At 34.4% G+C, this 72,089-nt stretch overlaps 1 protein-coding gene across 1 annotated transcript; it reads right to left on the minus strand.

Annotated features, from left to right (window-relative positions):
- Positions 1-14,413: 14,413 nt before the first annotated feature.
- On the minus strand, positions 14,414-43,833 carry LOC149837281 (uncharacterized). Its single transcript, XM_090005940.1, has 13 exons — positions 43,672-43,833; positions 42,233-42,649; positions 34,183-34,429; positions 31,938-32,050; positions 27,903-27,982; positions 27,076-27,217; positions 26,470-26,550; positions 25,785-25,889; positions 16,619-16,801; positions 16,246-16,338; positions 15,399-15,538; positions 15,038-15,104; positions 14,414-14,914 (listed from the first exon to the last, which is right to left on the minus strand). The coding sequence occupies exons 2-13, from the start codon at positions 42,623-42,625 to the stop codon at positions 14,795-14,797; spliced, it is 1,764 nt and encodes a 587-aa protein (XP_089862066.1). The 5' UTR covers positions 42,626-42,649; positions 43,672-43,833; the 3' UTR covers positions 14,414-14,794.
- Positions 43,834-72,089: the final 28,256 nt, after the last annotated feature.

The following is a 72,089-nucleotide window of genomic DNA, read 5'->3' on the forward strand; positions in this document are numbered from 1 at the left end:
GAATGTCTTGCATGAAGTTTTTTTCAATTTGATCTGAATGATTAGAATGATTTGAATGTATTGAAATGTATTGTATTGATTTGAATATATTGAAATGTATTGCAATGTTTGAATGTCTTGCATGAAGGTTTTTTCAATTTGATCTGAATGATCTGAATCTAACTGATTTACTTAGAAAGTATATGCATGTATTTCACGCTTGAATAACCAAATATAATTTGACCTATTATTTATAAGAATTATGAATGCATATAAAAATGATGCAATGATTTGAATGTATGAGAACAGAAGTGAGTGATCATGATCATCATTGTGATGTTGGTGTCACGCCTATGACTAGAGTTCTCTCAGAGCGGTTGTTTTGGCTCATGATTTTGGGCTTTGTACTTGGGAGATACAACTCAGGGGGCTACTCGGGCATAATAAAATACACTACATAATAAACACCCGAGCAAGTCAACCTGTTTCGGGTTAGTCAACGTCATACACAGGTAGACTGGAAAATCAAGACGAAACATAATTACTTGCTCACATTACTTTATTATACTTTGCATTACTTTACTTTATATTACTGCAAATTATTTTTGTTCCTGAAAGTTGGTGAATTCATGCCCAATGATACATGTCTTGTTCTCATTTTGAGTTTAATATTAGCATATTTAAAATTGTTATTCCATACTTGCTTATGAATTTTAAATTCATGAATAACTTATAAAAACTTTATATTTTCCTTGTTGATAGTTGTTGTAAATTCAGAGATACTTATATCATGCAAGCTTTATGTGTTGTACATTGCATTAGCTGTGTGAGTTTTATTGAGACTTTTCAAAATCTCATTCTTTAAAAATAAAATGTTTTTCATGAGGCATGTGATGGCTAGAGCGGGTGCATGAAGCTGGAGGGGGTTGTGCACACTGATGTTTTCGATTATTCTAAGGGCTTTTTATTTTGTTTAAATTTTAATACTTTTTAAATTGTTAAAGTAATATTTAATTGGATATTTGATTATTAGTTAAATTCTGAATTTCAGTTACTTTGTGCATAATAAATGTCTATTCGGATATGCAATTATAATAGTTCTCTTAATGTAATGTGTCCAAATATTTAACCAAGAAACTAGTTTATAAAAAAAAATCTAGTATTTTTGGTTTGAAATCGTTCAGGCCGTTACAGTTGCTATCCGAGCTTGAGTTTTGCAGTTGATATTAGAGCTTGAATTTTATAAGTCCAATAGTGTATTACTTATAAACAAGTATGAAATATTATAAAAATACTAAAATTTGCCCTAGTCATTGTTCATAATAAGTTTAAGAGGCTTTATTCATGTGATGATCAGATATTGTTTGATAAGTTTTCTCTTCGTTGCTTGACCAACTCTACATTACAACACAAAAATTTAGGGAGTGTATGGCATCTCAGAGGCCTTCAAATAGATATGTGCTTCCATATCCAAACCTGCTAAGAGTTTCAATAAGTCTTTCCAACTCTTGTAACTCATACTCCTATATGACTCTTTTATAACTCTTAGTTCTTTAATTTTTTAATGGCGATTTAGTCTGCAGTCATTTTCTTGAGTATATAAAAGTTTAACTTTTTATGATAACCATGTCCATAAGAGTTTAAATAGGATTCTTAAAAGCTTTCTTTCTCGATTGTATGAAAACCTTTCTTGAATCATCATGGAAATATCAAAAGCAATTGAGAAATAACAGTTTCTCCTCCATGACTTAAGTTCATTTGATACTATGCATATCCATGTCTCTTTTTCAACCATGCTATATAGATGGTTAAAATTGATAATTTGATTGTCACTACTCTAAACTCTATTTTTTTTAATTGTTTTAAGCAATTTCTCTAGTAAAATATTGGATTAAAGTGATTCAAACCTATTGGATTGTTTATAAAATAAAGAATACAAGCTTTGATTTTTATATATTTTCTCAAGACATGGTCAATGTTGTCACGAGTGCATATTTCAAGGACACATAGGAGAAAGTAATAGGCTAGCACAACTTGAGATGGCTTAGTTTTGCTGTTAGAATCCGACTTTAAGGAGAGACAATTTCTGCAAATCCGACCTCGAGAAGGCTATGATGCAAAAAAAAAGTCGAGAAACAAAGAAATTCATTTCCGATCTGGCAAGGATCTACATCAGATAAGGCCAATGGTAGGATATAGGAAAAATATTAATCCCTTTGGGTGAACTGCTACTGAGGAAGACATGAAAGATGAGAGGGAGAAAAGGTATTATCTCTAGGGCTAGGTGAATAAAGAAAAAAAAAACAATCTACTAACTTCATTCATAACGAATCAAGAATAAAAGAACACATTTAAAGAGTCTAACTAAGAATCCTAAAGAAAATAAGAATCCAAAAAAAAGAGTCTCTAGAAATCTAAAAAGTAAGAATCCCAATAGAAAGGGGTGCCCCCCAGTGCTAGTCAGATTGAGTCTCTTAGATGGATTTGAGGCGGTGCGTAACATTTGCAAAGGCTGACCATCTTGTGGATGGGTTGTAGCCTAGTCAAATGCCACCTTCCAAAGGGCCTGACTAGGTCAAAGTCCTAAAACTTACAATAAGCCTAGTTCAAATAGGTAAGGCTATTCATGACTCAGACCATGTCTCAGTTAAAAAACTAGACAATGGGTTGGGCTAAGTCATCCAGTTCTAGGTCTCTTTTTGGGCAGGCCCTGGCCTGTTAACGGGCCACTGGCTGGTCAAGTGATCCAGCCTACTCTTTGACTGCAGTGTGTCAAAGACTCAGAACCTAACGCAAGCCTCCTCCAAATGGGCCAGGATATGGTCAGTCAGGCCTAATTCCTGGACTTAGGGTGCGATTGTTTCACACCCTTTCTTATGAAAGCGATCCTCTTTCTTATAAAATAGGGTATGTTTTCCTTGGAGGGTGAAACAAATGCTCCCATGTAGAACATGTGGTGGAGCTCACATAATAAATGACAATACCTTATGGAAACAGGATCACACATCCCCCCAAGGGGAAGCACTTTCCTGCATGGGTACCTGTTTTATGAGAAAGTGGCTTCTGGTAGGTGGGCTTGTAACGAACATGTACTTAGTTATACGGTCTTTGGCTTAAACATATTAAATTGGTTTTGGGAGTAAGCATTATTTTTCTTAGGTAACATATGTTTTTCAGGTTTTGTAAATTGCTAAACCTCCAAATTCAAATTATATACAACCTAATATGTTATTATTATTGTCTTTTTAAGTAGTCCACATTAGCTCCATCTTCTCAATTTAGCAAAAGCAACTAAACTTACCATATAAATAAAAGTTCCAAAAAAAATAGTAGTCTTTTACATGCAAAATATTTGGTTAATATGCATATGAAAAACCTTGTATGGAGAATGATTGAAGAGGTCTTTAATGAGACATGGTCCCTATAAATTGACTGAAACTTCACAAGACTAGGGCTGGTAAACATGCTGAGCTTGGGTTGTTCGGTCTCGGCTTGTTAAGGATACACCCTGCTTGGGATCGACTCGTGAGCACATCAGCAGCCGAGCTAATCACGAGCTGACTCATTTTCTAAAAAAGTTTTTTTAAAGCTTGATAATATAAAAAAATATCTATCTATATATATATGTATTTTATGCATACCATATATATATATATATATATATATATATATATATATATATATATATAATATATATGAAAAAAGATTATTGTATGACAAAATTGACATGTTTCCTGAAAAAACCCTATAATTTTTTAAAATTAGTCTGATCTCCACAACTACAATTGTTTGTCATTACAATGATCATTTTAACCTTCGCATAATGGACCTCCTGAGGTTCGTGCAGTATATCGGTACACTCCTCGGATATTGCACCCTCTCACTTAAAGGTAGATTCACATAATTTTTTGTGGACCTCACAAAATTCATGTAACTATATTTATGAACCTCCTGTTAAAATGAAACCCCTAAACATCTTAAATATCATACTAAATTCACATATATAACATGAAATTTGTGAGATATAGTGCAAACCCCATGTTAATATATGATACATAGGTGTGATATATTTGAATCAGACAATCATAATGCAATCATTTGCAACAAAACTATGTAGGCGTGATGCATTATTCACCTAATAAGTCAACCTAGTCATTTGTAGGTGTGATGTATCATTCACCTATACGCTAACATAAGCATCACAATCATAACCTCATATAAAGATTTAAAATCAATAGGGATCTGATTATCACATCTAATTTCAACATATAATCATGCTACAATAGAAAAGTCAAATCTATAGATTCATAACTAGCTATCTCAATCAACTCATAAGATCATCACCATTTATCATAATATTTCATTTATTTATAACAAAGATTTACAAGATCTATGTCGGATCACCTGGTTTGGGAAATGTACGACCTCACAAGGAGTTACTACCCTAGATGGATGGTCTGTCTGATCTTGGACAATGCACTTTCTCACAGAAATATACCATCTTTGTGGGCTACCCGCTCTTGAACAATGCACTTCCTCACAAGGACTTATCGTTCTAGCGTATTACCTGATCTGGTCATACACACCCTCACAGAGAATCCTTTGGGAATAGTTCTTCAATGGATACCATATCAAGTGAAAACTATTGTCATACATGGATCAATACAATTGACCACTCTCAGGGTCTATGGCCACCAACACGGGTACAAACATATATACAATCAATAAGCATCACATCATGCATCACTGCATATGGTATTAAAATCATAAAATCACACATTTAACCAAATAAGGTTTCATAAACCATAGTTCACTATTAAACTTAAACGTTTATTGCATGCATTCATAATTTTATATCATATGGCATTTAAATCATATCATACAAAAGAATATTATCTTACATATCAATCATCACCACAAGAAACATTATATTTTTGTAAATTAAACCTTGAAGCATGCATAAACAAAATACGAGTTTTATGCACGCATACATGAACATACACATTTCAAAATACGTAGCAACTAAATATCAACATACATAACTTCTACGTAGTTCGAGAAAGTCATATATACATTATGTCACCATATAAATCAATATATCACTTTAGATATAATTGCATAACAAAGGTACGTCAAAATCTTATTGACCATCTCAGCATACATTATACACACATGTTTCTTAAGTAAACAAGCCATACAAGTTCAAACAATTTATATCTCATTTAAGTATGCCTTTAAAATCAATTAAGATAATTTATTTGCAAGACAATGCAAATCGAGTCATATCTTATGCATATAATTTATATAAACCTTTATTTAGATCTTCTCACATGTCAAATACATTATTTTTTATGAAATGTGATTAATAAACAATAACAATATGCAATACAGGTTATCAACATATTAAACCCTAAATTCCTAACATGTTACAAGCATAGGTTTTCAAGAAAAAATTGGATCCTTGTTGACCCATTTTTATAAATTCTGTCAAGAATAAATGAGCTCATATAAATTCATGGTATTTTTACCATGATTACCTGTGCCTCTCAAGAATACAACCCAAAAAACCATTCACAAAAATAATAAATAAACAAATAATTAAAAACTTTTTACAAAACCCTATTTTGATAGAATTTTGGTTCAAAATCTGTAATCTACAGGATTTTAATCAGATTAAGGTATTGCTTAAAAAAAAATAGATTTTTTTTGATAAAATGATTTTTACACCGTCTGATATTAGGCATTAAGATTCACTCAAAAATTTATAAAATACTTAGAGTGATTTTTCATAGGCGTTTATAATGTTTATGAAAGATGGGCTGAAATCATCCTGGAAACAGAGGCAAAAATTAAGGCTCTATGAAAATAGGCATATCTTTATGAATATAGATCCAAAATAAACAAAACAAGATTCTAAATTCAAGATCAAGATATTTAGATAAATGTTGTGATTTTATTTAATTTTTTGAACAGGTGTTCATAGAGTTATCAATTTTTTTTTTGAAACGGGTCAGAAAAAATTTATCAGACATTATAGCTTTAGGTTTTTTAAAAAATGATTTTGTAAAAACCCTTTTTAAGATTATAAAACCTTTAGAATCTGATTATTTTTTCTTTAATATAACTTAATACAAGTTAATACATGAATAACACCATAAAAAATCATATTATGATTAGATTTAATAAAAAATAATAACAAAGCCCTAATTTTGCATGTTTCTCAAAATTATTTTTAGAAAAAACTCATTATGTGGATTTTTCGATCAAAGAAACAAATTATTCAACCATGAAAATATAAATAACAGATAAAGAACATATTCAAAGTTACTAAAAATTAAAATACTTCAATCATACATGCTCCAATTGTGTAAAAATATCGATTATATAAATCTTACCTGTCTATGATCGATTTTCATGGTTAGAACAAAGAAAATGGATGATTTGATTCCTATTCCACCACCACCCAATGACTAAGTGCAGGTCTAATGATTGCATAAGGGTTATCCAAGCCTCCTACACGTTTTAGAGGAGAAAAAAAATCAAAAAACAAAAGGAAAAAAAAAGAGAGATAAGTAATCTTGTTAATCTTTTTCATGAGGGCCTCTATTTATAGATGGGCTTAGACAAGAGTCTTATCTCTAATATAAAAAGTTAATATTTATTAATTTTTTTATTAATAAAATAAAAAATAAATTATGACACTTAATTTATTAAATTTCGAAATTACTTAAGCCATAAAAGAAAAGTAGGGACTTTTTACCCTGACTTGGGCTCTAGTGATATGATAACCTTTCAAGAGGCATACAAACCCAAAGACTCATTAAAATTGGAAATTTAAATAGTCGATTTAATAGCCCTCAAAACGTAGACCATCGTGGTGGTATTAGATTTAATCATATGCATACGGATTGAAAAAAAAAATTAGTTGATGTTGAAAAACATTAATTTTTGACTTATAATTAGGCATAAACTTTGGTCGATGATAAAATGCTCAAATCAATACCAATTTGGGAATGTATATAGTCGATTTTGATGCCCTCAACATGACGAATGTCAAAGTTAAATCCAATTTAATAAGTGAGTCACTGATCGGCCAAAATTTTTGTCGAAACAATAATGATGTTGTTTAGAGCATCCGAGGTTATGGGTCCAATCCAATGAGATTAGATCCAAAACCAAAATCCATAGTCTAAAATCATTTACTTTTTTGTTTAGTCCATATATTTTAACTTTTTCAATTATAATTGAAATAATATTCATAACTTAAGATAAAAATTCATAATTACTCAAAATCAAAAAAATCAAGAATATCAAGAAAATCAAGAATTCATAAATAAATATACCAATAATTTATCATTTATTCATTTTAATTATCAAGGAAAAAACTTGTGGCATTATTTATTCATTTATTCATTTCATATCACGTAGCATTAAACCTCGAAGCATGCATAAATAAAATATGAGTTTTATGCATGCATACGTAAACATACATATTTCATAATATGAAGTAACTAAACTTCAACATGCATAACTCTTACGTAGTTTGAGTTATGAACACAGGATGAAAGTCATATATACATTATTTCATCACATAAATCAACATATCACCTTAGAAATAATTGAATAATAAAGGTACGTTAAAATCTTATTGACCATCTCAGCATACATTATACGCACATATTTTTTAAGCAAACAAGACATACGAATCCAAAGAATTTATAGCTCATTTAAGTATGCCTTTAGAATCAATTAAGATAATTTATTTACAAAATAATGAGAATTGAGTCATATCTTATGCATATAATTTACATAAACCTTTATTTAGATCTTCTCATATGTCAAATATATTATTTTTGATGTTATATGATCAATAAACAATAATATGCAATACAAGTTAGAAACATATTAAACCCCTAAATTCCTAACGTGTTATAAGCCTAGGTTTTAAAGGAAAATTCAGATCTCTATTGACCTATTTTTATAAATTTTGTCAAGAATAACTGAGCTTATATAAATTCATGATATTTTTACCATGCTTACGTGTACCTCTCAAGAACACAACCCAATAAATTGTTCACAAAAATAATAAATACACAAATAATTAAAAATCTTTTACAAAACCCTATTTTGACAGAATTTCAGTCCAGAATCTGTAATCTGCAGGATTTTAATCAGATTAAGGTATTTCTTGAAATTTTTTTCAAAATATTTTTGACAAAACCTTTTTTACACCATCTAATATTAGGTATTAAGATTCATGCAGAATTTTTATAAAATATTTGGAGTCATTTTTCATAGTTGTTTACAATGTTTATCAAAAATGGGTTGAAATCATCATGTAAATAGAGCCAAAAATTAAGGTTCATTTAAAATAGGCATATATGTGTGAATATAGATCCAAAATGAGTGAAACAAGATTCTAAATTCAAGATCAAGATGTGTAGATATTCATAGTGATTTTATTCAATTTTTCAAACAGGTATTCATAGAGTTATCAATTTTTTTTTGAAACGGGTTGAAAAAAAATTATCAGACAACATAGCTTTAGGTTTCTCATAAAATGATTTTGTTAAAACCCTTTTTAAGATTATAAAACATTTAAAGTCTGATTATTTTTTGTTTAATCTAACTTAATACAGGTTAATACATGAATAACACCATAAAGAATCATTTTATGATTAGATTTAATATAAAATAATAACAAACCCTAATATCGCATGTTTCTCAAAATCATTTTAATGGAAAACTCATTATTTGGGTTTTTCAATCCAAGAAACTGCTTCTTTGACCATGAAAATGTAATGAACATATCAAGAACATATTCTAAGTTGTTAAAAATCAAAATACTTCAATTATACATGCTTAAAGTGTGTAAAAACATCGGCTATGTAAATTTTACCTATCTATGATCGATTTTCACGGTTAGAACAAATAAAATGAATGATCTGATTCCTATTCCACCACCACCCAATAACTAAGTGTAGGTATAATGGCTGCACAAGGGCTCCTCAAGATTCCTACACATTTTTGAGGGGAGAATAAACCAAAAAATAAAAAGAAAAAAAGAAGAGAGAGAGAGAGAGAACTAACCTTGTTAATCATTTTCATGAGGGCCTCTATTTATAGATGGACTTAGACAAGAGTTCTATCTCTAATATAAGAAGTTAACATTTATTAATTTATTTTATTAATAAAATAAAAAATAAATTATGAGAACTAATTCATTAAATTTTGAAATTACTTAAGCTATAAAAGAAAAGTAAGGGCTTCTTACCCTGGCTTGGGCTCTAGTGATATGATAACCTTTCGAGAGACATACAGACCTAAAGACTCATCAGAATTGGATGCTTAAATAGTCGATTTGATAGCCTCAAAACGTATATCATCGTGGTGGTCTTAGATTTAATCATACGCATACGGATTGGAAAAAAAAATTAGTTGATGTTGAAAAATGTGAATTTTTGACTTATAATTAAGCATAAACTTCAGTCTATGATAAAATGCTCAAATCAACACCAATTTGGGCATGTAGATAGTCGATTTTGATGCCCTCTAAATGAGAAATGTCAAGGTAAAATCCGATTTAATAGGTGAGTCACTGATCAACCAAATTTTTTGTTGAAATAATAATGATGTTGTTCAGAGTATCCAACACTATGGGTCCAATCTAATGAGATTATATCCAAATCCAAAATTTATAGTCTGGAATCATTTACTTTTTTGTTTAGTCCATATATTTTAGATTTTTCAATTATTCTTGAAATAATCTTCATAACTTGAAATAAAAATTCATAATTAATCAAAATCAAGAATATCAAGAATTCATAATTATAGTCATAAATATACCAATAATTTATCATTTATTTATTTTAATTATCAAAGAAAAATCTCAGGTTTTTCAGGACTAAATATAAATGAATGTTCATTATGTAGGCAAAGTGGTCCCTACGAAGTCGCGGAGCAAGAGGAGGAGAATCAAGATGTGGTTGTGCAAGCAAAGGTCATTGCGAGGATAGACATTTGGTTTCACAACATGAACAAAGTTGAAAGCTAAATGGTCCGTCGAGTGGTCTGACAATTTGGCTATGTTCAACAACCAACCGATCACCCTAGCGTAATTAGCAAAATCGTCCCACTGACAATAAAGGATGGGAGAAAGAATTGCCCCATCTTATTTTTCTATGAACTTCAGGACTGTCGCAATAGCGACAAAGACATTGGCTTGTCTTCCATGGTACATGTCAGCGATGACAAGGATGTAGTTGGTCAATCCTAGCATTTTGCAGGCAACTGCTTCGGAAAGAGAGTTATTGAGGAGGAGGAGGAGGAGGAAGAAGAACGTATGTCAATGAGTCAGAAGCATAGAAGGATTGTAAGTGAAGCAGTTGTAGAGTTGGATTTTACTCAAGACAAAAATTGTGTTGAAGGCTATGCTTGCTACAAAGGATTTCATTATACAAAATCAAGTTGAGTTTATCAATAACTATGCTAAGGTGAGCGAGGAGCAACGAGCGTGCCTGAGGAGCTACGAGTGAGTATATTCATTTTTGAATAAATAAATAAATGTATGTAAAAGCAAGTTCATTTTTTAATAAATCAATAAACATACAAAATTTATAGAATATTTAACCTGAAATATTTAAAGAACAATGACGAAACTCATAATTTACATCATTAAAGTTTGACAATTCATAATATTTGACAAATTTAAACTCATTAAATATGAAAATTTTAGACTATAAAAAACATAAAAAATTTAATCAGCTATAAGTTTTGGCTCAGTTAAACATGAAATATTTAAAGTACAAATTTAAACTCATAATTTGCATCCTAAAAGTTTGACAATTCATAAATTATAATATTAATCAACAAATAATCCCCATAATTGCCCATAGTTTCGCAATATCTGAATCTATAGCATTTGTCTTTCTTTGTTCTTTGTTCTTTGTTCTTTGTTCTTTGCCTTAGCATTCTTCTTTATTTTCTTATAAACTGAGATCATATGATTCTAGCAATTTGTGACAGAATTCTGAAAAAATGATTATTAGCAAACAACTAATATAGCTTACCTCTCATAAACATTACAAACAAGAACACATAAATATGTACCTGAGTAAAGGTCAATTCTTTATTTATGCCCAAGTATTGCATATACAAAAGAACAAATATACCACAGTTATAGTTGTAACATAAATATTTTAAGTCAATATGTACAAAACATTAATTAAATTAACAAACATATAAGCAAAGTAATTACTTGTTTTCTTATTAAGGAATATCATCCACAAGTAAGACCATTCACTAGCAGTAAGAATTGTAGCTCGTCCACACTATAAAAAATTCAGCCTGCAACAAAACATTGAACTTACCGAGTACCATAAAGCAATAAGATCGTATTTTAATAAGTAATCTTAACTTACTATATTGTAGATATTCTTATATGTGCAAGTTGTGTTATGAATTGAATTGCATAGCTTGAACTCCTTCGTCTTTAGGTTCATTTCTCAAAGAACCTAGTGCTTGTTTCCCTAGTTGATAGGAAATAAGACCTACAACATAAATTAAGTTTAAGGTCGTTTTAAGCACCCAAAATTTTATTTGTTGCGTACGCAACATTGTCCAACAGATACTTTATTAGCTTTAAACCAAGTATAGGGCATGATGTCGTCAACAACCAAGCATCCAACAACCTCCTCTTTCTGCCCTTTAGTTGTGAGCATTTGTTGTGACCAGTCAATGTTTACAAGTTAGTTTTTGTTAGTTAGTAGTAAAACAACAAAAACATCAGTTTTCAGACTCAAGAAAAAAAGGGGTAAGGTAAACGGTCTTTGGTACATAATAGCTTTTTTTTATGTCTCGGTTGTAGGCTTTTTCGAGTGTTTGTTTGAATCTTGTTAAATGCTACATATGTAATATATTCATGTTAGATTCATTTAAGTATAAATACAAACATAACAAAATAACAAACAAATGAATGTGCAAACCTAATATTTACGTCATTTACCATCAAAATATCTTTATAAAATTCACTCTTTTGACTTATTTTGACTTTTCTCACCAACCTTTAAAAGTATCTCGAGCACCACAATTGCTTCATTGCTTGGGGCTAGGGATGGAGGTCTTAATGGCTTTTTGTTGCAACAGTTCTGGTATGATTTATAATTATTTATGGCAAACTACCTAAAATATACACAAGATATAAAACATCATTAACTACTTATGCAAAAAACAAATATGCATTACACCAACACAGTCAACTCTAGCCCCATTACACCAACACAGAAATACTGAAAATTAAATAAAGAACAAGTAAACACACATAAATCATCTACACAAGAAGCATATATATATATATATATATATATATATATATATATATATATATATATATATATATATATATATATATATAAAGAACCTTAAAGGGTAAATCATATAAAAAATATTAAATAAAACACAAGACAAGTAAACAACCATACACAAATATTCATGGGCCTATATGATGCTCATTTTTACAAAAAAAAAATGAAATGAAAATAAAACTATATATATTGTATGTATGAAACTCGCCTTTTGACCTAATCAGGGCCGCAACCTCGTCAAAATGCATCGATAAAGTGTTATCGATGAATCACTGGGAAAGAATAATACAAAATAGTTACCGAAAATATCACCAAACCTTTTTTGCGAAAGATCAAATGAGTTGGGTATTACAAAGAAACCCTCAAAAATGCAAAAATAGCCCTAAGATGCAGATAATTACTTTTTATACCACGAAAAATCACAAACATGAAAATCGCATTCTATAAGTACCAGATATATATGATTTTGCTAAGATATTTGTTAAGTTACTGTCATAAGGAAGTTCGCAAAACTTGTTTTTGCGCATTTTGTGAAGATCACAAAAAATGTGTGAACATACATTTAAGTGAAGGTTAAAAAAAAGGCGAAAGAAAGTTTGCATGGTTTTCAACAAGTTTGATATAAAATATTCAATTTTACTAGCAATTTTATGATTAATAGAGAAAACCGCACAAATAACATAATTCTTTGCATGCTTTATGAGGTCTAAAAAAAACGTGCAGCCCTCCTTTTAAGTGAGAGTTTGTGATACACGATAAGCGTATATCGCACCAACTTTGTGAGTTTCAAACATGCAAAGGATAAAAAAGTCATAACAAAGTTGGCTATTTATGATTTTGGCCATCGAACGGATTTATCAAATTATGAGATTTAAAAAAGAACACATCATTTTTACCATAGAGTACGGTCATTTTCCATTTTCTAATAATCATTAGTTGGTATGCATTCCTTTAAAAGTTGAATACCACAGCCCAAGGTTTGACTTGAATGAATTTATCATAGATCCTAAATGTTGGGCAATCTTAGTATGTTTCATGTTTCACGGCATCTGAAATACATTGAAATCACAGTTGCATCAATAATTGTTTTATCATAGATCCTGCATTTTCATTGTGAAATGACAGGGAACAGGTCAACCTCGTTAACATGGTTAAAATCCATATCGTGTCTCGAGCGAATCCGATACAATTATTATCCAACCCACAGCCATGAGTTCATAGCCAAAATATCCACCCATGATTGAAAAGCCTTTTGCTGCAACCTAGATCCAGTTAGCCATTTGCTCTCATCAGATAAAGTTTTAAACGAGTTCTGGGTTCTGATAGTGGGGTCCCCAAACCATTTAGCTAATCACATGTAGGGCTCGGAAATAAGCAGAGCCGCTCGTGATTCGAGTCAGTTCGGCTCACTCATTCGTGTTTGGCTCATGTAGATGTAGCTGGTGAGCTGAGCCACAAGCAGCTTGTTAACAAAAAAATGAGCCGAGCACAAAGAAAGGGTGCTCAGCTCAAACTCGCAAGATTTTATATATATATATATATATATATATATATATATATATATATATATATATATATATATATATATATATATATATATATATAGAGAGAGAGAGAGAGAGAGAGAGAGAGATTTTTAGTGCAATTTTTTACACAAAAAGATAGTTTTGTACTGTTGGTAAGGACTTAAAGAAGGGGTCTGCAGTTCAAATCTCGTTGTTGTCATTGTAAAATACTTGGTTATTTTTTTAATGAGCCAGCTCGTGGCTTGGCTCAGTTGACTCAAGTTCAGCTTGGCTAATTTAATTACGAACATGAGTCGAGCTCTGACTTAAATGGCAAACGAGCCGAGCCTTAAACTCGTTCAGCTTGTTTACCAGCCTTAATCACATGTACGGCTTACCAAACACAACTAAACCATAGTGATCAGTAGATTTTGGAGCAAATTTTCATTGACATCTCTAGTTTTAATAGTCGTTATGTAAAACAAATAGAATTTAAGTCCCAAAAAGACTAGGTTTTGATCGTTACATCTCTTTTCTTGAATATCAGAATAGAAATCATTTACATCATTTAAAAGAATTTACCAAGTCCATGACTATCACTTGTTATAAAACATGCAAATGCTTAGGACCTGTAAACATAAATTAGTGCAGTACCGGAGAGTAAGAGAGAGCACTGCAACAACACTAAGCAGAGAGGGGAAGACAATTCACTCAGATCAGATCATTAAATCGAGACAACATTCAGAAAATCAAAATGGGATGATATAAAAGGAAATCATAAATGTATGACTCGTGGAAAATGCCTTCCATGAGATAAAGATGAATACCACCAGACCGAAAAAGCTCTCATCAAAGGTTCAGAACTACTTTGGTACAGAAACTACTCTGGCTGAAACTTGCAAGGTAGCGGCCAGTGAGTCATCAAAGTACATCTATCAGCAACGGCCGTCAAGAAGACATCATCACCTGGTCACAGGTCTGGAGAGCCTGATTGGCAAAGTATCTCACATCGACATCTGGATCTTCACTGAGTTCGACCAAGCATGGTCTGATCGTCTGGTCCACTACCTGCATCACAAGATGCATAAAATTCAAGTCTGTGCATCTGAAGCCAGCAGAGTGGACAGATTCTCTTTAAAGCCAGCAGGCTGGATCAATAAAAAATGATGCCATGGCACAAGATTAGCTTACCAATTGGTTGACTATCGGAATGAGGGACTGTAGCACCTTTGCCACGTTAAATTTGATGTTAGGCACCCTGGCAAGGATCAAGTTCACTGGGTTAATTAATAAGATGGGCACAGATGGGGCAAAATGATTAAAATTTGTGAGCCAAGTCAGGATTCCGAGGTCTCAAGTCATCTTGAACAACTCCATCTCAGTGAAATACCAACTCAGTTGACATGGAGCACCTGGTTACTAAAGCCTGAGTCAGTCTAGGATCAAGTTTTACCCAACTCCTGAGTCAGCTTAGGAACTTTTGAAAATAGTCAGTAGGAGTAACAACAGGTTCTGGTAATGACCATTTCCATTCGAATCTTCAGGGGCATACCTATCCTTCGAGGCAGAGATGACAATAGACAATAGCTTATGGCACGTGATATCAGGTCCCATGACAGGCGCAAGTAAAGAAATTGCATGCAGAATTGTCATCCGATACAAGTAGTGTGGATTGGCAATCATGTTCAAAACCTACAGATGAAGCAAGAAAATTAGAAAAACCAAAAATACAAATAAAAAAGTAAATATTAAAACAAGTATACAAAAAATAGCTAATCTGTCATACTTGATGATGCATCACTATACAGCATTAGCATGATAACTAGTTTTTCCACACACCAGAAGAAACACACACACACACAACTAGCTTTTCCACACACCAAAAGAAGCAAACACTACACACAATCTTTAAAATTTCTCATGCAAAGGGACCATGTCTTTATAACAAACCTACACTACCATAAAAGCAAATGCACCAAATGCAATTTAATTAAACTTAAATATCAAATATCAAATCATCCACATCTACTCCAACTAGTGTACAGAATTTTTCATCTTACATTATCTTTTATCCATATGTTAATTCATCTAAAATCATATACGTCAATAATGAGAAATGAAAAATCTGATTAACCAGCAGACCAACATAAACTTCTATACACCTAAAATCGTTTAGGTGCAGAGGTTTAACCAATTCGATATATACAATTGTTTGCATATAAATTAGATCCATAAAAAACACCAGTTAACAGTTAAAAGTTTTAAGCTGGCTTTAGAACCAAAAGTTCCGCCTTTTATGTGAACACGATCAAAGCATAACCATGTTATGTTGGCACAATTTGTGAAAAAAAGACTAGCACAAGAAATACACAGGAAGTTGACCAAGTTCATTAACCGACATTAGGGATTATATGATGCATCGCCCACTCTGGGCCAAATTCTTCAGCAAGCCGCTTCAAGTTATTTGCAGCAGCATCACGGATTGAGAAAACCTACAAAATGAAAGCAATAACTTACTAAAAGAAAAGGCATATTACTAATTAAAGATAATCAAACATAATGGATGTGATTATGGACTCATAACTGATTCAAGCTAACAAGTACTATGCTCAAAGTGGCATAAGAAAGAAGCAATTGAACAAAAACCACAAGCACATGTTGAAAGATGAGAAATCCAAATTTTGAATCAAATGGTTGATGGATCAGAAAGAAGAAAACATGTTTAATCCATCATCTCTAAAGACATCGGAACAAGGAAGAGAGTATCTAAACCTGATCTTCAAGCCACTTCATGCAAAGTGCACCAAGCTTATCATCAAAAAATCCAACGCCTAATTGACTTGCCAATAGAGGAATATATTCAATTATTGCAAGCCTGACTCTCCAATGCCTATCCTCTGCAAGCTCCACAATTGCTGGAAGGAGGGATTGCGACAAGAGATCAATTCCAATCACCTGAAATAAGGTGGTAATTAGTCGAGAAAAGATTCTAAAGCTTAAATCAATTACGGAAAACTTGAAGTTCTACACACTACACGGTGATGTGAACTTCAACACAAGCTTGCAGTCATGATGCAATCATACTGATGGAACAAATACAAAAAGGAAACAAAGAAAATATATCTGAAATATATGAAATGAATAAAGATAGTGACAGCATTTTCAACATGTAGGATGACAAAGAACATTGTATGATTTCTTGGCACATCTTCGTCAGGTGATCATTCTTTGACCAGCACTAAGTTGCCAGTAGATAATTAATTGAAACAAAAAACTCAGTTCCACATAATAATATGCAATTTCCACTCGAATGGAACACTGCATTTCATTTGAAGTTATATTTCACAGTGATGCATACATTTTATGCAGGCACACGTGTGTGTGTGTGCCAACACTACCTAACACGTCCACAAAGATTTAGAATGGACAAATGGTGTTACTATGCAAATAAGCAAATTTTCTGATATTCAACATAAAGGAAAAGCCAACATCAAAATGACACCTAATGCAAGGTTAGGGATGGCAGTGGACCGGGGGAAAGAGGAGCCCCACCCCGCCTCGCCTTGTTTGGACTGAGGATGAAGGGCATGAAACGGGGATGAAGGCGGTGATGAAGGTTAAAATCCATCCCCGTGTGGGGATGGACTTATGCTTTCCCCCCGCCCCGCCCCGCCCCACCCCCAATCCTTCTAAGGGATGACACTAGGCCGAGGGGAAATGGGGCCCCGCCTCGCCCCCGTTTGGACCGGGGATGGAGGACATGAAACGGGGATGAAAGCGGGGGTGGAGGTTCGGATTTTGAGAGGGGCGGGGGTGGAGACCTTGTCCCCCGCCCCCGCCCCGGTCCATTGCCATCCCTATGCAAGGTACAACCAACAAAAATGTGCAATAAAACAACATGGTCAGTTCTATGTTATCAAAAGCAAGTAAAACAAATGTCTAAGCAACAATTTGTGTCGGATATCTGTTGTTATGAGTCAGAAAGCCACACTCAAGGGACTAGAGACACAAAAACTATGGGGCAAAACATTGCTAAAAATAGTAGCTCTATCGACTGCTAGGATGATCATTCCAACAAGCAGATAAGAGAAAAAAAGATGAAAAACAAATCCAACATTCAGGCCTACATTTAAAAGGAAACAATGATCAGTGCAACTACCAGAATTCACCGTCTTGAAAAAATTACAGCTTTGATAGAACACGTATGGAAGAAAACTGCAGCACAAAAGATATCCCAAGCCCTTGATAGGCACAGAAGCATATTATGTGGTAAAAACATACACCAAGCTCTGATTAGATAACTATATGCAGACAAGCGAAAACAAGAGAAAAGGAATAGCGCTGGACCATAACTCTAACAGTAGAGTTTCTGAATAAAACCCTAATAACTAATATACATCTACATGAACTGATGAGCACAAGAACGAGATCATATCCATTAAGCCTAAGGCCCTGAACAAGTACACAAAGCGGTGAAACCACATAAATCCCTGATCAGATAACCACTAGCATGGATATGACAAGCAGATAATAACCAAATAATTCGCTTAACAGTTTCCTCTATAAACAAAATTTTAACCACAGATTCAATATCAGATCCTGCAGTTCCAGAGTTCAGACTGATGAAAACAGAGACATTTTCAAAATCCAGTGCAAGGCTGGGGCATTCTCAAGAAAGCAATGAGCTAACAAATGACTAGCCATTAATAATAATTAGGTAATTTCATGGAAAAGAACCTGGGTCTAGAAAGCTTCTGCCCACAAGATTGTAACAATGGAATGCTTATATGATACTAGAAAAATGTGCCTTTCAAGTGGAACCATCGTTCGAAGAAGGTTTCCAGGAAGGGAAACAGAAACTAAAACATGTTAAAAAATGAACATGGGAAATGAGATTTTTCCAAGTTCATGTGAAACAATTTGTCACCCTTGTGGGTAAGGAACCCTCTAGTGAAAAACTCACAATTTTTTTAACTTTTTAACTTTTTCTGCACATTTGCTGACCCTCCAATGTGATCTACATTCTACATGTTCGATTTAGTAGGGACCTCTCCTTGAATCATGTTTCTCTGATGTGTATGTCGGATTTTCGAGATGTTGAAAAATCAATGGCTTACAATGTTGCAAATTTTCAACCCTCAAAAACATGTGAGAAAATGGACACGGGAAATGAGATTTTTCTAAGTTCATGTGAAACAATTTGCCACCCTAGTGGGTAAGGAACCCTCTAATGAAGAACTCCAATTTTTTAACATTTTAACTTTTTCTGCACATCTGCTGACCCACCAATGTGATCTACATTCTACATGTTTGATTTAGTAGGAACCTGTCCTTGGATCATGTTTCTCTGACATGTATGTCGGATTTTCCAGATGTTGAAAAATCAATGGCTTACAATGTTGCAAATTTTCAACCCTCAAAAATCATATTTTTATATCGAAAAAGTATGATCCAAGGGTTGATTCCTACTATTTTAACCATGTTGAACACATCCAGGGTTTCAGATTTGGTCAAAACAACCTCCACCTGAGTTACAATTAAGGAGTTCCTTGCCCACAACCACAAGGGTAGCATATATATATATATATATATATAGAGAGAGAGAGAGAGAGAAAAGAAGGGATGGTCCACCCCGTGTCCTCCCCTTCAAAATTTGTATGCTAGATATGTTTTTTTGGCAAATCTGACCATATGGATGTGATCTTCATGGTTGAAAACATATGAATAGACTCTTTGAACAAACTTTTTTTGATGTGTAGATAGGATTTTACAAGTATGCAAAAATCAATGAAATTTTTTCTATTATAAAATCTTACCTACACATCAGAAAACATAGATCCAAGAGTCTAATCATATGTTTTCAACCATGGAGATCACATCTATATGGTCAGATTTGCCAAAAAACATATCTAACATATACAGATTTTGAACTGTCACAAAGACACGTGGACACAAGGATGCCTGACGTGAATTCGACTAGAAAGTTTGAAATGTTTTTGGAAAATAGGACACAACACAAAAAAATTTAATTTTGTAATCAATAAAAAACCAAAATCTTGATATTTTAATGTTGAAAAATACATTTTTTATTAAAATTTAATAAAATAACATTAAAATATGCTCCATGTGTGTCGGTGCATGTGTCAACGTGTCCTCTCGTGTCATCAAGGACACTCCACCAAAATGGTGCATCCCTATGACATAGATTTCGAAGGGGAGGACAAGGGCTGGACCATTTAGTGGGTGGACCATCCCCCTTCTCTATAATATATAATATAATATATATATAGCAAAAGCACAAATATTGCAAATATGCATTAAGAAATTTATAGATTTACACAAACTTTACTTCTTGATTAATATTATGATAGTAAGAATTAATATTTATCTCTTTCATAAAATATATTAATACATTGACTAAAAGCACAAAATAATCAAACAAGTTATTTATACTTTATAAAATTTGTGCATAATCAACTTACTTTTAATAAAATAATGTACATAAAAATAAGGTGTTTAAACTTTAAATGCAACATATGGTTTTATGGTATAGATAGAATAGATTCAAGAAGCAAAGTTAAAAGTAAGGAAGTTAAATTAAAATTTTGGAAATTTTCTATTTCATTAATCACATTACATCCTTCTTAATATTAAAAATTATGTAACATATATATAATTTTTTTAATAACTAATTAAACTTTTTAAATAACACATGCATCGCTTTAAGGGAAACATCAGTGAAAACATGTTCCCAGTTTAAGGAAACGAGATTCCATTATAAAGTATGTTTCCCATGTGATATAAAATGGGTTTCTTAGTCGATAGTAAAGGACATTCCCATACACTTTTACAAGTTTCAGAAACCTTAGTTTTCCAGTTTCAGAAATGGTTTCCCAAATGTAAGTAGAGTTTTAGAACCAATCATGTACACATCCACCTTTTCTTGAAGAGTTTACAAGAAAGGAAAAAGAAGAACCATCCAACAGATGGTCTAGACCATAGTCATAAATCTCATTACTGGGATGTTCTCAGCAAAGGAAAATCCAGAGTTACCGGAAATGCCTAGGTAACTGGGGAAGTGTGCTTCCCCAAAGCGCGTTTCGGAAGCGCGAAATGTCGCGCTTCCGAAACGCGCATAGGAAGCACACTTCCCCCATTTTATTCATTTTTTTGTATTTTTTTCTCTTTTTTTGCTTCCGGTTTCGCTTCCTAGGTCGCTTCCGGTTCGCTTCTGAGACACTTCCTGATTCGCTCCTAAGTCATCCCACGCTTCCCGCTTTCTAAAATTTTGAAAGTGATTCACTTCCCGTATCGCTTCCCACTCCCGCTTCCTCGACTAGCAACCATGGAAAAATTGTAATGAAATGGTGGTCTTCAACAAATGCACAAATAACTCACAAACAAGTGTCTATTGGAGACACTACAAGCATGACCCTTGAAAAGGTATAAAGGGAAGAACACTTGAAAAATAAATAATACTTTATTCATGAACAAAATGCTTAAGAAGCATGGTTATTTACATTGAAGGGGTTCACCCCTATATATACAAAAAAGTGGGAGAGAGAGGAGAGCTCATTTTGAGCTCTCCAAAAGAGACGTTGGATTCCAACGTCTCTTAATATAGCTGTTGGACTACAGTCCAATAGCATTTATTATTATAGCTGGTCCAAAAGCATTTATTATAGCTGTTGGACTACAGTCCAACAGCTATTTTAAAAAAGAAAATAAAGAAAAATAATAAAAGAAAATAATAAAAGAAAATATAATAATATTAAATAATATATATATATATATATTACAATTTACATTTTAACACTCCCCCTCAAACTTACGGTACAATGAGCGAAAGTTTGTCTAAGAGGAAGTGAAATCTGGGAGCAGCGAGAGGCTTGGTGAAGAAGTCTGCTAATTGATATTCTGATGTAACATATGGCAGATCAATGGTTCCATGTAAGTATTCCTCTCTAACATAGTGACAGTCCATCTCAATGTGTTTAGTGCGCTCATGGAATGTCCGGTTGCTTGCAATGTAGATCGCACTTTTGTTATCACAACACATCTTTGAAGCTTGCGTTGCTTTAGCTCCCATATCCGCTAGCAATCGTCTGAGCCAAACAACCTCCATAGTGGTGGTTGCCATGTCCAAAGTTAAAAAGAAGAGAAGAAAAAAGAGTTGCATCTGTTGAATCTGAGTCAAAAGATCAAGATACACCTGTGTCTATGGCTCAACTGATGGAAATCCTTCAACCTCTTCTCAAAGGGGTATCCTCCTCAACCGAAGCCTCAACTGGAGCGGCAGTTGCATCTTTCTCCAGTCCAGGTAACTTTCCTTGGCTTTTAGATTCTGGTGCTTCTTTTCATATGACCCCAAATGTTAATAGTCTATCCGAATGTCTTAAAAATAACTCAAGTGTGTCAAAGGTTTTTACAGCCGATGGCACATCTCTCGAAGTAAAAGGAATAGGATGTTTTGAAAATCTTCAAAAATCCAAAAGATTTTTTATCCCAGAAGTTAGATATATCCCTAAACTTAATTTGAATCACTTATCTGTCTCGCAAATATCTGATTATGGATGTAATATCTCCTTCTCTTCTCATGGTTGTTGGGTACAAGATCGTCAGTCAGGGAAGCTGATTGGGGAAGGCCATAGAGAAGGAGGACTTTATTACATGGACTTTTTGGAATTACCCGAGAATGCATTTTGTTATAACATTCAGAAATTAGAATTGGATTTATGGCACAAAAGGCTTGGCCATCCTCATATGTCTAAAATTCAATATTTTCCAAGTTTGGAAAAATTTTGTAATTCTGAAAATTTTTCTTGTAAAGACTGCATTCTTGGAAAAATGAAAAGGTTACCATTTCTTAGTAGAACTTTTGTTTCCTCACGACCACTTGAGTTAATACATTCGGATGTTTGGGGCCCCGCACCAGTTATTTTCAAAGGTGGTTATACATATTATGTCATTTTTGTTGATGACTTTTCTAGACATACTTGGATTTATTTTCTTAAACATAAATCTGATGTCTTTGCTAACTTCCAAATATTTCATAAAATGGTTAAAAATAAGTTTCAAAATGATATTTCTGTTTTTCGCACTGATTCAGGGGGAGAATTTATGTCCAACGAATTCAAAGACTATCTCAATTTACATGGTATTACACATCAAAGATCATGTCCACACACTCCACAACAGAATGGCCTAGCCGAACGCAAACATCGTCACATTATGGAAACTACTAGGACATTGCTAATTGTAAATCAAGTTCCAAAAAGTTTTTGGGCTGAAGCGGTCCTAACTGCCACCTACCTCATTAAGAGGATGCCATCTTCCTCATTAAAGAATACAACTCCAATAGAAAAGCTTGTTAATTTAACTCCAGATTATTCTAGATTAAGAGTCTTTGGATGCAAATGTTTTGTTTTCACCAACAAAAATGACAAACTCTCTCCTCGTGCAATCCCATGTGCCTTTTTAGGATATGCTGATAATCAAAAAGGCTACAGGTGTTTCGATTTTCAAAATGACAAATTATATGTGTCAAGAAATGTATCTTTTTTGGAAAAAGAAAGCTTCTTTGAATTTGAAAAATCCAAGGATGTCACTGAATACTCGTTTTTAATTGATCCAACTTCAAAATCCAATGAATGTGATGTTGGATGTGACCTTGACAATGATCAAAGTCCTATTGTTGTTGAAAATGATGATAATGAAGAGCAAATCCATAGGGATGTTAGTCTACAATATTCAAGACATAGAGAGCAAAATCTTCCATGTGCATTACAAAAATACTCTGAAATCTCACCTAGAAGAACGTCTCTTTTGGAGTACTTTTTCTAAGTCTATTTTCCTCCATAGTGAGCTCTTCTATAATATCAACAATAGAAGGAATTTTTCCACGATGTAAAAGGGCCGATTTGGTGGATTCAAACTCTAGCCTTAGACCATTCACAAATTGATAGAAATTTTCATATCGAGTTGCTTTTGGCGAAGCTCGATGTCTTCGGCACAATGCCATTTGGGCTCAAGAAGAGCCAACTCTTCCCAAAGTTCGGACAACTCATTATAATATTCTCGAATAGTTTTATCTTTTTGAGTCATTGTCCGAACTTTATCTTGTAAATTGCATACATGTGCAATATCTTTAAGGGAATACATGTTTTTGAGGTATTCCCAAGCCTTATCGGCATGCTAAAACTTAGCTAGACTAGAGCATTTTTTAATGTTTATGCTATTGATGAGCCATGACATAATTTTTGCATGCCCTATCCTCCATTCTTTCCATTTCTTTTCATAAGTGGCTAACGCCTTACTCTTTTCTTCTTCTGTTAGAGGAACCTCTTTATCACCCTCTTTCTTGGTAAGGGATAGTTTAGGTTCCAAATCGGAACCATCCACTATACCCCATAAACCTTTTCCCCAAATGTGGTGCTTCATAATCGAAGCCCACATTACATAGTTAGTATCATTTAGCTTCATAGGAATGATGGTGATCTTATCATTGTCATCCATCTTTTACAAGGGTAATAGAGGAATAAATAGGAGGAGAGAGAGAGAAAAATAAAAGAAAAGAAAAAGAGTAGACAAAGGAATAAGAGAGGATACAAAACCAAATTTTTTTGTAGCACAAGTTCGCCTTTCTTCAAACAAATCTTCTTGAGCCAAGAACAAGGTGATGAAACACCTTTTGTAAATGTGGCACGGAAATTGAGGCGGAAACACTTCAAGATCTAAGGATTTCGTAGCTCTGATACCATGTAATGAAATGGTGGTCTTCAACAAATGCACAAATAACTCACAAACAAGTGTCTATTGGAGACACTACAAGCATGACCCTTGAAAGGGTATAAAGGGAAGAACACTTGAAAAATAAATAATACTTTATTCATGAACAAAATGCTTAAGAAGCATGGTTATTTACATTGAAGGGGTTCACCCCTATATATACAAAAAAGTGGGAGAGAGAGGAGAGCTCATTTTGAGCTCTCCAAAAGAGACGTTGGATTCCAACATCTCTTAATATAGCTGTTGGACTACAGTCCAACAGCATTTATTATTATAGCTGTTGGACTATAGTCCAACAGCATTTATTATAGCTGTTGGACTACAGTCCAACAGCTATTTGCACTGGATCAAATATCTAGTTTTTATTGAACTAGATGCTAAAAAAGAAAATAAAGAAAAATAATAAAAGAAAATAATAAAAGAAAATATAATAATATTAAATAATATATATATATATATTACAATTTACATTTTAACAAAAATCATATGATAAATTTGAAAATTTTGTTTTTTGGGAAAATATCAGTATATTTAGATTTTAAACCTATATGAGAAGATATTAAAAATATATAAAAACATAGAAAACATAAATATCATGCTAATAATGGGATAATATTGTGATAAAAACAAAATATTTTCAAAACAGGTGATATTTTGAAAATATCACATTTTTTCCAAGATTGTACCGGTTTTTGAAAATCTCGCGATAAAACTGCAACAATTTCATAACAGCAATATTTATGACTATGGTGTATACCAAATACCAGCTAACCGGTGAGAGATTTGCAAAACAAGTTATCAGCTGCATTGAATCATTTTATAGACAACAAATTCAATGAAATTGAAGAAGTTACTGATTATTTTCTATAAATAAAACTGAAAACATGGGTTGGTTATATAATCAAGAATATTCAGGTGGTCCATAAATTTGATAAATACAATTTTGTTTGCACTCCCAAAGATGAATATAATAAAATATAATAGCTCCTGTAGCAGGGCAGCAATAAAAAATAGTCAGTGTTATGAACATCACATCAGATACAGGTAAAAAGTAAAAACACAGATTTGCCCAATATTGAGCTTTAGAAAAGAATTGATCAAGGAAAACAACAGTAGTAGTATTATTAGTGGCAATAGCATGAAAGCAGACCTGATTTACTTGATCAAGCTTGCTAATAATATTCAGCCGTACGTCAGGAAACTCATCCTTCAATAGGGAAAGAAAAATTGGAAGAAGTTGCTCAATGGTTGCATCCTGCATATTACCATCAAGATAAGCATTTGAAACAAATTATGGAACAAAAAACAAAAGTTGGCAGGGTTCAGCAAATTAGATGTAGAAGATTATATTAAGAAGTGTAAAAGTGCGGCTCTGTAGTACTTTATAGACTGCACTATTCTCCAAACAGTGAATGATTCCAGGCAGAGAGCACACTCAGTACTCTTTTAGAAGATGATGCAGGTAAAAAGAACTCATGGGCATGTTTGTGGGTTCATTCTGTGTCCATGCTGGTTGGTGCCATTAACAAGAATTATTGCAAATGTCACAAATCCAAGAGGAAGCAAGGAAAAAATCTTGAAATAGATAAAAAATTTCTTTTATTATTATATATAACTTTTGAAAACATACAAAACATAAATAAAAATATACAAATATTTTAAAAATGTAAATATCATGACAAAATCATGATATTTTGAAAATATCACAGCTCTACCAGAATCTTATCCTTTTTGCATATCACCATAGGATAGCAAGTTTTCAAAATATCACCAATATTTGAGACTACGCTTGTCAACTAAAGATGCCCAAGAGTAGATCATCCACAAAAACTCACCTTCCCTAAGACTGGTGCCATTCCCATTATGACGGATGCTAACGCAGAGCGTACATGCTGAGAAGAATCTGATGATAAATCCTGCAAAAGTGTTGACTTTCTCAATCTCAAAACAATTACACAAGGTTACTAGACCAGATATTCTAAGCATAAAATAACTTGGAGAGTATAAAGGTGTATGTTCATAAGAAAGAGAAATGGCTAGAGTCTACATTGTAGTAGTAATGACATGGGTGACATAGAACAGGCACTAAAAATCAAAGCACGCACCGTGTTGCGACTGCTTTTACCAAAAGAGAAAAAGGAATGCTTTTTCATTTAGCAAAACATGTTGCATTGTGAGGGCTTCTTTGTTAAATTCAATGGTAAGATTGTCTTTAACATTCAATAACTCATTCATGGATTATTTTCACCAGCACACATACATGCAGGCATACTCTCTCTCTCTCTCTCTCTCTCTCTCTCTCTCTCTCTCTCTCTCTCTCTCTCTCTCTCTCTCTCTCTCTCTCTCTCTATATATATATATATATATATATATATATATATATATATGTGTGTGTGTGTGTGTGTGTGTGCCAAAAACTCAATGAAGCACAAAACCAACACCTTGACACAAGGAAGAATGTGCTGAATGGCAAGTTGTGGGTTCAATATTCTGCAAAATTTGGTGACTTTTCCTGCAGCTGCAATGCGCACTTCTGCCTCATTGTCTCGTAGAAGCCGGACATATGCAGGAACCAGGTCCGCCCTTAAACACCAAACCACTAGAATCAGCTAGACTTACCCAAAAAAAAAAAAGTGGCCAGATCTTGAAATCAGAATCTGCTCCACAATCACATGAACAAATATCACCACATTGTTGAACATATAAAAAAATTCTGCAAGAATCAAAGCATTGAGTATACTATGTTGACAATATCATGATATTATAATGAATACATGACCAATTATTTGCAATATAGGATAAAAAAATACATTTGTTTTTTGTGTATTTGCCTTGTTATATCTTTTAATTTATTTAGTTTTAGTTATTTTTTAAGACTTTCCCAGTAAATAACTGTGAAAAACAAAAAAAAAGGAAAGTGACAATCTCCTGAGATAATCATCAGCAATAAACAAATAACACACTAGTCATTGAAGAGATGGACCATAATTCAACTTGGCAATGCAATGGTCCGACTAATTGGCATGAAGGAAATAGGGAGAAACTACGAGAAATGTTAAATTACAAGAATACAAAACAATAAGGAAGTGAACCATTGAAATAAATTCTTTAAGGTGAATGTCAACAGTATGGGAGATCCTTTAAAGCAAAAAGCTCACATAAAACAACACCTGAAAGACGTTCCATGAAATAACAAAGCAGGGTTGAAGAGAAGATTGAATTCCAAAGGTCCACATTACTGAAATATCAAGCAAAGGTGCATTATTACCTAGTGGGCTCAGGACCAACAGCTTCACAAAGCTCGTATAATTGATTTGCAACCATATAGCGAACACGCCAAGACTTATCCTGTATAATCACTTGAGAAATTCAACGCGGATAAACATTTCACTGATGCATCAAACATAGATTTAAACCAAAGTCTGTTATGAACTATTGCTGTGACAGTCCCACGCAGAGAAGCTGTAGAGAAAAAAGTACATAGACAAACCACAACAATTGATGAACCCAACATTTCCAAAAAATACTGATAAAGTTTAGTCTAGACACCAGTGTTATTAAAAACGCGCCAAAAGGCGCAAAAAGCACGCCTCGCCTCAAGGCGAGGGCCTTTGTGCCTTGAGGCGCTGGTATAAAGCGCAATACCCATGAGGCGTGCGCCCAGTGTTGTTAAAAGCGTTGAGGCGTAGCGAGGCGCTCCACCAAAATCTGAGGCGAGGCGTAAGCCTCGAGGCGCAAAGCGTAAGCCTCAAAAAAAATTAACTTAAAAAAATTTATAAAAATTATCTAAAATTATAAATAAATAAGAAATGCTTTATTGATGAAGCGCCAACCAACACGAAATAAAAAATCTCAAATAAATACGAAAAAAATATGAGATTGACATGTAAAAGTAACATTAATGCAACAACTTGATCTATATAAGTATCTAATTGCATAAATATGAGCATTCATTAAATAAAAAACTAACATTAACAACAAAATGCATATTAGAACTAACAACATCATGTCATAATTAAAAAATGCACGTTAAAATTCATAACAAGAAGTATGGCAGAAGTATATTGCTTGTCATACAATAATCAAAGAAACAAACTTCTAAATTTTTAGCTACAAACAGAAAATTCATATCATGGAGAGAGAATTCAGACTTATACTAATTCACAGACAAAAACATACACAGATTTTTTTTTTCTTTAACATCCAACAAGCCGATGGCATCGGCCTGCTCGTGGTTTCATCATTCTGAGGGCCTTCATGGCATCAGCCTGCTCGTGGCCAGGCTATAACAACACACTTTCAATCCCTCTTTTCCTCCATTTAGTGAAGCGAGCATAGTGTTTTGCATGGCACCCATAACCACATTTAGGTTCCAGTCATCCATATCGCCATTCCTGTCATTAGGACCTCACTGATGCAAGTTGTTTTCATCAAATTGGACCCTGTGTATGTGATCTACATCATCCATTTAGTGAAGATCGGCAGAATCCGACTTATGTGCAAGACTTTTTGCTGATTCAAAAATCAATAACCATTAATAAAAATATGGTTTTTTGTTAAAGAACACTGTAAAAATAAATTGAAAATCATGTTTTTTTTGTTAAAGAACACTATCAAAAGATTGATTTCTATTAAATCAACCGTGCTGAACCCATCGATAGGGCCAAATTGATCAAAATAACTTAGTACCAATGAGATCCCAGAGGGAGTTATGACCACAGAGGATGATATAGGAATGAGTGGAGCCGGGTACCCCATAAACATAGGTTACACGGTTTCACAAAGAACAAATGACAAAAGAAGCTGGGGAAAAACACACAGATCTTCGTCAACCCATCACGGAGAAGAAGAAGCAAAGAAGTTTACCTGTCACCGAAAAACGCAGAGGTCGCCGAAATGGACGGCGGTGAGTCGCTGGCCGATGGCGAGTGGTGGTCGGCGGCGAGTGGTGGCCGGCGACAGCAGTGGCGGGGGACGAGAGGGGACGGAGTGGAGAGAGAAGGGGCGAGGGCTTTCCCTCGCCCCGAAGCGCCTGTATTTTTTAAAGACAGGTTCTCGATCTTTCGAAAATACAGGCCCGGATCCGGGTCGAACTCGGGTCCGGGCCATCCGATTTCTTAATGCGCGCCTCACTTTGAGGCGCGCCTCGCCTCAAGGCGCATGAGGCGTACGCTTTTACGATTTTGCGCTTTTTAAGTGCGCCTCAAGGCGAAAAGGTCGTCGCCTCGAGGCGAGACGCGCTTTTTGCGCCTTGAGGCGTGTTTTTAACAACACTGTGTGCACCTCATAGGCCTTGAGGCGCACGCCTTGAGGCGAGGCGCGCCTCGGACTGAGGCGTACACGCCTCTTTTTGCTGTAGTTCATGCACAAAAATGCATTCAACTATTCTAATTTATTCTTTTTGTTTTCAGTTAATGTGGAAAACCATAAGCCCCTTAGTAAAGGTGCTGCATCGCGCAAATTTATACCCTCCCGCAACCACGCACCCCAATTTTTTTAAAGTGCCGCAACCACACACCCACACCTATGTGACATAGATGATCAACATGGGAACCTGTGGAATTTCTGTTTAGGTCTGTCGACATGGGCTAGGTGACATGTTGACAGGCCTAAAAGAATGAGATAGCTGGATTGTAAAGTAGCACTATCACAACAAAGAGTCTCATGTTCAAGACCTAAGAGGCTAACCCCAGCCATATCATAAAAAAAAAGGAAAATTAAAAAGAAAGGGTTGGCTGACATTTTGCCTTCCTTCAATGGCTTTTGGATTATCAGTTTTTAACAGTGTGAAGGATTTTGTTCATTTTAGAGCCTCTGCTACTTAAGGGCACATCTTGTAGCATGTTTATGCTAAACTTTAACATTTAAGTTAAGGGGATACATAAACTACTGACTAAGATATAATTTTTGAGCTAGTCATGATATCACTATCAATGTTCAGTGAGTCGATTAGATGAGATAACTCAAGCACACCTATTTTCCATGAGAAAAGCTTAGCAATTGTGGATAGAGAGAAAAAATGGAAAAGTCAGGAAATAGAATAGAAATAGGCTGTCTTTCATGCCAAACTATGGAAAATAGAAAAAAGATAATAGATAGAAATAATATGAAATTGAGAAAAAAATGTTAAATCAGAAATCTAAGAAGGGGAAATGTCACAATGTTTCATGATAATATCATTGCATGCTTCAAATTTTCATTATTTTGAAAAAATGATGACAAAATACTTTAATAATGTTTCATGAAAATACTGCTAAAACATTGTGATAGTTTGAAAATATTGGAGATATGTGTGTTGTATTTTCAAGCTTATGAAGAAAAATCCTAAGGCTTAAAGTTTTATTTTTGATGAACTCACTCACTATTATTTTTGATGAACTCACTATTTTTTGAGATTTTTTATTTCCTGCTGGTTGTTGCTTCATCAATAAAGATTTTTTTATTTATTTATAATTTTAGATAATTTTTATATATTTTTTAAGTTTTTAAAAAAAAAACTTTGAGGCTTACGCTTTGCGCCTCGAGGCTTACGCCTCGCCTCAGATTTTGGTGGAGCGCCTCGCTATGCCTCAACGCTTTTCACAACACTGCTAGACACTCTTAATTCATCCAACATCTCAACAAACAAAGAAGCATTAGATTTTGCTGTAGATAATCCAACATGACAATGAATGATCATAAAGAACTCAAAAACTGAAAAACATAGCATAAAAAGCTATCATATGAAAATTATAGCAAAGCAATAGCAATCTACTTTTGACATTCAAGTTGCACATATTTCAAAACTAAGACGCTAAGAGAGAAAATTTAAGGATGTAGAAAGAAGAACAAAGAATTCCTAGCCTACCAAGATAGTTTCATGAATATTGAGCAGAGTACATCACGACATGGATGATCAAGATAACCTTTCAAAAGAAATCCTTACAAGACAATTGACAATTTATGCCAGCAAGCTTATGTTAAGCACACTGGCAAATAGATTGTCAGAATACTAACTTGTATAAGAAATAAATTCATTAAAGAAGCAAAGATTTTGGGGGATCACTATCTGGAAACATATCTAAACATATGTTGCAACAACATCAATTTATATCAGATAAATCAAAATATTCATCATTCTTGCATCAAAAAAATATTATTCGTTGCATCGCACTTTCCAACCTTGGAAAAGTAACACATTATTACAGAAGCAACACCCATCAAGGAAAAAAAGTAGAAAAGGAGCCAGATAAAATCAATCTAGTATTTATACACTATTTTTATATAACAAAGTAAGCTACATAAAGTTTGCTTACAGGCATACCTGGGAGAAGTTAACAATGACAGGAAGTATATGAACTACACAATCTTGAGGCTCTAACAACTTCCCGAGTGCTGCACATCCCTCAACAGCCAACAAGCGGACAGAATCTTGATCTGAAACGCATAATACAATGAACATGGTCCCATGAGATAGAAGAGAATGATAGAGAAAATTGAGAAACCATTAACAAGAAAAAAAGAAAAAGGAAAGTGAACTTCTAAACCAACCAATCAACCAGTATAAACAGGAATATCCTGCCCATATATATTGACATAAAGCTTCATTAAATTTCCTATAAATACACAAGTTTTTATGATTAGCTTCTGTTGACAGTCAAGAATTAAGTGGCCAAATATCCAACCAGCCAATAGATCTGGATTAGAAATTGACTAATCAACATCAAATTGACAAATAAGTTGGATGCCACATACCTTGCACCAAGAAGCAAACCTAGGGAACCTTCTAAATAATCATGTCAGCATTTTTTTTAACAACAACTACATGGTTAGATGTCGCCTGCCTGACTTTGACCACAGAGACTTTTGTCATATGAATCTCAATCCACATGAAAATTATTTTGATGAAAGCCCCAGGCAGAAGGAATTGACCAACATTGTATCCAGATCTACAATCAAGCCCAACACAAGGCTCATCTAAAATAAGAAACGTATCATACTTTTACTTCCATAACCTATAATAAGGGCATCATGGACAGGCTCTGAACACCGTTTAATCAGTCTCTCAACCGGCTTTTACCTCGACCCTTGCCATCAGAGTATCAACCATCTAATTAAAGAAAAGGCTGGACAGAGCAATCAATGGTAATGTTGCACTGGGACATTACTCAAGGTTAAGGAATGTTTTGAGTCTGAAAAAAAAAAAGGTATAGGCACAAAAACCACAGAATTGGTCCCTGCAAAAATAGTTTGCAACAACTCATGGGCATTCTAGAAGGTTGAGACTACGAAGATAACACTACAAATAGCCTACTACCAGGAGGGTATGGTGCATTAACACTTAGTCCCTTATGCTTCTATAACAAAAATATAAAGCAGCACATGAGAAAAAAAAGATGAGATTGCATGTTCTAAATCTAAAGGTAAGTGGTGAATAAGACAGTTAATGACGTGTATATTTTTCTGACATATATAACTACATATATACATCCACATGTGCTTCAGTTTGCCTGCACAATTGCATGTCATTCTCAAAGGGCACAAAGTTAATAGAAGTGCCCAATGCCCATGACATCTTGAACAGTACATATAGGTATCCATATGCTATTCTTGGTCAAGATGCATATATCATTGTCGAACAACAGATGTAGTTGTCATCTCCCAATCACCCACCCACTGTTTAATAAGAAGTCTGACAAAAAAAAGAAGAAAAAGTTCCAGAAATGCACTTAACATGAGGTTAGTAGAAAGGAAATGCCCAGTGCCCCAAGCTATCACATGGATGACCAGAATCATTCTACAGCTGGACCAGATCTCAGATGGGCTTTAGAAGATGCCAGCAATTATGGGCCTAAATGATCAAATTTAACACCTACGAGCATTGACATACAACATGTGACCCATGAAGCAAGACATAGTGGTTCCAAATAGATGGATTGACTTGAATTAATTCCAGCCTGAAGAATCTCAATAGATATTATTAGATATTTAATGCAATTTTAGAGCAGGTACATACTTGGTGCATACTAAGGAGTAATCACACATAGATGTAACATAGGATGGTTATTTTCTCTCCAGATTATGAACTGAAATTAGATTTAAATGTTCGCAGCACAGCTTACCAAGGATTTTTAAGACCGTAGTGCTATTCCTATTTTTCTTTGGGCAAGGATTTTAGTGACTAAGATGGATGCTTTATTTAAGTGAAGATGTATTATATTATGAAATCAACTTTTACTCAGACCAATTATAGTAATTTACAATTACAATATACTCTCCAATCAGACCATGACAGCAGGAATAATCAATTTGACAAATGATATGTTAATTCAGATGTGTCATTTTTAATGTAATAAAGGCAATATTTTATCCAGATGTCAGTTAAAAAACAAAATGACTCTATTGAATGTTAGCTAGCTTTCACATATGGAGATATCATATGTTAACGTTTAAAACAAGATAAATAATTTAAAAGATAAAGGGAGAAAAATTGATAAAGCTATAAAAATATCAATAAATGATACAAATGAACATTATCCAGATAGGCATCCGAACAAGAAATTTCATACCATCATGTGTTAGGTCTTCAAAGATCGACATAATATCTGTCTTCAGATGGCTGGATTCAACGGTAGCAGCAAATTTCCCCAAGTTTGATGCAGCAGATCTTCTAACCATGGGCATATCATCTTGACACAACTGACTGTATATAGATCTTAGCTCTGCCTTCAGCATTTCTGGGGCACTGGGATAAACAATATGAAATAATCCACATGATGAAACACGTGCAGTAAACCACTCACCAGCTGCTAGTCTCTGAATGGAGGAAATGTTGAAAAGGGAAGAGAAATGTCAAAACAATGCAACTACTAAACTAGGAAGATTCTCAATAATGAATCATTAATGAATGAAACTACAATGCAATTAAATGGAGAAAGGAACAATATGAAATATCTTGAACAAAATAGAAGGAAAAAAGAAAAATCTGATAAGATATTTTAGTTATGTTACATGGGTAAAGGTACAGGTGCGGGTATGCAGGGTACGACACGGCTATATATATATATATATATATATATATATATATATATATATATATATATATATATATATTTTTTTTTTTGTGTGTGTGTGTGTGTGTGGGGGGGGGGGGGGGGGGGCGGGGCGGTCGGTAACATTTTTAAATGAAAGAAAAGAAACATTTTTAATGTAAAAAAGAAACAAGGGGGTGGGTAAAAAAAATTTAAATAGGGGGGTGTCTGAATAAGGGCAGGGGGTACTTCATAACCTCTCTCTCTCTCTCTCTCATGATGTGAAGGAGGACCACTGCTGCTGCTCTCTCTTTCTCGCGATCTCAATGTGAAGAAGAAGAACGAGAAGAAGGACCGTTGCTCTCTCTCTCTCTCTCTCTCTCTCTCTCTCTCTCTCTCTCTATATATATATATATATATATATATATATATATATATATATCAGTGTTATTAAAAATGTGCCACAAGGCGCAAAAAGCGAACCTCGCCTCAAGGCGAGGGGCTTTATGCCTTGAGGCGCATGTACAAAGCGCAACAGCCCCGAGACGTGTGCCTCATACGCCTTGAGGCGCGCCTCGAGCCGAGGCGTACACGCCTTGAATTTTTTAGTCAAATGAGGGTCAAAGCCCTCATTTGACCAAAAATTAGGGTTTTTTTATGCAGTTTTAACTAAACTGCTAGTAAAAAGGGCATTTACTACCTTGTTTAAGCCTGCTGACCATAAGTACGTCCGGCAAAGCCAACACGGTCAGGTCTCAATCCTAGGGGTGGTTTCTATGTGTAAATATAAAAAAAAACGGCATGATAAATGGACAGGCAGTGCCACATAGGGGTGTCAATGGGTTGGTGTTACGAAAACCGCGAGCAAGAAACAACCGAAGGAAACAAAACACAGCAAGAACACACAAATTTACGTGGAAAAACCCCCCCTCAAATTCGAGAGGGAGTAAAAAACCATGGCCGCCCAGAGGAAAAACTTTATTGTTCTTTCTCGACAGATACAAGAGAGAAAGAAAAGAAAGAATTTATACAAGGCAAGGGCGACAGCCCTAAACCTAAACAAATCGGGTCTGATCCATAAGACACCTAAACAAAACGGGATCCGCACCCGGGGGGAGCCCCCGAACCCCCCTTACTGCAAGGGCAAAAACTCTGAATCAGGCTCCACAACTCATCAGTTGGACCTATGTTAAAATAAGTAGGTCAAAACCTGAATCCGACTAAGTAATGTAGGTATCAGATCAAGATTCGGGTTTACCTAGATTTTTATAAGAAAAACTATACCTAGATCCGATAAAAATTACATAAACTAAACCTAGTCCATACCTGGCAAAATAATATTTTTAATTATTTTACATTGAAATTTTGAGAATCTTAACCGAAACTCCGGTCAGACCTGGTTTGGTATAAAATTTTATAAACCATACCCAACCCATATAATAATCGAACCTCATGGGTCCAACCTGAATAATTAATCAGAATCCCTTCTTTGCAACCAAACCCTAGCGCTATAAGATCCAATATGTGTCAGGATCGGGTCATACCCAATTCATTGACACCCTTAGTAGCAGGTTCACCAATTTGCAATCTAATAGACACTCAAAGCAACCACGTTAATGAAGTCATTGAGATTAGTTGCTTCATTTCAAAGAAAATTAATATCACCGTGTCAACTTGTTCAATGTATTCAATTTCGTAGGAGCAATAATCCCTTCTAGAATGTGACGTTAAACCCTTTTAATGGCAAAATCAAGTCATGCAATTACATGTGGTCACAACCATATATATATATATATATATATATATATATATATATATATATATATATATATATATATATATATATATATATATATATATATATATATATATATATATATATATATATATATATATATATATTAACATTTGGTTGTTAATGTTAATTTTTTATTTAATGAATGCTCATGTTTTATTTCTTAGATACTTATATAGATCAAGTTGTTGCATTAATGTTATTTTTACATGTTAAGCTCATATTTTTTCAGTATTTATTTGATATTTTTTATTTCTTGTTGGTTGTTGCTTCGCCAATAAAGATTTTTTTATTTATTTATAATTTTAGATATTTTTTATAGTTTTTTTAAGTTTTTAAAAAAAACTTTGAGGCTTACGCTTTACGCCTCGATATATATATATATATATATGTGTGTGTGTGTGTGTGTGTGTGTGTGTGTGTGTGAAGAAGAACAAGGAGGACCCCATACCCACTGCCTCTCTCTCTTTTCTTATTTGCAATAACTTTTTGTTGGGCAAAATGAGGTAGGTACATGTCTCTCTCTCTTTTCTTTCCTTCTCTCCTCCTGCTCCTCTTTTCTTCCTCTTTTTCCTCCCCTCGTGCTTCTTCTTCTCCCCCTCACTAGGGTGGAGAAAGGGGAAATGAAATAGCAGAAAAGAGAAAGAGAGAGAGAGAGTTGGGGTTTGGGTTGGGTCCCAGTGGATCCGACCCAGGCCCAGCACGTACCCGTGTTGGGCCATGTCGACACGGGTACATGGGGCCTTTTGCCGTGTCTATGTGACATAGTATTTCAGTTAGTTTTTTATATATGATATTCAGTGTGCATCCTAGCCTTAGACAATCTGGATCTGCAAGTTATTATAGATAGTTCATTGGCAGAATGTAAGGAATTGGGAGGAGGACAAACTATGAATGACTGTGAAGATAGATAATTTCTGGCTTTTCCACAAATACAAGAACAGGTCTTAGATAGATGTGACAAACTACTAGATTTAGATTTTGATTGGGCCATGTTGGAGGTTTTAACCTATGTCATTATTTAGACTTCATTTAATTGAATGTCACTTAAGGCAGGGGTAGAGTAATGCCATGGTAAAGCGTAAATCATAGGTTTTGTTAACTCAAGGGTAGCCTTGGCCTTTTTTATGAAGCTACAATGGTCATTTTTCGGCATACAATTACAATTTACAGCTCTGATTACTTCTGTTCTTTCTAGGGAAGTATTCCCAACTGCTTCTTTAATTATAGCAACAATGCCATCACTGATATGAGTATACTAGTGATTACTAGCTCCTATCAGTAATTGAAGAACTAAACTACAATGGAGAAAGCAACAATATGAAATAGCTTGTATGACATAGTCAACAACAAACAACAACAACAACTACGCCTTCATCCCAAAACAATTGGGGTCAGCGATATGAACCAAAAAAGAAATTCATTTTGGGTCTTCCACATGAATCCTTTTCCTCCAATCATTTCTATCCAACGCCATGTCCTCGGTGAGGTTCAAAGCATTCATATCCTTTCCTATCATCTCCATCCAAGTCTTCCTAGGCCTACCCCGACCTCTTTTAACTAATATATTTTCCCATTTCTCCAACCTTCTAACTGGAGCATCATTAGGCCTTCGCCGAATATGTCCAAACCACCGTAAACGATTCTCTCGCATCTTATTTTCAATGGGTGCAACACCTACCTTCTTACGTATCTCTTCGTTCCGAATCTTATCTTTTATTGTATTTCCACACATCCATCTAAGCATCTGCATCTCAGCTACACTCATTTTTTGAATATGATGTCGCTTGGCAGCCCAACATTCCGTACCATATAGTAAAGCGGGTCTAATAGTCGTCCTATAAAACTTTCCCTTCAACCGCAATGGCATTCTACGATCACACAGCACTCCAGTAGCACTTTTCCATTTCATCCACCCAACCTTTATCCTATGATTTACATCTCCATCAATTTCTCCATACTTTTGAATGATGGATCCCAAATATTTGAAATAATCATTCACCGGTATATCTTGCTCACCAAGCTTCACTACACTCCCATCACTACTTCGTTGCTTACTAAACCGACATTCCATATATTCAGTCTTACTCTTACTCAACTTAAAACCTCTAGCTTCCAATGTCTGTCTCCATAATTCTAACTTAGCATTAACCCCAGCTCTAGACTCATCAATCAAAACAATATCATGAGCAAACAACATACACCACGGTACATTTTCTTGAATTGATCTCGTAAGCTCATCCATCACTATCGCAAATAGGAACGGGCTTAAAGCAGATCCTTGATGTAACCCAACCGTTATCGGAAAATTGGTTGTCACCCCTCCACAAGTGCGGACATTGGTTACTACTCCTTCATACATATCTTTAATTATACTAATGTACTTGAGAGAAACACCTTTCTTCATCATTGTCCACCAGAGAACGTCCCTAGGTACTCTATCGTATGCCTTCTCTAAATCAATAAAAACCATATGCAAATCTTTGTTCCTCTCTCTATATCTTTCAATAAGTCGTCTAAGAAGATGTATAGCTTCCATAGTTGATCTTCCAGGCATAAAACCAAATTGATTCTCCGATATCATGACAACCTTCCTCAACCTAGACTCAATCACCCTCTCCCAAAGTTTCATAGTATGACTCATGAGTTTTATACCACGATAGTTTGTGCAATCTTGTATATCACCCTTATTCTTATATAAAGGCACCAAAGTACTCTTCCTCCACTCATTAGGAGTCTTATTTGTTCGCCAAATCAAGTTAAAAAGATTTGTCAACCATTCTAAACCTTTCTCTCCCAAGCATTTCCAAGCCTCGATAGGTATACCATCTGGGCCAACTGCCCTTCTTGATTTCATTTTCTTCAAAGCCTCTGCAATCTCTTTCTTTTGAATCTTGCGCATGAAGTCACGATTTATCTCATGAAAAGGAATGGAGAAGTCTCCAAGATCTTGAGCATGACTATCATTAAATAGCTTATCAAAATAATCTTTCCATCTCTCCTTAATCTCCTCATCTTTGACTAAAACCCTTTGCGTTTCATCTTTGATACATCTAACCATACCCAAATCCTTCGATTTCCTATCTCTCATCTTTGCAAGCCTATAAATATCCTTATCGCCTTCTTTGGTATCCAACTTGTCATAAACCTCCTTATATACCTTAGCCCTCGCGTTTCGAACAACTTTTTTAGCTTCCTTCTTTGCTATCATATACTTCTTCAAATTCTCATTATCACGACTCTTACTTAGATTTCTATAACACTCTCTTTTAACCTTAATAGCTAATTTGACATCCTCGTTCCACCACGATGTATCCTTACCTAGTGGTGCACCGCCTTTAGACTCACCCAATACCTCCTTAGCTACTTTTCTCATACCACCCGCTATCTTATTCCACATTGATTCTGAATCCTCCTCGAGACACCAATCAACTTCCTTAACTACCTGCTCTACAAACATTCCTTGTTTAGCTCCTTTCAGTGCCCACCACTTAATTCTAGGATCTATCCTATGTTTATCCCTTTTGCGGCATTGTCTAATTCTAAGATCTAAAATTAAGACTCTATGTTGTGTAGCTACACTTTCTCCTGGTATAACCTTACAATCGATGCAACAACCCCTATCTCTCTTTCTAAGTAGGAAAAAATCTATCTGACTCGTATTAACCCCACTTTTAAATGTTACTAGGTGAGACTCCCTCTTCCTAAACCAAGTGTTTGCTAAGATCATATCATAGGACAAACAAAAATCTAAAATCCTTTCTCCACTTTCATTTCTTTCTCCTATACCATAGCCTCCATGGATATTCTCAAATCCATCCCTACTAATGCCTACATGTCCATTAAGGTCACCGCCGATGAAAAGCTTTTCTCCATAAGATGTCTCTTGTACTACTCCATCTAAATCTTCCCAAAATTGATGCTTAATTGAATCATCTAAACCTACTTGAGGTGCATAAACACTAATAATATTAATAATATCCGTACCTAATACTAATTTAATAAGTAAAATTCTATCACCCTTCCTACGGACCTCAACTACATTATCTATAAACTGACGACTCATAACAATCCCTACTCCATTCCTATTCCTATTTATTCCTGTATACCAAATCTTATATCCCCAAGGTTCTATCACTTTAGCTTTCTCACCTACCCATTTGGTCTCTTGAAGACATAAAATATCAATCTTTCTCCTACACATAACATCTACTAACTCTACCAACTTACCAGTTAAAGACCCTATGTTCCAAGTGGCTAACCTAATTTTATGGTCTTGGACTAACTTCTTTACCCCCACCCGTCCAACAAAGTGAGGGAACCCTTGCCTATTTGACACCACACCCGGGCGCCGGTGTGACGCATCGCTTCTGGGCGACGACCTAGCAACCCTTGCACATTTATCACTGCCTCCGGGCCTAGAGAGTACAGCGCGTCGCTCAGTAGGGAACGCCCCAACGAAATTCTCATATTGGTTCATTTTCATAGGATATGACAAAGTTTTTATGCTGGCTGTCACAGGCCTACCGCAACCCTCCTCCTTTATCCGGGCTTGGGACCGGCAGTGTATAACTACATAGTCAGACAAAAGAAAATTTTGACAAGATATTTCAAATATTTTTACATATGATATTTGGTGTGCATCTTATGTTTTCTTTGAAATTAAGTCTAGTAATAAATATCTAAGATTTTCAATTTATGCAGGAAGGTGAAAGGAAATTCATAGGGATCATGTACATATGTAATATTAACAAAAAAAATCAATAGCTGCAGATCCAGCAACATATCTTATTGCAAAATTGAAAAAATAAATTTTAAGAAATGTTTAGACCAGAGTTACCGGAAGCTTCTTAGATATGTGGGAAGCTCGCTTCCCGGAAACTCGCTTCGGAAGTGCAATACTCCTTTTTTCCGAAACTTGATGAGAACCTCGATTCCCCTATGCTTCTCCTAAGATTTCCACACGCTTCATCTATTCTTCTTATATATTTTCTTACTTAGCTTTTCTTGTTTTTTATGTATTTTCTCTCACTCTTCTCACTCACTTCCATGTGCTTTCTCTAAATTGGCAGTCATTGTTTTTAGATTTTGTTAAAAAATTAATTTTCACACTAAGAAAACATGAAATTTAATATTTGTCACTTTTACTTTAGTTTTTATTTGTGTTTCATTTTGATTCCCATTCAATTCTTATATTTCTTTTTTTTTATTTCTCGCTTTGCACTTCCTATACATTTTAAAATGCATCACTTCTTGCTTCCGCTTCTCGCTTTCGCTTCTTGTATCGTTTCTCGCTTCTGCTTCCTAGTCTGGCAACCTTGGTTTAGACTACACTAGACAAGCTTTTGGCCTTAATTTTTATATGCATTCATACATTCAAACAACTTATACATGTGCTTTGGTAAATATCAACTTCACTAAATTTTGTGCACCAAACAAATTTGGAAGTACCATGGTGGACCTTTATAATAATTAGCACCACCAAGAAAGTTCTGATAAACTTATACAAAAACATATTAAATGGAGAAATAATATATCGACTGATAAAAAACAGAATTTGTAAAAAATTCAATGGCCCAAAACATGTTTCACGGCTTTGAAATAATTTGTTTTGATACAAACAAGCATACAGATGAACATGCAATTGTCAAGATACAAATTTTTAGTATAATAAAAGAAAATCATATGAAATAACACTCATGAGTACTCATATTGAAACCAAATACCCGCAAACCAACTGACACAGCTGAATCAAATTCAGGAAGCTAAAAAGCAGGTATTACTCTTGCTTACCTTTACCAAAGGAATAAACCAATCTACCAAATCGCTTTCCTTCATCTGAGAACCAATTCGGCATAAAGACTCGACAGCCTTGTCTCTTACACAAGTTTCCTCTACAGTGCATAAAGTCTCCAACGGCGGAAGCAGAACATGAGCATATTCCACCCCTCCCACATAAGGAATAAACACACCCAACTCCTCAGCCATTGCAAGAAGCACTTCGTCATCATCGTCATTGTTCTCACTGAGAAAGGGAATCAACTCCTTCCTAGTTCTCTCCTCACCAAGAGCCCGTGCAATTGTAGACAACCTCCGGATGGAGTTCAGCCGCAACTGAATATCTTCATTTTTCAATTCATCTATCAATATAGCTATTGGATAGAGCGGTTCATCTATCATAGCCATTAAGTTTCCCGAATTTTCTGATAGCTGAAAAGAATAACATAGTATCTTCAAATCATAAAGCTCCTAATGACCAATAACAACTAAGCCCATGGCTTCTAAATTTAAAATAAGATGATAAACCATAAAAGGATAAAGGAAATATTCACAAGAAGGCTGAAGAAATTTAATAAATTTGACTTTTGACCTCTGCCTTTGAATTTATATCTCACAAGAAGGCTGAAGAAAGTTCACTCTTAACAAACACATGAAAAAACACACACCTCAATTCTTTCCGAATATGCATTCCATATTCCATGTATTTGGCGAATCCAAGTTTTGGTTCTATTTGATGGGCTTCAACTCCACTAATCAAGCATGTCAATCGAGGGCTAAGCATGTGAATAGATCTTTGTGCAAATACAAGCCGTAAAACAACATATAAAAGAACCAATTTTTTTTTCTTCATTCACTTTTCTGTTGTTTTTTGCTTCAACTTGATTTTTTTTTCTTTTGAGTAATCAGAGAACTGCAAGTTACAGTAGATGCGACAGTACAGAGTAAAACATATAGAGTATAACGTGAAAACGAAATTACGAGCATCTTTTGCGTCAAGAAAATCATGGCATTTACGATTTGGACAAATTTCTAGCACACGAAAACAGCGTAAGACGAACTCCAACAAAAATTTCTAGATAAAACCAGCATCTTTAGACCACAGCTACCTAATCTAGAAAACACACAAAGACGTTCTCCGAACAGACCAGGCCCAGATCAACCAGCTAAAAAACTCTATCCCTTAAAAGGTTCCACAGAAACCATAGCAGAAAAACTCAATCAAATAACCAGGAAACAAAGAAAGAAGTGAAAAAGGAACAGAGGTCACCGAAAAACAATAGATCTCCAAAGAAACTCCAAAAACCACAAACAACACCAAGGAGCCCACATTCTCCCGATCGGATCGCCCAAATCTCAGATCAACGTCGAATTAACCCGACGAAGAAACGAAAACCAACTCAAGCAGCGAGAACGCCCCCCGACGAGAGAGAGAGAGAGAGAGAGAGACGCACCTTCTGAGGATGGAGACGACAATGGATTGGAGCTCAATTAGGGTTCGAGGGCGTCCCGAATCGATGGGTTTCTGCAGAAAACAGAAATCTAGGGTTTCGTTTCGGGGGGAGATCTGAGAAAGGAGACCCTCCCGAGTTCGTCAGAGAAGATGGGGAAAAAACGATACAATGAAATTGGTGACGCAATTTATATTTTTCACTTTTCCTGCAGCTTTTATTTATTTTAATTTCTCTTCGAGGAGTTGTTGCGTGAGCCCCGAGCTTACGTAAGTTGGGTAAGCGACTCTGATTAGGGATTAAAATGGATCGGATATGGATCGAGCCAATTTTGACCCGATAATGAACCCGAGTTTTGATGGGTAGGTCCATTTACGATTGTAGCGTGACTTGGATCTTAGAGTTCCAGGTGCAGTTATAAATTGGGTCTTGTCACAACGGATCTGCTGAAAAGGGGGTAAACATATTGATTTCGTGTGAAAATTTGTAGATTTGCTCCGAATTGAATCTAATTTTGTTTAGTTGATTTTGAATCTGATCCAAATAGACACAAAGACATCTGTTTCACATCCAATCAGGAATCAGATCTAGAATATCTGGATATGATAATATGGGTCAGATCCAGTTCAAACCCAAGTCGAACCTCGGACCCACTTGCATAAAATAATCGTAGGTCATACCATGCTTTCTTGATCCCTCAACTAAGTACTCAAAGTTCAAAAAGAATTAAATGTCGAAACTCAAGGATTTATATTTCCTAATAGGTCTGTCAATGAGTTGGATCTATTTTAAGTATCCAACCCAACACAAATTACAAATATGAATTGTTGGATATGGGTAAGAATAAAGATCCACATCACACCCTAATCAAATTTGGATCGATCCCCGATATTAATCTAATTATATTTAAGCTTGTTTAATAATAAGTATTAGTGGTGTTTCAAAAATATAGTGATTTAATTGTGACGTTTTTAATAGCTTAGGGAGAGTTTGATTAGCAAAACCAATTGTTCAGGACAACTGATTCAGTACAAGCTTGTATTGAGACAAGATTGTAGTGAGACAAGCTTGTCTTGAACAAGTTGTTTTAAACTGGTTTTTGTTCTGTGTTTGATTTGATAGAACAATTAGCATTGAGGAAATTAATCTCTGTTTGAGTTGTCTGAACAACTTGTCCTGGTCAAGAAGATTTTGCCAAAGAAACTAACGGTTAACACATGCATGAATATTTTTTAATAGTGTGTTGAATTTGGATTTACAACCAAATTTATTTTCCAACAAAAAAGACTTGAATCGAACTGTATCTAATCGAATAGAATTGACTTATTTTAAAAACTGATTTTGATACATTTGAACAATAAAATATCAAAAATAATAAAAAATTAAGAAAAAATTAAAATCTTAAAATCTAGAGAAATTGGCCTATTTAAAAATATTTTTCGTTTCAAAAAATTATAAAAAAATTAAAAATAAATAAAATTCAAGAAAATTAAGAACAAAATTTCAAAATAAAAAATTACAACATGAATAAAAAAATAACAAAATAAATAAAAATAAAAAAATAAAGAGGAATTGGCCTATTTAAAAATATTTGTTTTAAATTTTCAAAAAAACACAAAATTTAAAAAATAAAATAAAATTTAAAAAATAAGAAAAATAAATACAAATAAATGAAAAAGGAAAGCTAAAAAAGCAGAAATGGAATATCATGTGTATAGTCACACAAAAAAAGGTGACTAACATGGAAAATCTCACCAGCTTTCCAGAAATAAAAAAGGAAGAAAGAAATATGCCAAATCAAAATCCCATATGCACGCAAACACAAAGGAAAGTAATTAAACAAGGAAAATCTCCCAAGGTTGCTAAGAAATCACCAACAAAGTAAAAGAAATCTGCCAAACTAAAATCCCCATATGCACACCAACACGGGAGAGAGAGAGAGATCACTGGTCGCAGACGGAACTGGACGGCGGAGATGGCCGTGAGCGATGCTGGAAGAGTTGCAGCGGTGGCAATGGAGGATGATTGCCCAAACGTGAAAAGAGTACAGGGGGTTGTTAAAAGTTGTTCAAAACGGGTGAGTCGCAACCCCTTCAACTCGACTCACGGGTCCGGAACTTTGAGCATTATTTAGACCAGTGAGTTCCTAATTTTTTTTAGTGCATATGTTCCGTGTTTGATTGGACACCTGGACGATGCATGATTTCAGAACTCCGTCGTTCTTCGGTGGGATTTGTCCTGCGAATCAAACGCTCCCTTATATGATCTTCAAAAAGGTGCATTCTATTCGAAGTGGTTCGTACTTCTGCCCTAATTTTGTAGATTCAGACCTGGATCCAACTAGAGGTGCTGGTGCTATGCCCGGACTTGGGTCTGATTGCATCTTCTATAAGAAAACCATACCTGAGTTCAATAAGGATTACATAAACCAAACCCAGTCCATATCCAATAAAATATTTTTTTTCTTATTCTTTACATTAAAAATAAAGGATCTTAATCAGGATTTGAATGAAATTTTATAAACCATATCTGACTTTGTCTGCTAACCCGACTTCATGGAAATCAGGCATCTTCCTTTATTACCAAATATTGACCCTCTCTAATCTGATAAGGATAAGGATTGGGTCATACCCAACCCGTCACACACCTCAATTAGGGATGGCAGTGGACCGGGGCGGGGGTCTAGGTCTCCACCCCTGCTCCGTCTCAAAATCTGAACCTCCATCCCCACACGGGAATGGATTTTAACCTCCATCCCCATTTCATGTCTTCCATCCCTGGTCCAAACGGGGGCGAGGCAGGGCAGGGCCCCATTTCCTCTCGGTGGGTGGGGTGGGGGAAAGCGTAAGTCCATCCCCGCATTGGGATGGATTTTAACCTACATCCCCGCCTCCATCCCCATTTCATGCCCTTCATCCTCGGTCCAAATGGGGCGAGGCGGGGTGGGGCCCGTTTTCCCCGGCCAGGTCCACTGCCATCCCTAACCTCAATCTACATTCTACGTGTACGTAATCACTTTGTTTGAGGAGTATGGGTCCGGCCACCATGAATCCAACTGGTAGAGGTCCACTGTACATACATCTACAGGGTGACACGCTTAAAACTTATGAACATGGTTGAGTCAACATCAACCTGTCATAACCTTAAGAACTTTCTGTTTTGTTTTGTTTTGTTTAGAGGAAAATCTTAGGTTAGAACTCAAGGTTGGATATCTGAGCCACCTGTGGGCCAGGCTAGTGAGCCCTAGTTTGGTGCAAATTAGTCTAGGCATAGTTTGTGCGTTCTCCCTTAAATGCCCACCTAGTGGGTTAGCTTCGTGGTTGGAGCGGGACTCGGCTGTTATACGAGCAGTTAGGTTGATCAAAGATCTACCTGGGTTTCTGCGTGTAACAAATAAATAAAAAAAGTTGTCCCTTGCATGAAGGTGGGCAAGCAGCCCATGGTTCCGCTGGGCTCAGTCAAAGCTAAGTTTTTGAGCCGCAGCAGAACGGAACCAAATGAACAAACTGGTTTTGTCATTTAAAACAAAAGATTGAATTCTGTGACATATTATGTTGCAAATCATTTGTTGATCTTAGCTTACAAAAGTGTGCTCACATTGGCTATCGTCATACTCTTGCACACTTGGTAGAGTTAGGGTCCAAAAGCTATCCACATTCTTTGCCTGTTTGTACATATGATCGTAACTACTCTGATGCATTCAGTTGGACAGCTAAGATTGACATACGAGGCACATAATCATCTCATATGTTAATTGACGAACCAACCCACTCCCAACCCTACCATTATGTATTACATAGGTAACATCTAGGGATGGCAGTGGACTTGGAGGGAAACGGGGCCCCACCCCGCCTTGCCCCGTTCAGATCTGGGATGGAGGACATGAAACAAGGATGAAGGCAGGGATGAAGATTAAAATCAAAACCCTTACAGGGATGGACTTACGCTTTTTCCCACCCCACCTTGTCCCTTATCACTTCACTTATAGTAAAATAACTAAAATATCTTTAATGATTTAATAAAATTTCATATAACTCCTTTATATATATTCTTAATTTTTAGCCCTAAAGCTAAAATGACTCACTCTTTCTTTGGATTGCCATTTCTCAAGTAAGCTATCCTTCCTCTCCTTCAGCTGGTTAGTGTGGCCGACCCTTCGATGGTTCAACATCCTTCAATAGGGATGGCAGTGGACCGGAGAGAAATAAGGCCTTGTCCTGCCTCACCCCGTTTGGACCGTGAAATGAGGATGGAGGTTTAAATTAAAACCCGTGCTGGGATGAAGGCGGAGATGGAGGGTAGAATTTTGAGACAGGGCAGGGGTGGAGACCTTGTCTGTAAGATCTATAATTTTTTTGATTTTTTAGTCAAATAAAGAGATATTTTGTGTGGCAAATTCAATTTGTGAAAATATTGATCAATTTGGTAACTTAATATTTATCCTGGTTAATTAAAAGTTATTAGCATTTATTGAATTAAATATTAAGTATTTAATTATTAAGTATAATTAATTAGTGTTTATTTGGTAATTAACACATATTTAATTATAAAGTATGCCTAATTAATATTAAGTGGATAATTACACTTGAATTATTTATTAATTTGTTAATTTAAAATAAGAAAATTAGTTAAAATATTAAAAAAGAATTTAATATTCTTTTGGAGTTTGGATCTATCTTGGATTTGGACCGAATCTAACTAGAAGATCTAAAGTAAAAATTTCATAATTTGGAGTTTCTAAAAGTAATATAAGACCCAATGTAGAAAATTCATAAATTGGAGTTTCTAAAAGTATAACAAGAAAAATCAAAACTTGTAAATAATATAATATTTTAAAAAGGGTAGGGCGATTTTGGCTTAGTCCTTACCTTGGTGCCAATGAGATTTCACATGGATCCCAATATAAAAATTTTGCAATTCTTAGAAAAAACAAAAATAGAAAAGACTAGAGATAATAGCATTTTATAGCTTACCAAATATTTTAAAGTCATCACATGACTAGAATAAGTCAAGGGTCAACCTTAGAAACATCTTTTGAGAGAAGGGTTAGACTTCATCTCAACCCTCCATCTCCCTTCATGTAAGCTCAACCACACATCTCACCTACACATAAGCAATTGCTTATAAATACCTCTCAAAAAGTAGAAGAAGCATTCTTATGCTCTCTCTCTCTCTCTCTCTCTCTCTCTCTCTCTCTCTCTCTCTCTTTCTCCTTCAATATTTTTGGATTTTCTCCATTTTTCTCCACTCAAGTGTAGTGTGGGGTACCTTAGAGGGACTTTATCCTGCATAAGTTGTGAAAGTAGAAAACGTTTTAGAAGATCAAGTAACGTTACAACAACGGAAAAAAAAAGTAAGTTAATATATATATATATATATATATATATATATATATATATATATATATATATATATATATTTGTATATTTAGTTTGTTTAAAGTTTCTCTCTTTTCAATCCATACAAATATGCATTGTTGTCATTTTTGAAACACATTTATGGCCAAAAACCTTGTTTATGCAAAATATATAGTGTGTTGTCATTTTTGAAACACATCCAAGATTGAAAACCTTGTCCATGCAAAATGTATGGTGTGTTATCATTTTTGAAATACATTTATAGTTAAATATCATGTTTATGCATTATTGATAGTATATCATCATTTTTTAAATACATTTATAGTTGAATATCTTGTCTATGCAATATGAATAGTGTGTTGTCATTTTTGAAATACATTCATAGTTGAAAACCTTGTTTATGCAAAATGTATGGTGTGTTATCATTTTTAAAATACATCTATGGTTGAAAACCTTGTCTATGCAAAATGTATGTTATGTTATCATTTTTTAAATACATTTATGATTAAATATCATGTTTATGCATTATTGATAGTGTGTTGTTATTTTTAAAATACATTCATGGTTGAATATCTTATCTATGCAATATGGATAGTGTATTGTCATTTTTGAAATATATTCATGGTTGAATAACTTGTTTATGCATTATAAATAATGTGTTGTCATTTTTTAAACACATCCTTAGTTGAAAACCTTGTCTATACAAAATGTATGGTATATTATATCATTTTTAAAACACATTCAAGGTTAAATATCAAGTTTATGCATTATTGATAATGTGTTATCATTTTTGAAACACATTTATGGTTGAATATCTTGTCTATGCAATATGGATAATGTGTTGTCATTTTTTAAATACATTAACGGCTGAATAACTTGTTTATGCATTATGAATAATGTGTTAGCATTTTTTAAATACGTCCATGGTTGAAAACCTTGTCTATGCAAAACGTACGGTGTGTTATCATTTTTTAAACACATTTATGGTTAAATATCATGTTTATGCATTATTGATAGTGTGTTATCATTTTTTAAACACATTCATGATTGAATATCTTGTATATGCAGTATAAATAGTGTGTTGTAATTTTTTAAACACATTCATGGTTGAATAACTTATTTATGCATTGCGTATAATGTGTTATCATTTTTGAAATACATTCATGGTTAAATATCATGTTTATGCATTAATGATAGTGTGTTGTCATTTTTGAAACATATTCATAGTTGAATATCTTGTCTGTATAATATGGATAAGGTGTTGTCATTTTTTGAAACACATTCATGGTTGAATAACTTGTTTATGCATTATGAATAATATATTATCATTTTTTAAACATGGTTAAATATCACGTTTATGCATTATTAATAATGTGTTATCATTTTTTAAATACATTCATGGTTAAATATCATGTTTATGCATGATGGATAACGTGTTGTCATTTTTGAAACACATTCATGGTTTAATAACTTGTTTATGTACTATGAATAATGTGTTATCATGTTAGAAACACATTCATAATTGAATAACTTGTCTATGCATTTTGGATAATATGTGATCATTTTTTAAACACATTCATCTTAAAAACTTTGATTATGTATTATACATCAAATGTTATCATTTTTTTAACTTATTCATGGTTTGAACATGCTTTATACATTAAAGTCATTTTTTAAAACCATTCATGGTTCAAAAACTTGATTCGTACGTAAGACATGGTTTTGACAATTAATTCATATGAGTTATGATCCTTCAAAATTATTTTATAAAATAAGTTTTCAATTGAAAGTTTGAGATAAACATTTAAAAAAAACAAGTTTTTAATATATGGCAAGGGCTAACCTTGCTAGCCAGACCGGCATGGTTCAGGTCTGATCTGGATGGACCTGACTGGATTTGAATTGTGTCATGGTTCAAACCAAGTCATGGGTCAGGGTCAGGCTCAGGACGGCCTAAACCAGCAAACCTGGTTCGGCCCAACCTGCTTCCAAGTTGGGACGGCTTGGCCTGAACTGACAGATTTGGTTCAGTCCAGGCCTATTCTGGACTATATGGTCTGGTTTGTCCCAGACCAGACCAGTTCTGGACTAGGAAGGACAACCCTCAGTGGCACACCTACAGAAAAAAAGGAAGAAGAGGGTTAATGTTTATGAAAATACATATGCTTTTAAATAATGCATACAATGTTTATGAAATTGCATATCATATGCATATGCAATGAAAATGATTTTAGCATATGCAAACCATGAAGAAATGTTTATAAAAATACATACATATGCATATGCAACCAAGTGACTCTAGCATATGCAAACCATGAAGAGAATGCTTATCAAAATGCATAAGTATATGTTTGTATTACATGCATATCTTTTTCATGTGATATTATTCTATATTAACTATGAAAAAATATGCTAAGTGCATTGGATGCATGTGAGTAATTAAATGCTTCATTCATACCTTCAAAGAGGAATGAAATATGATATGCCATGAAATGAATAACTCATGCAATGCATAAATGCTTATGTATGTGAGTATGCTCATGCATTCATAAATGAGATGCATATGACACAAAAAAATCATTCATTCATCTATGTGAGCATGTTTATGTCAAAATGCATATGAGGTGGATGCATATGAGATGTGTAGTTGTGTTCTAGAACTTGCACATCTTGAATGAATGTCATATGATGCATTAAACAACATGAAACGATGATGTTCCTTGATGATGCCACAAAATGCTATGATATATCATGTATATGTTTTTTAATGCCACAAATTCACCATGAGTCTTATACATGAATGAAACATATAGCATATTGTAGAAATGTACAATGCATAGATGTACATTATGAAATTAAATGTCTTATGTTATGCTATGAATGTTGAGGCATAATGTTCAATGAACATAAGTGAACATCATCGACTTTGTGTGGATCTTCTATGTAAATAAATGTTGCAATGCATGCCAAAAAATATGCTCTTACGAGCTTGAGTGGGACGTGAGTCCACAATTGTGTGAGGAAGTCTCACTTCATATGCATATATCTACACATTGAAATATTGTTGTTATTGTCTTCACAAGCAAAGTGCTCTTATGGGCTAATGGTGTCAGAGCACGTGAATGGGTTGGGTCAAGATCATGTTATGACATGTATACTGCCCTGAGGAAAGTATTGAGGTTATTGAGCATATTTGTCTTGTGAAGCGAGGGCATGAATTGTTAACCATCTTAATAAATATTAGACTGCCCAATAACACATTCACAATATTGGTCCACCTTAGAGAGGGTGAAATGGTACAGCCTCGAGTGACAATGTCACATGTAGGTATCATCTACATGTCATATCGACTTGAAATAAGGAGCAATGATGTCCTTGTACCACCAGTCCCTCAAAGTTAGGGAGGTTGGATTTACCCAAAAGTGGTATTCCTCAACTACTGCAGTAGTATGGATTGCAATCTGGCTATCCTTGCAAAGATTCTCTAGGTCACGGATTACACACTTGGGTGTGTTTATCTGGTCTTTAGGTACCACGACAAAAATACATCAATGCTATAATAACCATTGGTAGTATACTCTAGCAGACATGATGATAACTACCTTCGCGTACCCGAGGGTGTAATCAAGATAAACATATATTTTTAACATTGTTAACTGTCTAATCTCTATGTTTGTCATATTATGTTAGATGACTTCAATAATTGTGATATATCTGTTGCAATATTTGTGAATAGTTTTTTTTGCTATGCATCTATATTGCTTTCATGACTGTTAGAATATGAAACGATGATAGCATGGAATATCATCCATGATTTATGCTTTGATAATATTCATTACGCATATGAATATGGAGTTTTCTTACCTGCTCGCAAGAGTTTGACCCCGTTTTATGGGGCACAAAAGATGAATGAGGAAGCAGTGCAAGGACGCAATGTCATGGCGAGGCCAAAAATCATTCTTCTACTATCTTGGCGGTCCTAGGAATTATTTTGGGATATCTCAATTTATTTGAGATTATTTTTAATTATATTGTAAAAACTTGTACTTCCAATTCTAAACATTATTATGAATTTGGAATGAAATTGCTCTTCTTATCGTATTAGTAGTTATGGATCCAGTTCTTATGGAATGGGGTCCAGTCCAGTTTCGTTTACTTTCTTTCTGTAACTCACTAGAATTGTTCAACTTTTATCTTAACTATATACTCGTTGTGCTATTTCTAAAACTCATCTTTAAAAAAAAAATTGGGTAAAAATTTTACATATTCCAAGTTGAAAATTTTGGGGCATTAGATTGTCCCTCGCATCTGCCCCAGTCACTTCCCTCCCTAGTAACAACACCCTATAAAAGAGGGTCTCTCACAAAGAAATTGGGTGACATCACCTTTTAATATTAAAAAAAATGCATACAAAACATAGAAAAAATCATATCAACTTGTTGGATTTTATGTATTCAGGCAAGTCATATTCATTATTTATTTAACAAAATTATACAAAAAACTTTTCTCTCCTTAAATACAAGGCAAATTAAATGTGTTGGATTATTCTATCATCAACTTTAATAAAATATTAGGTAAAAAAAAGACAATTGAGATTATTCATTATTCTGACCCATTGTACAATATGACAACTAGATTATTTAACAATGTTGAGAAATTGGAAGGGGTTGTTGCCCCTTGAGTTCCACTTGAACAATAAACTTCACATTTAAAGCACTAAATATGACCTCTACCATTTTGAATTAATAGTCACACATGTAGTCGATGTTTTATAAATATTACACCATTTTATCTCAATATTTCAAAAGGCAATATTATAGAAAAAAACATGATATTTTTTTTTGTTTTAAAACTATCACGCTTATACCAATATAAATAGGATAAGAACACTTTTTGCCTAGTTTTCATATTATTTATGAGGACAATATGGGCTACACTTGTGGGTTTTGAACCCCTAACTAGAACACATTAAGGGCAAGTCATGTTGACCAAGTCTGACAGTGTGAAAGTGTTCAACATGGTCAAAATAATAGGAATCAACCATTGTAACCTATGTTTTTTATATAAAAATATGATTTTTTGTGATGTGAATCATGGTGCAGTAGGTGAGGGTATACTAAATGGGTTATTGACATAAATGAGCTAATAAAACAGTGTAACTATCTCAGAGCGGTTTGTGGGGGTAGGATATTCATGCCAAGAAAGACAATGCTGAAAAGTTATCCTAAAGTGATAAGCGATGATATTTGAACAATTTGGCCAGGAAGGGTCGAATGCCTAATGGCGCATGTGATAAAATGCAATGAACTTTGCTATTAATAAAGAAGACCCAATAACTCATTTAGTCTGAGCTTACCTTAGAGAGAGTAGGTGATACAAAACTTTGTTGGACTGTTATATTATTTTTTTGGAGCTAGGCACGTAATTTGGTCTTCAATCCTCAGAGTTAGAGGACTAGACTATCAATGTGTCTTAAGTGGTATGTCCATGTCTTCTACAAAAGTGTTAGGATGCATCTTGTTTGTCACTACTAATGGGGGGTTTCTCTTGATCATGTACAACCCTTAGTGGAATCTGCTTTAGTAAGTCACTTGTAAGAATTAAAATACATAGCATAATAAACACCCAAGTGATCTCATCTAATTTAATGACTTGGCTTATGCATGCCTATAAGAGTGTCAAAAAGAGAAAAACAAGTCTTACACTTAGACAACTTTATTATGTGTGAAAACTTGTATTGAAAACATGCCTTAATAATGCAAATATTGAATCATGGATATGTTTATGATATGTGACATGCTGCATGAATTAATTTGCTATAATTATCCAGCTAAATGCGTGAAGTGTTATAGTTGTTCAATTCAATACATTATGATATGATGTTGCATTGCACATGTTTTGAAAGAATATATGGCTTTATGTATGCTCAGTTTCTTACATACATGCATTGTTATTGTGTTCCTACTAAGACTTGATGAGTCAGACCCCTATATCATAATCATTCATGTAATGAGTAGATGAGTTATAGCGATGGCGAGATGCTACGGGTGGTATAAAAAATAACTATCTAGATCCATGATTAGTCTTGAATATAAAGACTTAAAATGTTTTGACAATTGTTTACAAACAATTTGATTATTTATGAATGGTTTAAATTAATTTATGAATGAAATTGTCTTATTGCTATCTTGGATTTTGGATTCCTGAGTTGGACAGATCCATGATTTGGACCTGGACCTAAGTCCAATATGGGAATTGGATTCAGTCATATGCCAAATTTTTATACATGTAACCTGCCCGAAGTTCTAACCAAAACCAAAATAAATATTTTTGTTGTATTTCTATTTTTTTGATAGAGGGTTCTTTTCCTTGATCGTCTCCTTCACGAACTTCATTCTAGCAGGCTAATATTTGTATGCACTTGTGCTCAGGCGGGCCCCTTAGTCCTTAGTCTAGTTGGAGCAATGCCATTGATAAGGCCTTGCATAAAAAAAAGTTGCTTTGTTTTTGGGTTAAATTTTTAGGCATTACAGTGTTACAAAATTTGTGATGTGAGGATGAGTATCATGACTCTTAATGAGATCTATAGAAAAAATTGGCTAAAGTGGTTCAAATAGGTTTTCACTTTTGACGGACTCACCTATATGAGTGTGAAGCTGTGAGTCGCATTCTATCAGGTTGTCTCTAGAGTAGTCATGAGTGAGATAAATATATGCATCCTTTATATATTGATAACACATGGTTATATGAAATGAATATATGTGTGAATGGACCTAGGAAGTCTACAATAGGGGCAAAGTTCAAAGCTTAGCTACTTAGTTTTTGAGAATGTTTGAATCTTGTTCACACTAAGTTAGGGACGGGAATGACTATTTTAATGAAAAAAAATAAAAAAAAATAAAAGAAATGAAGAAATTACCTTGGACAGCAATGGAGGAGTGGTTGAAACTTTAAGGAGAGAGAGAGCCACGAATTTGAGAGAGAGAGAGGATGAGAGATCATGGCTTGGTCAACCCCCATAGCCCCTATTTATAGGTTTTTCCAACTCTTAATTAAAGAGTTTGATTTTTTTGAAAGTCTTTCTAATTAATCCAATTAAGGGGGCGATTTTGCTAAAGACTTCTAACCTAACTAAACTACTAATTAACCTAATTGAGACTCTTAATTAGCTTTGAAAAACCCCAAATGTGGCACCACCTATGTGGGCCCACATTTGGTTTTTAAACCTCTAATTACAAGGTTTTAAAATGTAAAAATAAAGGTTGAGTTTTAAAATCAATTTTGGCTTTTTCAAAACTCCTAATCTAACTTGAACACTACTAAACCCTAAACTAACCTAAATATCCTCAAATGTGGTGCCATCTACTGTATGTGGGCCCCATTTGGGTTTTGAAAAAGTTTAAAATTATGATTAAAAAGGATTTTAAAAATAAGGTTAAAAATCACCAGATGAAAATCGAAGGTTTAAATAGAGTCCTAAACTAACTAAAACTCCAGACTAGAGTCCTAAACCGACTAAAACTCTGGGATAAAGTCCTAAAACTTTGAAATTTAGTTTTTTAAAAGATAAATAAAGAGGTTTTTAAAAGATTTTCTCAGAAATGAAGTCAGGGTTAGAGTCCTAATCCAACTGAAACTTTGGAACAGAGTCCTGATCGGACTAAAACTCTAAAATTTTGGTTTCTTTTGAAAGATTTTCTTGAAAATAGGTAAAAATAGAAATGAAAGATGGAGTCCTAATCCGACTGAAACTCCGAGATAGAGTCCTAGTGTAACTGGAACTCTAAAATTTTGGCGAAAATGAAAGAAATGGGCAAGGGGTAAGGCGACCTCTGATTTAAAACCAAAATAAAATTTTGAAAATGGTTTAAAAAGGTGAAAAGAGAGAGTCATAAATCAAGTAAAACTCTGAAATAACTAAAATTTGAGAAATGAAGGAAGTAATCTAGAAGCAACACCACCTATATGGGTCATATTCGAGAATTGAGATCAGTTAAAAATTGAGTTTAAAATAAATTCAGATCGCTTTTTAAGGAAAATGTTTTGAAATAAAGGAATATAAGATCCTGAGGGTTGATAAATGACAAATATCGATCTAAAACCCAGATTTTTGAAATTGATTTCGAAAGAAAAGTTTTAAAATCGAATATGGATTTAAAGATTTTGAAAAACCAAAGTACTGGATCTCAAAAATGACATGCAATGTAATGTGATGAAATGATATAAAATGATACAAAATGAAGTGGAATGCGATACGAAATATGAACCCTGGGTGAGGGATTTTAAAGTCCCAAACCCCTGGCAGAGACAAAGAATTGGGCATTCTTGTTCAAAGATGAGAATTGAATTCAGATTCGACACTAGGTCCGATCAAAATGTGATTTGAGTCTCAGATATATCTAAAATTTTCAGGAAAGGAATTGATTCGGGCTCATATTAGCAGTTGTACCAGCTTGGAGTATGACAAAATAATGTTTCGAGCAAAATGATCCGAGAAATGATTTTGCCCCTTAGGGCATGGAGTGACACTATAACGAGGTTTGAACTGGATTTTAGGGTTTCTGAACTCAAAGAAACTAAAAAGATACTGACTCAACTAAACTCCTAGACTAATTGACCGAGAAATGGTATAATTCTTGGAGAAAGGGTGAGAAATACACATTTGAGTGAAGTGGACTACATAAATGCACTGTATTTGAGCTGGAATGAAGATCAATAATAATGAGGTGAACTAATTTTGGAGCTCAAACTCTAGCTAGACTGACAATACTTAGCTCATTTTCAGCTGAAATGAGTTAAAATGGTCTAAAATAGACTCCTAGACTGAGGAAAATAGAATTAAACTAGATCTGGGCCACTTGAACTTCTGATGAGCTCAAGCTAGACTCAGAGAGATAGATCTCATTCTTAATTGAAATAAAATATCAATCCCCCATAGAAATTTGTAAAAATTTTACAGAACAAACTAGAGATTCAGACAGAAACAATCTGTTTTACTGATCATCGATCGAATCTCGAACGGGAGATATATGACCTTAGAAAGGTGCTCTTGAATTTTTATAGCATTTTTCCAACTCAAAAAATTGGTTCTGAATTTGATTTTTGAACATAGGGTTACAGACCTCTAAAAATCTCAATTTTTTTTATTAAAAATCGTAGGCACATGCATGATTTCATCATGAAAAATTCAGTTTTTTTTAACCAATATAAACTAGCAAAATAAATACATTAATAGACAGACAAAATCATAAATAATGAATCTAAAACCCTAGAACAAAATAACATGGATTATTTATGGTAAAAATATAAAAAAATATGCAAATAATGCAATGAATCATGATTTGATGCTGAAATAATTAAAATAAATATGAATATGATGAAATAAATAAAAAAAATCAAGGAAGCACGGTTAGAATTTTGATTTAGCCATTAAAAGAGAGATTCAACCTATCGAAAGGTCAAATCTTGATCTTTTTGGGTATTTTACATAATAAACATATTCCTAACGAATCCAATAGATCAAAAACATAAAAATAATTATAAATGATGAGTGGATCATCATCTTGAATCATGGATCATGGGGTTTGAACAAAAAAAAAAGAAGAAGCAACACATAAGGGCGGCAATGGCTATTTTAATGAAAAATAAAATAAAAAAATAAAAGAAAGGAAGAAATTACCTTAGACAACAATGGAGGAGCGGTTGGAACTTGGAGAAGCCTCGAATTTGAGAGAGAGAGGATGAGAGATTATGGCTTGGTCAACTCCCATAGCCCCTATTTATAGGTTTTTCCAACTCTTAATTAAAGAGTTTGATTTTTTTGAAAGTCTTTCTAATTAATCCAATTAAGGGGGCGGTTTTGCTAAAGACTTCTAATCTAACTAAACTACTAATTAACCTAATTAAGACTCCTAATTAACTTTGAAAAACCCCAAATGTGGCACCACCTATGTGGGCCCACATTTGGTTTTTAAACCTCTAATTACAAGTTTTAAAATGTGAAAATAAAGGTTGAGTTTTAAAATCAATTTTGGCTTTTTCAAAACTCCTAATCTAACTTGAATACTACTAAACTCTAAACTAACCTAAATATCCTCAAATGTGGTGCCACCTATTGTGGTCTCCATTTGGATTTTGAAAAAGTTTAAAATGATGATTAAAAAGGATTTTTAAAACAAGGTTAGAAATCACCAGATGAAAATCGAAGGTTTAAATAGAGTCCTAAACTAACTAAAACTCCAGACTAGAGTCCTAAACCAACTGAAACTCTGGGATAAAGTCCTAAAACTTTGAAATTTGGTTTTTTGAAAGACAAATAAAGAGGTTTTTGAAAGATTTTCTCAAAAATAAAGTCAGGGTTAGAGTCCTAATCCAACTAAAACTCTGGAACAGAGTCCTGATCGGTCTAAAACTCTAAAATTTTGGTTTCTTTTGAAAGATTTTCTTGAAAACAGGTAACAATAGAAATAAAAGATAAAGTCCTAATCCGACTGAAACTCTGGGACAGAGTCCTAGTCCGACTGAAACTCTAAAATTTTGGCCAAAATGAAAGAAATGGGCAAGGGGTAAGGCTACCTCTGATTTAAAACCAAAATAAAATTTTGAAAAGGGTTTAAAAAAGTGAAAAGAGAAAGTCCTAAATCAACCAAAACTCTGAAATAACTAAAATTTAAGAAATAAAGGAAGTGATCCAGAAGCGACACTACCTAGATGAGTCCCATTCGAGAATTGAGATCAGTTAAAAATTAAGTTTAAAACAAATCTAGATCGCTTTCTAAGGAAAATATTTTGAAATAAAGGAATATAAGATCCTGGGGATTGATAAATGACAAATATCAATCTAAAACCTAGAGTTTTGAAATTGATTTCGAAAGAAAAGTTTTAAAATCGAACCTGGATTTGAAGATTTTGAAAAACCAGAGTGCTGGTCTCAAAAATGACATGCAATGTGATGTGATGCGATGAAATGATATAAAATAATATGAAATGATGTGGAATGCGATGCGAAATTTGAACCCTAGGTTAGGGATTTTAAAGTCCCGGACCCTTGGCAAAGACAAAATTAAACATTTATGTCCGAAGATGAGAATTGATAATTGAATTTAGATCCGACACTAGGTTTGATCCAAATGTGAATTGAGTCTCGAATATATCTAAAATTTTCAGGAAAGGAATTGATCTGGGCTCGTATTAGTAGTTGTACCAGCTTGGAGAATGACAAAATGATGTTTCGGGCAAAATGATACGAGAAATGATTTTTCCCCTGCAGGGCATGGAGTGACACTAAAATGAGGTTTTAACTGGATTTTAGGGGTTTTGAACTCAGGGGAACTAAAAAGATACTTACTCAACTAAACTCCTAGACTGATTGACAGAGAAATGGTACAATTCTCAGAGAAATGGTGAGAAATGCACATTGGAGTAAGTGAACTAAAGAAATGCACTGGTTTTAAGCTAGAATGAAGATCAATAATACTAAAATAAACTACTTTTGGAGCTCAAATACTAGCTAGACTGATAAAACTTAGCTCAATTTCAGCTGAAATGAGCTGAAATGGGCTAAAATGGACTCCTAGACTGAGGGAAATAGAATTAAACTAGATCTGAATTACTTGAATTCCTGATGAGCTCAAGCTAGACTCAGGGGGATAGGGTCGACTGAGATTAATTGACTTGGGAACAATTGACTATAATTTGGGCTGAAATTGAGCTCATTTATGAGGAAATGAACCAATTTTAGCCAAAATTGTAAAAACTGAATAGGGTTCGCTCATCGTGAGCTCAGGTAAGATAGAAATGACAGACATGCTAACTGTTATGAGTTTAAAAATGAGCTGGGCTCGACTCTAACTGACAGAGATCTAAGGTGACCTAGGGATAAAATGGAAAATTTTCGGATAAAAATGGGTAAAATGGTACTTAAACTGGGACAGACCTAGGGTTAGACTCCCATACTGACCTACAGGGGTTGACATATGCTAGAGGAGGAGTGTCTAAGGATGGACGAGAAAAATTTGGGGTGTTTACAATGGCGCTAATGGTGACAGCTGCACAAAAAAACAATGTAGGTCTATTGTGCACAATTCCTAATGCTAAGAATGAGGCACATATTCCAAGAAAACTGATTTAGGTGAAATTGGCAAGGAGAGAAACCTAAAAAAATGAACAAGTGAAGAAGATGATAAACAAGATGAAGAAGAAGATGGGGACCTCACCTATGGCATGAATACCAAGGAGATGTTGCAGCAGCAGGTGAAAAATCTAAAGAATTCGACTGGAATTATGTGCAAATCCCAAGACAATATCAAGGGGTTGGTCAAGAGACCCCCCCCCCCCCCAAAAAAAAAGACAATAAAGAAGAAGATGAAGATCGAGGCAATGAAGAAGGGGAAGATAAACTCACCAATGGGAGCATCAATGGAGGTTGAAGAATGGCACAAATCCCAAAGGGACACTAGCACGAAATCCACTATGGAGGTTGGCTATGGGAAAGAAGATGGGAAGGGTGAGGTAGTGTGTTCTCTCTAAAACTCACCAAAGAAGAATAGTAATGGTATGGGGTGTTGACCCTAGTTTGAGAAAGAAAATGAAATTAGAGGGGGTTGGGTGCCCTAGTGGGCCCTACTCAACATCTCTAACGACCCCTTATGCACCCTCCCAAATCGGATCCAATTTGGGTCCGATTTGGCTCTAAACCCTAATCCGGGCATATAAAAAATTCTCATATTAAAATTTTTTTATAAAAACTTATATCTTAAATATATTATTTTTAGATTATAAAAAGAATAATTTACTTCTCTTTAGTTATTAAATAATTTCATTAAAACCTAATTTGGGTCGACCCATTTGGGTCCAAACTCATGGAGTTCGGGTAAACAAAAAAATCTATTTTTTCCAAAACTAAATCTTATGTTTTGCTAAAACAAAATAAACTATTCTAACTCTAAATAGTCTATTGTTTTAAAAATTCCATGATTAATAATTATATTTGATTAAAATATTCACTTAAATTATTTATAACCAAAATACCCTTTTGATCAAAATCCTTTTGCAAGCTTCCAAAATACATCTAGTTAAGCTCAAAATAGTTTAAAACACCTTGATAAGTCATATCTCACTAAAGTATATAGTTTTAATTATAAATTGAATATTTAAAATAGTTAATTATCAAAAATATTCTAAAAATACCAATTATGCCCTTATTAGCCAGAATTAAGCAATTGAATATGTAAAATACCAATAAATAAAATTTAAAAACTAAAAACACATTTATAACTTAAGTAAAATATTTTTCTTTATTTATTTATAATCATAAAGAATTTATAGGTTTTACATCCTACCCCCCTTAAAAGAAATTTCGTTCTCAAAATTTTTACTCAGATACAAATAAATGGAGGTACTTTTTCCACACACTCGCTTTAAGTTTTCAAGTACACTCTTCAATACCGTGATGCTGCCATAGCACTTTGACAAAGAGAATGGTTCTAGTTTGTAGAACCTGCTATTTCATGTCAACAATCTGAATCAGCTTTTTGATAATAGACAGATCCTCCTGAACATACCTTCTCAGTATAGATACATGAAATACATCATGGATTTGCGAGTATTAAGGTGGTACCTTCACACAATAAGTTGTCTTGCTAATCATTTTCAAGATCTTGAAAGAACCAACATACCTCGAACTGAGTTTACCCTTCTTGCTAAAATAAAACATGCTCTTGATAGGAGAAATCTTTATAAATACGAAGTTATTTTCTTCAAAAGTAAACTCTCTACAATGGCGATCTGCATAGCTCTTCTGGCAGCTCTATTATGCATAAAAATTGTGAATAACTTGAACCTAATCAGTGTAGTCTTGAACCGCCATAAGTGACTCTACACTACGATTGCCAACATTGTCCCAATAAACAGGAAATCTATATGGCCTTCCATAGAGTGCCTCATATGGTGTCATACCGATACTCGTATGATAACTATTGTTATATGCAAACTCTATGAGAATCATGTGACTTTCTCAATCGCCTTTTCAATCTAAGGCACAAATTTGAAGCATATCCTTGAGGGTGTCAATCATCCTCTCAGATTAACCATTTGTTTGAGGGTGAAAAGTTATGCTAAACTTTAACTTCGTACCTAAGAACTGCTGAAACTAGCCTCAAAATCATGAAATGAAGCGAATGTCATGATAAGATATGATCGAGACATACACACCATGCAATCAAACAACTTCCTTGATATAAAAATTTGCATGACTCTCAGGGGTATGAGTAACCCAGATAGGTAAAAAATATAACTTGGTCAATCTATCCACGATTACCCAGATGACATCGTGATAACAATGAGTCTTGGATAGTGATGGCTATTTTTGTAAGCGTTTATTTTAAACATTATTTTATGGTTGAAATATTTTGGAAAATCACTCATCAAGTAATAATAAATCGACTTTCCACGAATATGGCGAGTACGGGTCGAATCCACAAGGAACGGGATACATTCACATTAAAATCTAAAACTTCAATTTATTAATATCACAACTGTTTACAACTACGTTAATATCACACTTCTAATTAAATGACAATCTAAAAAGGAAAATGAAAATGAACTGAAATATGCTTGCTAAGTCTTCTCCGGATCGCCAGGGGTAATTCAGTCTTTTCACCACACGTGCATCTGCACTTCGCATTGTAAATACACCTGTAAATCTGTTTCTAACTTATCAACCTAAAACAACGAAAATCAAAAGTCAGTAAATCATCACTAATTGATTCTAAGTTACATCTACAATTATTTCTGAAGTAATTATTAAATTAAACTACAATTAAAAACAAAGGAAACTAAAACTATAATTTCTAACTAAACTAACTAAGTAAATCAATCCTAACTAGTTTAACTATTGTTAATTCACTAACTATTTGCTAGAAAACACGAAAAACTACCAGAAATCAACTAAGTAAGCGAATGACTGTTTTGTCCCTGAATAGTGCAAAATTGGGTTCAAATAGGTTTTCACAAACAGGAAGTATGAAGGGCCAGACTAAGTTTGATTCTAAGTATTTCTCTTTTGTTCTCTTTCTGACAGACTCTAAAGTCTGTCAGACTTTACGAAATTAAAAAACTCATCAGGACACTCGTGATACAAGTGTTTCAAGTTCGATCAAAATTATAGAACCGTTTGACCCGAAATCTAAAATCGCGAAAAACCTAATTTTGTAGAACGCTTAAAAGGCAAACCAAATCAACTCGAAACGAGTTGATTTTTGGTTTGCAAACAGTTAACACACTAATGAATAGCATAGAATAGTAATTTCAAGAAAACTCAAAATAATGCAGGTAAGATAACGAGCGCAAATCAATGCAAAAATTGGTTTCTACCTCAGTACACTATTCACTTGGATGAATGCAATGTTTACACCATTGCTTAAAACACCTGCACCTATAGTCAATTACAGTTCTAAAACTAACTAAATATTAGTAAATACAACTAATTATACTTAAGAAAATAAATTCTAAATCAACTACCTACATTACCTGTAAGAAATATACCTTAATGCTAGAGTAAAATGCTAAGTTAAGCTAGGTTAGACTAACCTACAATTATGAGTTAAACTAATTTAATTTGCTATCAGTGACTAATCAATAGCAAAGGCATGTTGGAAAACAGGGAACTAATACGAACCTTAACCAAAACAAATCTATTGTGTAATACAAAAATTGCATAGAGTGAAATGGAACTAAGGCTACTATTAAAACTAATCTAATTCGAAAGCAAAACTCATCAAACTAAATTCACATCTTATGGAGACAACCTATTGACTAATAGTTAAGATGGTTGAAACTAATGCTAACACAGGAAATCAACAAATGTAAACTACTTACACAGAAACGCCTAAATCGAATATAATGAAAAATACATAGAAGCAATGTTGCATAATGGTTTAAACTAATGTACCATTAACTATACTGACACAACTTAGTTGATTCACTAATTAACAATTAAAACTACCTACCAAAATACTGATAACACAGAAAATAAACAGCTAGGACTATGATGCCTAAATCGGGTGGAATGAGTCCACCCGATTTTGGGCTTTTTACCTTCTTTCTAAACTAACTATAGCACAAAACACTTAAACATTATTAGCAACTAATTAAATACACAAGAAATACCTTTAATTTCTATTATTTCACTGAACTAAGATCTGTACTATACAGCTTCAACCGGTTTGGGCGCAAATAGAGAAAATCGATTCCAAAATTCTCAAACATATCAAGAACACAAAAACTAAAATGAAACACGCATTTTAGACTCGATCTACATGCTGGTTCCAAGCATGAATAGCTATGCTAAGGCTGGAAAACAGAGGAAACAAAAAAAATGCAGACCATTCAAAATAAAAACAGAAAATCGCATACATGGTTGGATTTTATACTAGAAGAAAGGGGAAAAAGAAGACAAACCTCACATTGGGATTGTCTGGCAAATGGGAGGACGAGGTAGAGCAGATTTTGCTATGGATTTGCGCCAAAAGGGGCCCTCGTTGGTGTTGTCTAACATCGCTTTGCTGCAAGTTGTTGGGAGCTGCAGGTGGTGGTGCTTCGAAGTGAAGAAGAAGAAGCAATGGTGAAGGAGGTGTAGAGAGCCGTATGGGGGAAAGAACCTGCTGGTCATGGAGGGGCAGACAACACCCCGTTCATGGCTGGAGCACTCTATTGCTCTGGCTACCTGCAGAAACGCAGCATGGATGGTTAGTTCCAGCAAGGGAAAAGAAAATGAAGGCATGTGCGGTAGAAACAGTGGAAGAGGAGTGGTGGCGACTCCAATGGATGCTGCAACTTCGGCAAACCAGAGGATGAAGAAGAAGGAGGCATGATGGTGGCTGGAGGAGAAGATGAAGGAGCAAGAGTCAGGCTCCTCGGGCACGATTTTCCAGGCAAAGACGCCCCTCTCTTGGGCATCTCTTTGATTTTAAACAAAGAGCCCTCTTTTTGGAATTTCCAGAAAGAGGATTAAAATATAAATGTTGGCTAGGCGCCTTTTTCAGAAGGGTTTTTTAGCAAATACGTTAAAAATTGTGAATGGTGTGGAGCTGGGTTGAAATGGGTACGTTTTGGTCCAGATCTGAAGCCCAAATGGGCCAATTAGATCCGTTTTGCCCAATTTCGTCCCGAGGTTTGATCCATTTTGCTAAAAATGCAATATCTCTCTTGTTTTAAGTCTGATTCGAACAAAATTCAAACCGTAGCTCAATGACATCTATATGCCTCTAAGTGTGGGTTTTAAACCTATAAATGATGTGTTTATGCCCTAAAAGTATATTATAATTACGTGTAATTTACACATCATCAGGTAGTCTCACAATAAAATTCATAGTGATCTCCTTTTATTTCAACTAAGGAATCTCAATAGGCTATACTAAACTACTAGGTTTCTGATGCTCGATCTTGACTTGCTGGCAAGTCGAACACTTAGAAACATAAATTGTGATGTCTTTCTTTATTTCATTCCACCAATCCCTCTGCTGAAGGTCTTTAAACATCTTGATACTGCCAGGGTGGATGGTATATCAAGACTTGTGAGCCTCATCTAAAAGTTAACGATTCAAGTCGGGATCATTAGGTAACCAAATACGATTCTTCATATAAATACCTTTGTCCTCTCTAAGGGGGAAAGATGTGTCACTCACCTAAGTAAGGGCCTTCAGCTTCTCAAATTGATGGTCCTTCTGTTGCACTCGATGATCCTAACGAAGATATCAGGTTGCACGATTAGGCTAGCTAGCTTGATCTGTCTTGACCCACAACAAAGGGCCTCTATGCAATAAAATCCTCTAGTAGTTTTCATCCTTCACTAAGGCAACTAGATAGAACACCACTAAACTTTTTGCTAAGCACGCCGGCTACAATATTAGCCTTGCTTGGATGGTAGGATAAAGAAAAGTCATAATTCTTAATGAATTTTAATCATCTACGTTGTCACATATTCAACTCTTTTTGAGAAAACAGGTACTTCAAACACTTATGATTTGTGAACACTTCAAACTGTTTACCATAAAAATAATATTGTCATATCTTCAAGGCAAAAACTATAATTGCCAACTCGAGATCATGGGTCAGGTAGTTTTGCTTATGGACTTTCAACTGGCGTGATGTGTAAGCTCCCAAACCTATGCCTAAAGCGTCTAAATAGACTACAAAACCACCACTGATGGATCACAAATAAAACTGAAGTTGATGTAAGCTTCTTCTTAAGCATCTGAAAGCTCTCCTCGCACTTATCTAACCACTGGAACTTGACTCCTTTTCTCAAAAGCTTCATCATAGGCAAAGCGATAGGAGAGAAGTCCTAAATAAATCAGTGATAATAATGAACCAAACTGAGAAAACTCCTAATATCATGGATGTTTTGTGGTTGCTTCCAATCTAACATTGGCTTAACTTTGGCAAAATCCATAGTCACACCATCGGTTGATATAACATGGCAAAGAAAAGAAACTTCCTTGAGCCAAAACTCATATTTGGAGAACTTAGCATAGAGTTGATGCTCCTTAAGAATCTCTAATACAATATGCAAATGCTCTTAATGTTAACTTGCATTATTTGAATAGATCAAGATGTTGTTGATAAAGACAATCATGAAAGAGTCTAAGAACAACTAAAAAATATGATTCATCATATCTATGAATGCAGCTGGGGAATTCGTGAGTCCAAATGGCTTTACCACGCACTCATATTGCCCATAACGTGTCTGAAAAGCAATCTTGGATATATCCTTTATTTTAATATGCAACTTATAGTACCTAGATCTTAAATCAATCTTCAAAAAGACCTTAGCCTTTTGTAATTGATCAAATATGTCTTTGGTATGAGGTAATGAATACTTATTCTTAATGGTGACTTGATTAAACATACGATAATTGATGCATAACCTCATCGATCTGTATTTCTTCTTTACGAAGAGAATGAGCACTCCTCATGGCAATACGCTTGATCAAATAAATATGTTCTTCATAAGCTCTTGGAGTTGCTTTTTTAGCTCCTCTAACTCAGTTGGCGCCATACAATACGAAGCTTTATAGACTAGGGTAGTCCATGACAAAAGCTCAATGCTAAACTCTACTACTCAAAGTGGAGAAACTACTGGTAACTCATCTGAAAACACAAATGGGTAGTTTTACACTATCATCAAATCCTCCAAAGATGAGACTTTAGCTTCCTCTAAAGTTAGACTCACCAAAAAAGAAATATCTCCTCTGCTCACATATTTTTGAGCCTTTAGAGATGAAATAACACAGTTTCCCAAGGAAGGTCTAAACACACAATAAGCAATCTCAAGACAATCAGGTCGTGATAGGACCATCATGGCCTCACGACAACGAATAATGACATGTTGCTCGTAGAGCCAATCCATGTCGAGGATGACATCAAACTCAGTTATCTTGAGCAACACAAGATTGGTAGACAATTTTTTCCCACCCAACTCAGCAGATATATCAAGCATGTAATAAGCATAAATACAATTATCACCTACAGGATTGCTAACATCTAGTACATTTTAGAGATTCTACAGGCAACTGTAATTGGCAAGCAAATCTAGCAAAGTTAAAAGAGTGAGCAGCACCACTATTGAATAATACCAAAGTGGCTCAACTTGCAACCAAAATAGTACCTTGGATTAGGTCACTGTCTTGCTTGTCACTCTCGAAAGCTGTGTAAACTCAACTCACTGCCTTCTTCTACTCTTCTTGATGTTGCCCTTAACTTTATGCTCAGTTGCTCTCCTCTCATCATTTTACTTTTTAAAGCAAGTCTGACCTTGTCACAGTAATGGCAAATGGTAGACACGACGAGACAAGGTTTGTCGCTATGGAAACTAGTGCACTTCTTGCATCGCTCCTCACTAACAGGTTACCTCTAAGACTGTTGCTTACCTTAAGCCTGAACAAATGGCTTCTTGGCAGGCGGGGTAACCCTCTCCTTCCTATGAAACTTTCGCTTCTACTGCCCCCTCCAAACAGTTGCCCAAAAGACTTTGCTTGAGCCTTCATATTAGAAGCCCAATCCTCTTCTAAAACTATGGCCACTCATATGGCCTTTGCAAGTGTCTGAGGTCCTTGAATCAGAACCTTGGTTTGAAGAGGAAGCTTCAAACCCCGTGTGAATTTCATCGTTCACTCATCCTTGGTAACATAGACATTAGAGCAGAATCACTCAAGTCCTCTAAACTTAGTGACATAATAAGGTAGAGACATAACACTCTACTGGAGCTCCAGGAATTCCTGCATCTTTTTGGCCTTTTCATGCTTCAGAAAATAGGCTTCAAAAAATACCTCTGTGAACTATGCCCATATAACCGTCTGGCTCTCAAACTTGACCTGATGGACTGTCTTCCACCATCAAAGATCTTGTTCCTTCAATCGATAGGTGGCAAAGTCTACCTGCCAATCTTTGAGAACATAAAGCACCATGAAGATGCATTCCATCTCCTTGACCCAATTTATAGAGATGATCGGGGCAACTCTACCCTTGAACACAATAGGGTTCATGTCCATGAACTTTTTGTATCACATGTTCTCCTTTGCGTTCTAGCAACAATCAGCCAGGTTCTGTAGATTAGCCCCCATGGCTTCTATCATAGTAGACTGTCACTAAACTACACCCACCACATTGGCCAGGGTATCCAAGAGATCATTTACCCTTCTTACCCACACCATCTGAATAGGAAAAAACAATATACACAAATAATTTGTGAGTCCTAGTATATTTCTAGGTTCTAAAACAAACATCATACAATGTTTTTTCACATTTAATAACATCACATTTCATATGTGCATATCAACAATATTAATAAACAAATACCTTACTACGAAGGCGATCTTGCTCACAACTTGAGTTCACTCTTACCCTTGCTCTAATACTAACTATAACCTCCCTAAAAACCTTAACATTTTAATTTTTTTTTTAAAATTTGAAATTTTAAGAAAATTTTAAAAAAATTATTTGTTATAATGTTTTACATGACTATAAAATTAATGTGTCAATGAGTTTATCTAGAGCCACGTTCCAACCATTCCAAATATTGGACGACCCGTCAGATCACAAATGCAAGCATATACTAGCATCCTAGTATCAAATACAGTAGGGAACCATCCGTAGATAGAACCCGATTGAGATTATTACTCTAAGAAAATTACATATAAAAATATGGAAGACAAAATTTAATTTAAGAGTTGAGACAATTGAGGAGTTACGTAAAAATTGAGATTTTGAAATCATATATTAATCATTGCATAAAAGAATTGACAACATCCACAAGTCTCTCTCATTCCAAAATATGTATAAGTCATTGAAATAGAAGTGATCGAGAACAAAAGTTAATGTTTACAAGTCTGGATCTCTCAAAGATCGTAATGGGTAAGAGAGTTCCTCTGAGTGTGCAACAACTCATCCTTGGCTCTAATCTTTCAGGATGATATCTATAATGTGGTTGGGTATTAACAACGTGCCCATAGAAAATCCAAAACCAAACTTGAAGAATACAAATCAAGTCTGTAATGGTACAATCAAGGTATGATTTTCATCATTTATAAAATGAGGTTTAAGGGAATCCTTAGCAACATTCATTCACATTGCACTCATTCATTTATTCACATCTATAGTATTCATTCATTCACATCCATGACACTCAAACACTCATTCATTCATTTATTCACATCCATGATACTCGTTTGTTCATTCATTCACATCTAGGTCATTCATTCATTCATGCCATAAATTTGCTTAAATGAATAAGCAATCAAGCAATTCATATATAATTGCGTAAAATAAATATGTCAAATTCCATTGACCATGTCCAACATGAAACATACACACATACTTTTTAAACATGTTAGGAATTAAGAGTCCCTCTCAATATATAATATTTGCATTTATAAAGTTGCTTATGATAAACATATCAAAATTTTATTCGACCATTTTAGCATACTTTATACGCGCATGCTTTTCAAGTAAATAAGACATACAAGTCTGAAAAATGAATGCATTCGCATTCTTTTCTTAAACAAGCATAAACATATTCATCTCATGACTATGATATGCATTATTATATTTATCTAATCATTAGGTCTATTATTAGGACTATTTATACACTTTTGCATTTTTATCGTATGGGAAATGGGTTATTTCTCTTGACCTTTTCCATGTGTCTCACACACACATGCACTTTACGTGCAGTCTATCAAGTATGTGACTTGAATTCTTCTGGTCAATCACATGACCCTATACATAGCTTTTTTATTCATGTATACTTTCACATGTCTTTTTCATTTACATGTATACTCATATGTAATGACATATGTAAACATTACAAATTCTACGTCTACATCTATATGTTTATGCACATGATAATTATGATTCTAAGAATCTAATATATTACTTTAAACACATCTGGTATAATAGAGGGTACAACCACCCAGAAATAACAGTAGGAGTATTTATTATTTTATGTAATTTATTTTTTTCTCATATAGCTTAATTGGGTCTATCCCAAGCGGTTAATCCTGCAATGCAACGATTGAAAGATTAACACAAAGTCCTTGTACTGGCCTATGCTCGAGTATACCACTTGAGATAAAAACAAAGAAAACATCTTCCCTTACTCTGCAGAGTTTTGGCCATACTGTGAATCCTCCAGTAGGATTATCTCCATAACCTCCATTGAGCAAGGACAAGGCACACATACTCCTTCAACATCATAATACCCTATGAGGTTTGTACCGCCTTTCCCTCTCCAAGGAAGACATGAGAACATGACGATCCCAACCATCTCTAAGAGTCTGGTTTCATCGACACCTCATTTGGAATTGTAGTCCCTGGATTATCTTTTTATTAAAGTCACAGGTCACATTTTGGTGTCATTATCTCACAAGATAACCCTCTCATGCCCTTATACATGATTCATATCATATTTAATTCATGCCCTCATATATGATACATGACTCATTCAAATATGCCTTGATGTATGATACATGTCATGATTTATTTATGCCCATACGTATGAATCACTCA

The sequence above is a fragment of the Nuphar pumila genome, chromosome 5, assembly GCF_984573655.1.
Source record: "Nuphar pumila chromosome 5, dmNupPumi1.hap1.1, whole genome shotgun sequence".
NCBI lineage: Eukaryota > Viridiplantae > Streptophyta > Magnoliopsida > Nymphaeales > Nymphaeaceae > Nuphar > Nuphar pumila.

What these genes read in the sequence shown, in the direction of transcription:
- LOC149837281 (XM_090005940.1), bottom strand. Translation starts at nt 42,625, where the DNA reads ATGGCTATGATAGATGAACCGCTCTATCCAATAGCTATATTGATAGAT. An exon ending in GGTTTATTCCTTTGGTAAAG is followed by an intron (nt 34,430 to 42,232) that starts GTAAGCAAGAGT and finishes TCCTCCATTCAG; the next exon opens with AGACTAGCAGCTGGTGAGTG. An exon ending in GTTGGTCCTGAGCCCACTAG is followed by an intron (nt 27,218 to 27,902) that starts GTAATAATGCAC and finishes TTGGTGTTTAAG; the next exon opens with GGCGGACCTGGTTCCTGCAT.